Consider the following 72,089-nt stretch of genomic DNA (forward strand, 5'->3'; position numbering starts at 1 on the left):
TCCAGATAAAAAATCCTTTAAAAGAATTCTTAAACCTACAACAAATACTTGAACTAGTTTCTTGTGCCATTGCCTGCAGCCCGATCTTCTTAGATCGAGAAAAACTTCCGCAAAAGAAGGAAAAAAGCAGACGTCTGCTGAGATACAGCACTTATTCTGAAATATTCTCTTGTGTATTCAGGGGTGACATATGGGCCGTCAGTTCTTCTATAAGATTGCAGTCAGGTATAGGTTATGGAGCAAAGTTTCATCGACTCTTTGTTGATAAGTCTAGATAAAAGAAGTTTTTCTGTAATACCATAATTTGTCGATATTGACGCGGTTATACGTGAAATTACTAAATGATGGAATAAACCATAATAAAACAGAAACTAAAATAATATAAATTAATTATAACACTGAGAAGTATATTAACAATTGACTCAAAGTGTTCTGATAAAACGTAAATAATTTAAGTTAAATGAGAAACTTTTGTTAGTATAGGCAAAAAAGTCAATATTTGCCTTAGTTCTTTGTGAGTAAGACTCCGTCTTTGGATAAAAAATCTTATCGGTAACACGGACTAATATTGAAAAGCAAACTCAGCAAACATGTGCAGTGCGACACGAAAAAGATGGCACGTTACAATCCTGTGTGCCGTAGACATAAATAAATCCATTACTTTAAAATCGGTTCATTAGAAAGGAGAGTTTGCCATAAAACGATTTCATCGTCATTTTTAACATAGTTTTAATTTTCAGTGAAAAGTTATTGAAATAATTATCGCCTGCTGGATTTGTTTTATTACTTTCCAATTAATTGAAATTGAGATTTCAATCAGCTTCTTGAGTTGAAATACTTTGTTTTATATATATGTAAAAATAAAATAAAAACCACTATTTTCGAATTTCTAAAACACGCAGCTCAATGCACGCGCTAGATAAATCTTTAAATTCAATTTTATGTGCATTAGAATCGAAGTTTAATTGATCTTTCATTTATTTCCTATACTTTGTATTTTTAAAAAAAATTGATTTTTTTTCTTCTTGTGTCCTCATTCTTTGTATAAATATCAGATTTCTTGTTAGAAACATATAGATTTTTTTTTAATAATTTCGTTTTTTAATTGACTTTCCATTTGATTGAACTTTTATATTAAACAAAATCGAAATTACCAAAAAATAGCGGCCCAATTTTCTTACAGACAACGTCTAGGCGAAAAATTAAATTCCTATTGCAGTTTGCTGTATATTATTAGTACTTAATGTCAAAATTCAAAATTTCTGTTTGTTTCCTTCTCGAAACGATGATGCAGTATTTATATTTTTTTTCAGATGTTTTACTTTTTAAATATTTTTACATTTTAAACTTTGTTTTAACTTGGAGATCAGTTCCTTTTTAAGTATCCAAAGTGCATTTTCTCTATCAACTTTACATGAAGTATGTCTTATATTAAGTCTATTTAAAGCAAACTTTGCAATTTTAAGTATTTCTACACAATAATCTCGAAGTACACGGTATAGGTGAAAATATTTTGAAAATCTAAACCTCTGTTAACTTTTTCATTAAAGCACTATATTCTATAGAGGTTCAAAGTCCATGCTCTACCTCACTCCACAAAAGCTCTACTGGAGGAGAAATACATTCAACAGGATCAGGTGAGGCTGAATAGGAATAAAGTCTAGTTGAAAAGTCTTGACATTGACTACGGATTTCATATACTTGATATGGCTACTACGTAATCTGGCCAAGGAAGTATGTGCACATGTAGTGCCCTATGTGTACAGCCATACAATTGTAATTACCGGCATACCAATCATGTGTGAGAGGAACTCTGGAAGTTGAATTTGCTTTGCTTCAGTCTTACAGATAGAGAAAATCTCGGATGCAGAGAGTTGCATCAGAGACGGCACGGCAGTAGGAAAGTCACTTCCTTCTTTCGCAAGCAAATCCGCAACTTTATTGCTCAGAAGTCCAACGTGGGAGGGAATGCATTGGAAGCAAAAAGGGCTTTTCTGTGATAGATAAAACTTTTCGAAAATGTCCACTTGACCAGTTTTCTCTGAAATTTTTGCCCATATTTAAGCCTACTTTCCCAGTTAAAGTCAGAAAAAAGCATGAAAGAAGGCATAATGCATCTTTAAAATATTGCGACTCAAACCAACAAAAACTCTGATGTCCCTGAATATCTACGACAACTGGCTCTGGAGGTCATAAACAGTATCCCGAGTTACGCTACTCTTATTTTTACAGATGGGAGTAAAGACGAGTCAAATCATACTGGGAGTGGTATATATATTGAGAATCCTTCTGTACGTCTCTCTCGACGCAACCCAGATCACTGCTCGGTCTTTAAGAGCGAATTAATAGCTATTAAGGAGGGTTTAAATCAAATTCTCCACTCCACGGACTGTAGTGACACCTGGATTCTTACAGACAGCCGTAGCTCAATTCAACATCTACAGGACTGGAACCAAGTAAATGACCTAGTAAGCATTCAAATCATCAATATACTTAAAACTATTTCAAAGCGAAGAGACGTCCACCTTCAGTGGATCCCCTCCCACGTCAACATTCCGGGAAATGAAACCGCGGATGCTTTGGCAAAAAGAGGCTGCTCTGAGATGGCCACGACTGATTACGACCTAACCTTTGAAGAAATTTTCTCTGCGGCGAAAAATAGAGACCGGCATGCCTGGCTAGCTCCTCCAGCTCATTCTTGGTACAGTAGACCAAAACCAGGAGGCGCATTACGTTTCAAGGCCGACAGACAGGACCAAACGGCCATCTCAAGACTCTTCAGTGGGCACCTGAAATGCATGTCATTTGAATCCGGCCGTAAAGTCTTCCCAACGTGTCCCAAGTGCCATCTGCTGCCGGCCTCCCCGCAACACCTACTGGATTGCTTGGGGCTCACTCTTGAGGATGTCCGCGACAACCCACTCCTGGTGCTCGACTTTGCGAGGGTGCATGGAATTATGGATTTGATCTAGCTGTCGCTAGATCCTGAAGGATTGGACACAACACAACAACACAAAATATTGCGAAAAACAAAAATAGAAGTCACAAAAAAAAAAAAGGATAATTAAATATATATTGAAAAATTAAAAATTGAAAAGTAGGGTATTGGGATGGGGGAATATGTCTGTCGGTCTGTCGATATGTCTGCCCCCCCCCCCACTTAACAACTTTTGACGGTATAGTCCGATTCGAACATTTTTTTTCTGGGGGGGGGGGAGTTCGAAAGATCTCCGCGAGGAAACCTCATTCCCATATATAATTTTTTGATTTGAACAGTTCGTTTCGAGCAGTTCAAAAAAATTTAACATTAGCGCCTATGGGGAAATTATACGCAGCTGGGAAATTAGAGGCGAATTTGCTTCAAATTAACTTTGTAGGAATAGGTTTTTGAAAATGCGTATGTATATATAATATGTTTTTGATTTGAACGTTTTTTTGTTCAATTTTGAACAGTTAAAAAGTACTTAACATTACGCGCCTACGGGGAAATTTAAGGCAAATATAAATTCCGAACTTAGAAGTGAATTCGCATCAAACAAACTTAGTAGGAAAAAGCTTTTGAGGAAGAAGATGTATAGAAAAATATCTTTTTGATTTGAACAATTTTCGTCCAATTTTGAACTGTTCAAATCCTTTTGCATTAGCGCCTACGGCGAAACTTAAAGTCAATATAAATCCCGAACTTAAAGGCGGATTTACTTCAAACAAATTTTGTTGGAAATAGCTTTTGATGAACAACTCCTGTCACATGACTCCGTCTCCGCCTCCTATGCATGAAAATTAGTCGAACTCCGACTCCCCGACTTCGACTCTGAATTCGTAGCTTTGGCAAAAATTTAGCTACGGAGAAAAAATGACTGACTCACACTGTTGGAAATTCGACTCCGACACTGACTCCTTTATCCCAAAATAACTCCGATTCCGATTTCGGAAACGTTGGCAGGGTTGTGTAATTTAAGAGAAAATGACCGATTCCGACTCCGAGTCTTTGAATTAAAAACCTTCGACTTCCGAATCTGTCTCTTTTATCCCAAAATGGGATTGACTCCGACTCCACAGCTATCGTTTTTACTTTGAAATAATTATTGTCGATAAGATTTCTTCTTTTTACTTTTCAAGCTAAAGTTTTAAAGTGTTTGGCTGAGAAATTCGAAGTTCTTAATATTTCTACATAAAGATATTCGAACGCAGACGATTTTTTATTTGGTAATGAAAATTATTTCTTTAAGCTGTTATTTTTATTTATTTATTTATTTCAAAAGTACATTTACCTATTTTTTCAAATGAAAAAAATTGGCAACAGGGGAACAACAAACTTTTTTTTTTCCTTTTGACAGAATGTATTTATTTTAATGAACTTATTTTCTTTCATTATTTTTTTTTTCTTTTTGAAAGCAATTAAAGATTTTTTAAATGGAAAAATATATGAGCTGCTTTGTTTAATAGGTGTTACTACCTTAAATGTTCGATTATTTATTTTTTACTCATCTGTTTCTTCAGATAAGGGAGACATATTTTATTTCTAGAAATCAGGTTAAAATGTTAAAAAATTACATTTGATATAACTTTTAATGTTAGCTAATTTTGAGAATATTGATCATATGCTAGAAAGTAGATATTGGTATACGGAAAAGTAGGCTCGTTTAGTTCTCCGCGGAACTTCTTGTTTAGGTATTGAATTGAATTATTGCTGTCCATCAACATGTAAGAATAACTGGTTTTCAAAGCAGTGACGAAATTTAAAGCTTCTCCAATTATAATGTGTGAATCACACAGATAGGCACGATTAAGTTTTTATCGCTTTCGATTTTTTACATTAATTTTATTATTTTAGGTTCAAATATATTACGTTTTTCCGGGAATCCTTTCTTGAAATATGTTTAAACGGTTAACAATGTCATAAAAATTTCATAAAACATTGGAAGCTGAATGTTACAAGATATTGCTTAAAGAGTCGCGTGCACCTATCAGAAAACGTGCTTTTATCTTAACAGCAAGCTCAACTAAACGTAAAATTACTTCACATCATAATCCAAAATGACAGGCTTTTACACGGTTATGTTGAGAGATATACCAAAGACTTATGTGTATGAAATAGTGTATTTGTGAATTACGTGCGGTGTTTTGTACTGCTGATATAAAAGCCACTCTCGCCAGAAAATAAGAAAAAAATATTAGAATCTACAGAGAAATTATAATCATATTAGACGGATTGTTTCGAAACTATCGAAGCAATCTATCGAAACTATCGAAAGGAGCGTTTAGCATGAAAAGCGTGCATTTAGAAAATATTTTTCGAAATTACTATTAGGATACATTTCTAACATTTTTTTTTCTTGACATTGGCGTCAACGGCAGATTTTGAATTGAAACCGTTTATCAGCAAATTCAATTCGACGTATTTTGACTAAAGGCAATTTTTTGTAATTCTCCGTAGAATTAGCAAAAATGACATTTATAATTATTGAGTCAAAGAAAACTGAAATCATGGTCTTGTGTTCTGATGCGATTAAAAGAAAAAAAACGTTTTTATTTTTGGAAAAAATGAATTAATAAGATATATGTTCCTTTTAATATTTTTATTTTCAATTTTAAGCTATAGTATGTTTTCCCCTTGCCCATTAAATAAATGCATTCGTCTCAATGTCTGTACTTAAAAATAAAAATGGTGATGCATTCATTTGTTAGATGGTTTCGGTTGTTTCCATTTAGACAAATTTAAACCTTTTCAAGCAGTCTTCTATTTAAGTATAAAAATTGGGGGATGCGGTGGTTGATATCTATTAACGCTAAAATATGACATTTTTCCAACAATTGAAATTCGTGAGCATTTTGCGTTGTTGCTCAGCATTTTCAAATAGGTCATACTTCTCAAAGAAAATATTATTTGAATAAATATGTATTTTTCTTTAATATACATGGGAGTTGATCCTTTTTGGAAGGTTTTTACCTCGGTAAAAGAAGTGCAAAACCCTAAAACTAGACCAAAACAGAGAGCTCTCAAAAATATCAGATTTTCAGAATGCACTCACAACAGGTTTCTCAACAGGCATTTTTGTCCTCCCAGAATGTGACTGAGTTTCTCAGATTGAGCGGTAAATTAAGCACTGAAATTGTAAGGATCTACTGTACAGTAGAACCTTGTTGGGGGGGGGGGTTACGTTCCTCAAAAATGCCGCGTAAATTAATATTAGTGTTAAAATAGCGGTTAGGTTTCGTAGACAAAAGAAAAAAACCCTTCATTTTAGTGATGACTAATTGTATCATAAGTTTAATGCGTACTTATATCGATTTCTATGCACAGCATGCATGAAAACACAAATTATTTTAGTGTTTATGAAAACGAGCTGGGTAAAAGTCTTTTGGCACTCAAGAATATTTTTCTGTAGTTCTTTGCAGAGCATTAACGCATCCATGATCATTTCCATGCTGGAATTTTCCTTCCATGATAGCTTTCACTAACAAATTAGAAAGATCATTTCTATTGTCAAGGATTGGTTCAAAATGTTTAATGTTATCGTTTTTGTCTCAGTGTCATTAATGTCGGTATCCTCGTTGCTTTTGCCCTCCTTGTGACTCCTAAAGGTTCTTTTTCCAGTTAGTTCTGAGTTGTATGAGTTTAATAACTTTACTTCTGGAGAGAACCTGACCAATCGCATAAATGTCTGCAGTGGCACAAGCTCGATTATTAGCACGTCTCATAGTACGCGTAAATTAAAATAAAGATGTCAAATCTTAAACCGCGTATAATCGAAACAGCGTAAAATAAACCCGCGTAAAAAGAGGGTCTATTATATTTGAAATTGTTCGTTTGGAATAATTAATATTTGTTTGTAGCTACTACTGAATTAGAAAATCTAACAGTAAGAGAGAGCACGATTCATATTATTTGTATACCATGTATTTTCTTTTGATATTTATTTTAACTTCGACAATAAATGGTTTTATTCTTAAAAAATTGGTTTCTTTCACAGAATTTCAAACTTCAGTAAAGCAAGAGAAATGTGTCTAGTTCTTAATTGGCACTCCGGAAATTATTAATATTTAGTGTTGGAATTTTTGAGCTTAAATTATATAGTTCAAATTTACAAACCGTTTGTAAAATTTCCTTTAACTCCAATGGAACAAATTATGAGAATCTTTAATTTACATGCAAACCTAAGATAAACGTACATAAGACATGCTTTCTGAAGGTTGGATGAGAGAGGCACAACTGCTATCATGCAAAATTTTAAAGTGATACTACATATTTTAAAGCAATAATGTTTTGTACAAAATTTCAAAACACCTGTGAATTAGTTGTTAAATTCATATGAAGTATATATTCATAACCTAAACTGTTAAAAATTCAGGAATATTTTCAGGTAACTATTACGGCAAAACAGGGTGTTTTCAGTACTGAAAAATATTACTGTAAATTGTACAGGAAAAAGTAAGCGATTGCAGAGCCAATTTGTACACCACGTGATATATGATGCGATTCATATACTTCTCCATCCCCGTTCACTTCCTGTACTCACTTGGTATGGTGGATAACGAAGCTGTCTCGAATCATGACTGCGCAAGTTCGGATCAAACTGCGTGCAATTTGTTATTTTTACTCAGTACAACTAGCCACAGCGTTCTCTTTTTTTCTACCGTGAAATTTTACAATACAACAGGATTTTACAGTAAAAGTTACTGGCAACAAGGATTCTAGTTACTTTTACCGCAAAATGTCAGGATTTTTTTTTTTAAAGGTGTATGTTCTAGATTTGTTAATAAACGAGAAGAAATATTTGTTAATAAAGTTTCTTCAACTCTTATGAACGTGAGTACAGTTTTAACAAACGGTAATATATATATATATGACTAAAAGTAAGGTACTAAAACACTACCACAACAGTTTTAATTAGTTCTAATGTTATTAATATTTTGATAAAAGGTAACTGTATTTAACATGGTGTTTTTCTTTCTATCGTTACAAAGAAGAACACTACTTGAAAAAATTCTTTGGAATGATTTCGACCCACAGGCGGCTTGTACAGGAGGAGGGGGCAAGAGGGGCAACTACATCCTCTTTTTCAAAAGTAAAGAGACCATTTCCTCTCAGTTTTCAGCGTTAAAAATTAATGATCGATTTAAAATATTTTTTAAATAGAATACATTGACTTATTTTACTGGAAGTAAAAACTTTAAATTCCCCCAAATGAATTTCCATCCGTCCCGATTTTTGCAGCCGTATTCCACACTTTTTGAAGGTCATAGAATCAGTAATGTTAAGAGTTTTAAAATAGCCCAATTTTACAAAAAAAAAAAAAAAAATGCACACCAGCCGTTTTTGCTTCGACTTGTTAGTGTTTTAGTGTGATGGTTTTAATGAATTGTGGAGAAAGGGTGTTTTGTGTATGCACTTACCTAATTAAGACACAGAAAAGCATGTTCATTTTTGTAACTCCGAACAACAACGGTTTTATTGTGAGAAAAATTAAAAATGAAATGATACGATTTTCATCCCATTTGATTTTCGATATTCTGAGAAACATTAATCTTTTCAAATAACTTTGAATAGGAAAAGATACTTTTTTCCTTTAGATCAACTTCTCACACTCTATCGTGCACTGAAAGCTGAACCTAGAAAACAAGTTTCGGAAATACGTCATGCATTTATCTATTTGTAAGAGGGTATGACTAATCACTTATAGCATTGATTTTTTGGTGCTTTGTTGACATGGCCCCCACTACGGTGTTGAGAGGTAGTTGTCGTTGACAGCAACATTTATTATCATGTCGCAATTGAACCAGGCTGATCTTTTTCAATCAATCAGTGACTCTCTGGGAAGGAAGCAATGGAATTTGTAACGGACTTTAGGAAGAGATGGAACAAATTTTTGCAGTTTTGTGACAATTTGTTCACAAGATTTTTCAGCAAGAATATAGCATTATACAATACTAAAACTAGCTTTTGTGATCTCTGTTAAATTCAACCTAGTGAATAAGATTAAAACGTATAATTTAGTGCATACAGTGCTGGCCAAATTATTAGTCTCAAGAGTTTTTTTTTTTTTGTTTTTTGTACTAAAATACTATTTATTTTACTGTTAAAGTACAGTAAATACTGTACACTGATTATTACGTTATTTTAGCATAATTTAATGTTTGCAGGTGGCAGCACTGTCTGCTTTGTTTATGTTCTTTGTTTATCTACCTACAAGGAACATAACCTTAGTCAGTTTAAACAGTTCACTAGTTCTTTTTATTAGTGTGTTCTGTTATATTTAAAGTTAGTTTTAGGTAAATAATGAGTACGTGTATGCGCGTATATATACTAGTGAGTATAAACAATTTTTTACCTCTTTTTTTAAAAAGTTAAGAAATGGTGTAAACCTTGGGAAAAGTATGCCAAAAAGACTTAAAATGCTCATGAAGAACAAGGGAATGCATACTAAATATTAGATAATTATTTCACTGCTCGTTAATGTGTCTATAGTTATGTAATCAATAAAGAATTTCTTTTTAAAACAGTCTTAGTCTAATCATTTGGCCAGCACTGTAAATATGTTCCATGTGTTTAAAAAATCGAAGAAAAGGCATATCGGAAAATGATACATTCGAAAAATTGCGCCGAGAAAAAACAGCAGTGAAAGAAATAACTTTGAAAAAAAGTGAATACTTTACTATATGTAATATACCATGCAATATACCAGGCAGCCCGGCTATCACATCTGCAGTTCCACTCTTATTAAAACATGTGAGTCTGGAATAGTGAAAAACCGAGCTGGAGACAGATATCATCTCATTATCCATTGAGCGCCAACAAACTGATAGATAATGGAAATTTATTTCACCGACAATTAAGCGCAGCTTGGTGCGGTTCGACTTAAAAATTAAAGGCAAAGCTTGGGTCGTGGTTATGCCTTAGTCCTGGCATAGGGGTGGTAACTTACAGAAACTACTTTTATTTACTATATCTGCGAATGTTTTGATTTATTTTAAATTAATATATGATTAGGTAAGAATAACTATCTGGTAATAGTAAAAATATTCAATTAGATGAATAATGAGGTTAATGCCAGGGTTAAATTGAAAATGAAATTGGTTTTTGTTTGACGGAGCTACAAGAGCTAACTTTTAAAATAAAAGTTAGGAATGCGATATAAACACTAATTTACTTTTCTTGGCAAGCAAGTTACGTCTGTTAGCTGGTAAACGTTCTTCAGTATTATTCATAAAAAAATACATGAAAGAGCCCATAAATCCAAAACACTGTTAAAAATAATGGTTAAACTTTCCCCTAAGAACCTGAGATAGTGGTTAATCGACGTAGACCGTTAGGAAAATACATCAATTTCCTAACTGTGTTAAAATTATTGCAATTAGCATGAATATATTTTCACCTAAATCTCGGTTCAGCCCAGAGCGGAGATCATTCAACACAAGTGTTATTGCAACTAAAAACCATGGAAGTATGCTGATTGCGAAAAATTGGACCACAGCTTTTAAAGAATTTTCATCAGACATCTTGCAATATGTTGCATTAAGTTTTTTTTTTCTTTTATAATTCTTATTCACAGTGTTTAAGTATAGATTAAAATAGCCGTGGTGCCGTTGTTTCACTCCGCAGAAATTCGCTGCGCGTTTCCTATTGGTTATACGGCTGATATGATATTGTAATATCGATTTCGCAAAACGAAATGCTTTCACATAAGGTTACAGCTACGGCAATTTGAAAAATGTATCGAAAATTACAGAATTTATTCTTTAGTCTAAGTGGACGAAATACTTACATACCCCTTTTCGCTCAATAGATAATGAGAAATGTATAAACTAAAAGATCATCTTTCAAACACCGAACAGTAGCATCCAACCTTGAACATTTGCTAGGGGAAAACATTGAAATTTATTTAGCTTTTAATCACAAGATTAATTGAACAACTATCGATATAGTGTCATTTGTAAAAGCACCATTACAATGTCAAAGTATCCCCAACATTATGGTTGAAGTGAAATATTGGATACATTTTTTGTGTAAAAGGGGTTTAAAAAAATAGTACATGGCATGATTTTGTAACTTTTATGCAAATATAATAATTTATTCTTACCTGAAAATTTTACCATCATATATGAAGCACTTGAAAACAAAAATTTTTTATAGGCATACATATTAAATGATTTTTGGATCGCAAACTAATGCACCAATGTACTGATACACTTAGAACTGCACGTGCCAGATGCACTTGAAGAAATCTAATTTATAATTACATTCCGGGCACAATATTGTTCAAAGAACAGCTTCTAAATGAACATGCAGTTATTTTTCAACGTTTACCCTACCCAGGTATTACGTTTCAGTTTAAAATGTTGCAAAAATGTCTTACAATAGTTTTCCCAGCTAGGAATCTGTTTAAAAACGTACTATATGAACCAAGTTTGCTACATGGGCTATGAAAATCCAATAACCAGAAGAAATGACTGCTAATACATATGAACCAGATTGAAGTTATTGTTATTTTATACTTTTTTCAGAATTATATTCAAAATTAGAGGGCTCGATACTTTCTACTCATTTTGCTTTCAGAAGAAAATAAAAGTGAAAAAACGTGAAAGAAACGTTTCTGATCTGAAATATCTACTTTATGTCTAACCACTAATGAGGTGGAAAGTCAAACATTCGGTGTATAGACGAGAATGGACACATCTATTAGTTTACAGGGGTGGTCAGTTCGTTAAAGATGTGCGTCTATGCCTCTTAATTATTCAGACGCAGTCTTGAAAAATGACAATTTTCTTTATGGCACTTTTTTTTAATGCACTTCTACATTCGATCTAGATTATCACTACAAAAACATTTATTTACTAATTTTTTTTTCAGCATAATTTTAATCTTACATTTCGCTTTTCTTTTCCGGACGAAATGAAAATACTTTTTTTTTCTTCTTGTTATTTTCAACTTTTGAGAATGCAATAAATTTATAAGGTTTTTGTGACGTCATAAACACGCGTGTACCAAAATTGCATCTCTATCTTCCCTTTGCCCCTACTAGATTCATTCTGATGGAATCGCCTTTTCTTGGCCTCTTGCCAGATTCTACGTTTTTTTGTGAACAGATTGTAATAAAGCAAGACATTCACGTTTCTTGTCTACGCAATAAGTGTACAAACCTCAAATTATTGAGGATTACTTTCTTAAATGTTTTACTTTGAACTGCTTTTGATCAACATATTTCAGGTAGCTTTACAACTACCAAATATATTTCGTACTGATTGATTTTTTTTAATTTTTTTTTTTGTGGCGAGCTAGGGAGTTTTTTTCTCAAAAATATATTAAGAAGAGTTCATGATGTAATACTAAAATCCTTTTTTGTATTCGTTTACTTTATAGAAACTGTATTTACAAAATAACTTATGTGTGAAGTACGTCATATACGAGGGCAATTAAGAAAGTAACTTCCAAATCATTGTAAATAAGACAAACCAGCACAGAGGAAAAACATTTATTTACATATCAAAGGTACAATTCTCCTCTATTTTTCAATGTAGTCGCTGCCATTATTTAGGCAGTTGTCGTACCGTTTTACCAATTTATCAATTCCATCTGCATAAAAAGCGGTCACCTGCGATTTAAGCCAATGTGTCACTGCGCTTTTAAGTTCCTCGTCGTCAGCGAAATGCTGTCCCCCAAGCCACTTCTTCATTGTAGTGAACAGATGGTAATCAGAAGGAGCCAAGTCTGGGCTACAGCCGGCCTTCCACTCCGTGATTCGTCATGGATGTCTGTTCTTCCGTCCTTGAAAAAGCGTACCCACTGACGCACTACACCTTCACTCATAATGTTTGACCCATATACGGAACACAATTCACGATGGACATCCGCTGCTGACATTTTTTTGGCCAAAAGAAATCTTATCACTCCTCGCACTTCACATTTTACTGGACTTTTTATGGCGGCATTCATTTTGTCACGCTATAACTAGCAAACGCTTGGTCCTACAACACTCTCACTCTCCCACTGGAAGCTTACTGAATCACAGATTGCTCGTACATTCGATTGAGGGCGCTCCGAACCGTACTTCCAGCACCACGCCCAAACAGGGGTTACTTTCCGAATTGCCCTCGTAATTTAAGTGAAAATAAATCAATTAAATGAGATTCATAACAAACTGTATCGGTCATTTTATTTCTAACAGATCTAGAGTTCTGTAGAGCGAATAATTATCTAATAAAGAAGAAACTGCCATTAAAATTATTAAGCTTTATTTATGCGGAAAACCACTACTCAGGTAGCAAGCTCAATGTTTAAATGCTTCATGAAAGTTTAAAAATTATTGCAACAACGTTGATAACTAGCCAGTAACCTATCAACAGTAAAAACTTTGAAAGACAGCCTATAAATGATGCAAGGAGACAAATACGTGCATAAATTTATTCATTGTCGTTTGTAAACCGCGTGTGTATTTAAAATATTACTACCAATAGAGACATTCGTTTTGTATTGCAGCAATCTTCCTATGGGAGTTCCTTATCCTTTACGTCACAGAGAGAAAACACTATACAAAATAAGAAATAGCAGAAGATATTCAATCCTTCATTGACTTCTGATTTATTCAAACAATCCCAGATAAGGTTGGACATCAAAGATTTCTGTTCATATTTTAACAGAACTGACGTCGATATTCTATTTCATAGCCTTTTTTGTATTACTCATTCTCTGAATTCTTCCTTCTCCCATTTCCATTTATTCCCGATCTTCGAAATGACTCTGCCAGTGGCTTAGGGTAGAAGAGATGTTTCTGTTTAGATGAATAAGAGTTGCAATTAACTCTGTCAATTTCCTTACCGAAATAAAAATTGGTTCATTAAAGCAGTTAAGCATTTATCTGGGGGCACGGCAGTGCCCCCGCCAAGTCGAGCGCGAAGCAAACACTGCCGTACCATCTTTACTGGAACCATTTCGCCGCATTTCCAGGCCCCTATTTGATAACTTTCTGATGAGACCAGAACGCAGAAATTTTCGTCATCTAGTAAGCTATAATGACATACTTAAAATCCGAAATTTCAAGTCTGTAGGTCATTTAGTTCCGAAGTTAAGCGAAAGCAAAGTTTCGCATTTATGACACTCACTCACTCACTCACTCACTCACTCACTCACTCATGATCATCAAAATAGAAATGGTACTTCCTATAAACTCAGAGAGATGAAATTTGGTACAGAGTTAGGGTTTAATGGTCACATAAAGGAAAAACTATAAAAACTAGGCTAATCGAAGATCTGGAGTGACCCTGATAAGAAAACACAAGAGCCCAACCAAACTATTAGAGATCGACATACTGCCTTTACAAAAAATATTCAACTTGGTGGGCCGCTTCATTTGATGTCAAAAATCGAAAGTCTGAAGTATCTAATGAAGAACCCTCAGCAGTATTAGAGATATGGTAATGCTCCCGTCTACTATTGGTACATAAAAAAATCGACTGTCATCGCAAAAGTCCAGCGTAGTGAGACACATCTTCTAATTTAATTTAGCCTAACTTTAGTCTACTCGAATATTACACAAATTAAATGTTTCTACAAAAAGAAGTGAAATCCCACCAAAAACATTCTTTAAAAAATTAGCCAAGTCTCGATGGAGCTGCTTGTTTATCTCTAAAAAGTAATGAAATCTAGACAAAGTCATGTCAAGTCGAAGGTTCCTTACTGCGATTTCTTTATTGTTATAGTTAATGTTGTGTGACTTGGCCGTTAAAGGGTACACAAGGGTACAAAACCAGGTGCTCCATGACACGATTGCACCAATCTGTCGCCAGAACCGCTACCCATTGACGATGGAAAATTGCCACTTGGAAAACGTGTAAACAAAATTGACTTGTACCCACTAACGTATAAAGAATGTTTAACGGCCAAGACACACAACATTAACTATAACAATCAAGAAATCGCAGTAAGGAACCTTCGACTTGACATGACTTTGTCTAGATTTCATTACTTTTTAGAGATAAACAAGCAGCTCCATCGAGACTTGGCTAGTTTTTTACAGAATGTTTTTGGTAGGATAAGTTTTACTTCCTTTTACATAGTAAAGGATGTAGTATTGTATTCGCGAAAATATGTTCACTCAACTATCGGCCTAAATTTCCATTTTGCTCACCCTCGAATGAACATTGAGTGCTTTTCTCGGCCCGACCGGACGTGTTTATGTACCTAAGAACGTATGGATGCCCGGAATATCCATTTTAATGATCCCTGAGTCAACTACCACAAGTTTCCTCTTGACATCTGTATATACGTATGTATGTGAGTATGTACGTATTTCGCATAGCTCAAAAACAGTACTCCATAGAAAGTTGAAATTAGGTACGTAGATTCTTAGTGGGGTCAAATTGTGCACCTCTCCTTTTGGTTGCATTCGAAGGCACCAAAAAAGGTCTTTTACACCTTTTTGGGGGAAATCAGTGCTGACTCGATTGTATTATTTTGGCGAACGGCGATAACTCAAGTTTTATCAGCAACTATCCTAAAATAGGCGTCACCTTTGTCAAAAAACATAATTTTTCATTTTTTTTTTTCAATTTGGCGCTTTTTTTTTTTTTTTGCATTTTGGTGTTGCTTTCGTGTTCTTGCATTTGGGTGTTGTTTCCATGTTCTTGCTTCTTGCAAATTCCATTTTTTTATTGCTTGTTTATTCACGAATATATTTGCACTGTTTTTTTTTCTAGCAGCTTTGCGCTGGCATTAAAGTACACTTAGGTGTTTATTTTTTCAATTTTATTTCAATTTATATTTAAAATGTATATCATGTTATATATATATATATATATATATATATATATATATATATATATATATATATATATATATATATATATATATATATATATATATATATATACAGTGAAATCTGTGTAAGTTGACCACTCGCGGTGCAGTACTTTGGTGGTCTACTTCTAAAGGGTGATAATGATTTTTTTTTAAATTTTTTTTGTCATTTCTTTCACCATGTATTCATTTTTTGAGTAATTCAACCTTATTCTTTCCGTTCAACTCACTTTCAGTGTTTAGCATTAAGTAAAAGTTGAAAGTGAAACAATTAAAAATACTATTCAAATAATTTTGTTATTTTTTCCTTGTTTATAACTATATTAGACACTGTAGTTTTAGAAATTTCATATGTGCTGTCTAATTTTCTGTGGCTTTCTCCAATTTCAATTAATTTTAATATAATATTTCATACTTTTTATTAATCTCATATTGTTTTTTTCAAGCCTTTTTTGTACAACTTATAGCACAAAGAGCAATAAGCCCAGTTCATAAAGACAAAATTAAAATGTCCTATCTCTTAATCCCTTGCACCAGAAACATGTAACTTGACTTATTAGCAGGCCCAGATCTGCGTATCCGCAGTGCGAGGGGCCTGCGTCCTTAAAGGAGCTAACGGCCCTAGAAATTGAAGAAAAAATAGATAAAAAAAACAGCATTAAGACTTATCCACTTTACAAATAGACACTGCTTTCCACTAGGGAGGGGCCCTACATATTTTGTTGCAGGGGGGCCCAAAATGTATAGAACCGTGCCTGCTCTTCTTCGCACAATTCCTGTGTTGCCATAACATAGTGAAACTGAAAGTAAATACTTTGAACTTTTCTACTGACACCTATTTTCATTGAACAGAGTACAAAAAGCTATCTCAAATAGAACAACAAATGAAAAACAAGTTTGGAGAATAAAGAGCAACATAAGCTTTATGCTGCTGTTTAGTTAGCAAAAAGCTAATCTGTCATCAAAGCATTAAAAACATTTTTGGAAAGCTATCGAAAAAATAATAATAATAATAATAATAATAATAAATAAATAAATAAATAATAAAAGTAAATAATTTGCTGAAGAAAGTTAAAAAAATTAACCAAGTGTTCAACTTGCAAAGAATTTTTTACAATACTCCAAACCAAATTTGGCGTACATTAGTGGTCAAGATAGACAGGTGGTCAAGATAGAGAGATGGTCAAGATAGAGAGATGGTCAAGTTACAGAGGTTTTCCTTCATTATATGAGATACGACTAATTCTGTTCCTGACAAAAGCGTCAACATAAACAGGTGGTGAACTTACAAGGGTGGTCAACTTTACAGGTTTTACTGTACGAAAACACAAAAGTAATTCTAAATCCAGCAAAAAACATCGACTGTTTCATTTAATTTTCTTGTGTTAAATTTTTAAACAATAATGCTTCAAGCTCAAAACTTGGTTATCAGAATCTATTTCTATCAGAAGAATTTCCGTACATTTTGACTTTTTTTTTAAAAAAAAAATGCAACACTTTCTTTACGATGTTTCGTATTTTTCAGTTCTAAACATCATTCCCTAAAACTTGGTTTATGTTTATCCTTTCCATTTACACTATATTTTGAAGTTTTTTTTGCCAATTTCATTTGAACTATAAAAATATTTACCGAATTCACGCGTAGGAAAATTTGTTTATGTAACTTTCACTTCATTCAAACAACACATTTTGTTTACTTCTGTATACTGATGATCAAAAGAAAAGTTAATAAAGCACATTTCAACTCGCGTACAGATTTCTGGACGTATTTTAAAAGTTTTACCTTGCTTTCATATTTGGCCTTGTTCAAAGAAATTAATTGCATTTTCTGTTTTCACTTTTATAATTTTCTAGTGAAATCTATAAACACATCCTAATTCAAAAACATCTCATTATTTCAAATTTTGAACAACACATACTATGTTCGCGGAAAAGATAAAGCAAACAAACAGGTTGCCAAAAGGTTTGCCATTATGCCACTTCTGGGGATTTTCCCTGGAATAAGAAAACTAAACCAATAGCTGTTTGAATTCGCCATCTGCCTGGCACAAAATTTGCACTTGCTCTATCCAAACAAGTGATTGATAACGCCAAATGGTACAGTTTGTTGTTTATTTTTAGTCAGTTTTTCCCAAGAATGCATTAGAATTTCAGAATTGTTTTTGACATTGTTATACCAACAAATGGCCTAAATGTTTCTTCATTGTTTTTTGGGCCTATCGATAATTTACGTAAAAATATGTTGACATTTTAAACATTTTAAGATATTGTTGTTTCACACAGCAATAGGAATGTACATATACAAATCCATTAATGTTTTAGAAACGTGATTTCTGGTTAATTAATTTTTTATGGCGCAAGAGCCTTTGAGGGCTATACTGCGCCGTGCGTGATCTCTTTAGCTTATATATATATATATATATATATATATATATATATATATATATATATATATATATATATATATATATATATATATATATATATATATATATATATATATATATATATATATATATATATATATATATATATATATATATATATATATATATATATATATATATATATAGTTTGTTTGGATCTGTATGAAGACTATGCAAAATATGTTCTCTTTATTCCGTATAAAAACTCAGTTGTAAGGTACATCTACCACAACCATCAAGACTGGGTGTCTTGCCACAACCACAATCGGGCTATTATTTTTCGTGGAGGCAGTTTATATAAAAGTACCTACTTTGTAGTATGAAGCTGAATAAAAGGCACGATTAAATATTTTGGTCGCAAACCCGAACATATGCTGATTATGGAGAATGAGTGGTTCCTTCCTGTGTATTACTTTTAATGCATGTTAAAATTTTATTTTCAGTCCATCAAATTAAATTAAAAATAAATAAATAAATAAAAAAATGTACTATGAATACATACCCAATTGCATTCAGGTACGGGATAAAACAATAAAAAAAAATTTTGATTATTAAACTGTATTAAATAATTTATTTCAAATCAACTTGTAATTTTTAACAAATCTCTAAATATCACATTTCATTTTAAAAATTAATAACAAATTTGAACTAGATAACTTCAAAACTAGTTTCACTAGTCTGCATAAAATATCATTCACCCAATTTGAAACTTTATGTCGCTGTTGTGTGAGCGCTCCAATAGTTTGCGTTTGAATTTGTCAAAAATACATTTTGGTAACAAAGTTTAAGTAATTCTTAAAATCATTTCGTTTTTAGTAGGATGTACCGGTAGACAAATATTTGCTTTATATATAAAGCATGGGGAACTTATATGCATGGGGAACTATACGTACTTGCAAAATCAGAAAGCTCCCACTCTTGGCGCTAGTTTTTAGAAATGTAAATAGCAGCATTCTGTTTTATGACTAACAATCTTATGCAAGATGGCGTGTTGCATAGACGGGATTGCTTTTTAACTGCAAGGAGAAATACTGATTTTTTGAAAAGTAAATGCTATAAAGAACCTCTATTCATTTACATATTTCAAACTAAGTTTGTGTCTGCAATTTCTAGGGCAAACTAGCATTTTTCTCCCTTTTTATGCATGAAATCGGTACATAATTAGTTCTTCTAAATGAAGGTACTGTGCAACTCAACTCTCGAATCATCGTTTGATGTGTTGAATCACGCAAATTCTTTACCAGTTCTTAAATCATTATGACATCTTCTACATAGATTAACCAAATCAATATCTTAGTCCTAAATATTTGTAGATAATTGAGCATTTACTGAACTGAGACTTAAATTAACACTGCTACAGCTTACCTTTTTAAAACACAGAAATACGAAGTAATCCACTTAAAATAAATATCTGTCACATTTACTGCGCCTCAATTTTGGCACAAACTAAATCAGTTTGCAACTTATGTAACTATTAAAAATGAATTGCATCTGTTCATAGTAGACAAAAGACTGATAGTTCAGACAGTTCAAATACTTGAATAACTGAAAGTAACTATGGTTAATCTCATCAAAATTTGAAAACTATGTTTTACCGTGTTTTTTTTTAAATTAAAAACGTCAAACCTTAAAATGATAAAACAAAAATCTGAATTTAAGAGTGTTACGCTTTAGTTTTGTATATTTATGACGGACAAAAAACTTGATTGCACCTTTACTGCGTACTTATATTGGTTGTATCAGCATTGCAAAACTTGGACAAACTATTCTTAAATGTTGGGGAAACATTTAAGGCACACATTTGTAATAATTATACAACTTTTAATGAAAATTTAACCTTATTACTGCAGTTTGTTTTTGCAATATACAATGGCTGGCAAAATCACTAGGGACACTTCAAAAAAAAAAAATCACATTTTAAAAGATTTCTCAAAAAATAAAAGTCTAATTGCTTTGAAACTTTTGCCACGTAAAGTATATGTTTCAGCTGTCATTTTATATTAAAAATTATATTACTCTCGCGTTTAGGGGATCAGTAACAAATTGAGGAAAGCAAAAGTGGCTTTTGATCATTATTCATCTTAAGGAGCTGAAAATAAGCTGTAAATTTCAGAAATTAGTTAGCTTATTATGTACAACTATTTTACATGTTTTTGAGCAAGTACCACTGATATTCACGAAGATATTAGCATTTCTTTCAAAACTACAAATTTTATTTGAAGGTTTTTGACTCATAGCACGCAAAGTTTTTCGTCAAAAATTACCCAACTTTCAGAAAACGAGACAATATATAAGAGAAGCGTAATACTAAAATTTGGAGATAAAATGTTGAAATTGTGATAAAATATGGACATTTAAAGCAATTAATTTTTCACTGCGCATGCGTGAGAGATCGCAATTTTCAACTTTCACAATATAAAACCCAACTAGATTCTTCAACTCATAATAAAATTCCAGTTCAATATCTTAAAAGTTCCGAAAGTTATCAGCGATTTAATGAGCAGAATTTCAACAACTCTTGGATAGGCGACGCGTCGTAAGGGATCGTTCACAAGTTTAGAACATTTGCTTGTAATCGTTCAGTGTGATTAATGGTTCAAACAGATTATTTGCGAACGACCCCTCACGACTCGTCGCTTATCCAATAATTGTTTAAACTCGACTCATTAGGTCGTTGATAACTTTCTGAATTTTTAAGACATTGGACTGGATCTTTATTATGAGTTGAAGAAACTAGTTGTGTTTCACATTGTGAAAGTTATAAATTGCTATCTTTTGCGCATGCGCGGTGAGAAATTAATTGATTTAAATGCCCACATTAAAAAAACAAAAAAAAAAAAAAAACAGCATTTTAACTTCAAATTTTAACCTGTGTAAACCTGTGTAAGTTGACCACTTGCGGTGCACTAATTTAGTGGTCAACTTACAGAGGTTGATTTATGTGATAAGGGCTAATTCCGTGCCTGAAAAAAGCGGTTAACTTAGGCAAGTGGTCAACTTCACTAGTTTTACTGTATGCTTCTCTTGTATGATGTCAAGTTTTCTAAAAGTTTAGAAAGTTTTGATAGAAAACTTTGGGTGTTATGAGCCAAAAACCTTCAAATAAAATTTGTAGTTTTAAAAGAAATGCTCATATCTTCGTCAATATCAGTGGTACTTGCTCAAAAGTATATAAAATAATTGTACATAGTAAGCTACTAATTTCTGAAATTTACAGTTTATTTTCAGCTTTTACGATGAATAATGATCAAAAACCGTTTTGTATTCCTATAATTGTTATAAATCCCTTAAACGCAAGAGTAATGTAGTTTTTTCTGGAAAATGCCAGTTGAAGCATACCTTTTACGGAACAAAAGTTTCAAAGTAATTGGACTTTTATTTCTTAAAAAAATCCTTAAAAATGTGAATTTTTGAAAGTTTCCCTAATAATTTTGTTACCCATTGTATAATCTCTTTAAAGGTGTTCATTTACTTTTTCAATTGTTTTAAATTTTATGCTCAAAAATTCAAGAAAGCAATTAAGAACAAATCTGTTTTAATATTGCATAAATTTTCTTTCATACGAAAAAAAAATTGCTTTTATAATACAAATTTAATTTGAAAAAGGCGCTTCTTAATTAGAATCCAATTAGCATTTCTCGTCTTTTAACAGCTTGGAAATTCGGAACATTTGCTCACGCAAAAAAAGAAATCCCAACTGAATTTCCAACGAAAAAGTATTTTCCGAATAAGATTTTTTTAGTCTAGTAATACCTTGAACGCTACTAAATCCCATGTAATTGCTCCTTTTACGGCTTTATATTCGACTTTTTTGAGTCGAAAAGCTGCTGCAAGGACGTGGAATGAAAAAAAACTTTTTAGGCATTAATGTTTATATCAGATAAATGGAAATAATTCTTTGTTAGCATCTTATCAACTATATGTTTAGCTCTGTTTTATTTCCATTTTTTTTTTATTTTTAACAATATGCATTTAATAGTTTATTATCAGCACTTGATGTAATTTATTTAATTGAAAACAGTTGCTTTACCTGGCAAAAATAAACTATTACTCTTTCGAAGTACGAAATAGGCTTAACTGCATCATACGTACTCTGAACGATTAGTAATGCTTATAAATATCACACATCATTGCGAACATTTACAAAGCCAATATGTACGAATTCAATAAGATAGGTTTTCATTTTCTTATACACGAAATATTGTAATAACGAAAAGCATTATACGCTCTATTTAACTCGTCTTCGTATTTTTTTTTTTTTGACTCTGCTTACTTAATAACAAACCAGTTCAACCAAAGAATTTCTTTTGAAAATCGCGAGGTTTCATTAGAAGGAGTTCTTTGTGTGACGGCTATGTGTATATGGACGTACATTTGTATGTATGTATAAATATGTATAAATATATGCATGATTTGCCTCGCATAACTCAAAAATGATCACGCGTAGTTGGCCTAATTTTTTACATTAAGGGCCGTACCAAGTCTAAATTTATACCCTCTTTTTTTGTTTTCAATCTGATTTTCTAAAAAGGCTCTTTACACGTTTTTGTGGCAAACTATTGTTAATTTATCGCAGAAAAAAGCAATGTCGTAAGTTGTCAACTGCTTGATGATATATCGGGAAGTTTTATTTATCGCTATCTGTGAAGTAGAATTTTAGTAGACCAAAAAGATGAGATGCTAAATCCGGTATATTTTCAATGGTTAGCTAGATGCCCGCAGAATGAACCTTTTTGCTGACAATGCTTTGTCTCTTAGTTAAAAACATTCAGTTTCCACGACTGCTTGTTGGGGAGAAATCTTGTAGGTCATCAATGCTCTCCAATAAACAGGAACACCCTCCCTCTATGTTCTAACAGAGGGATGGGTTAAATCACCCCAACAGCTGTTGAATAATGTTGTGGAAAGCATGCCACTACGTGTAGAAGCTTGCATCTCCTTTAATTGTGGCCACATCAAGTATTGATATCTGACGCCGATATACCTGAGAACGGTAAATATATTTTTTTGCTTTAACGTATTTGGCCCAAATTTACCGTTCTGTCCTTTGAACACTTATCAAAGCCTGCTTTATTTCGAAGCAAAATACATGAACTTACCTGTAAAGTTCTAGCATTAATGCATTAGTTTACTTCACTTGACATCCAATGCTGCCTGTCTTGTCTAGTGGTCACTGAAGTCTCGGGTGGACGCACTTTCTCTCTGCTGTCCTCGTCCTTTCTTTGTGTGAATGTGTTGTTGTATTGTGAATGGTTGTCCACCCTATAAACGGGTCTTTACGGCATGTGGGTACTGTAGAAGTAGGACTTCACACCAAATTACGGTACAGTTGGAAAAATGAAGCAGCGCACCCCAAAATTGCCTGTCTAGCTGACACACGGCAACAAAAACAACAACTTGACATCCAATTACTTTCTTTTTTTACACTCTACATAACAATTTGGAATCAGTCCTTATCAATTGTTTACCAGAGTATTATTCAGCAATTTTCGATTTTCGCTATTTTTTATTACATTTTAATGTTTTTCAATAAGATTTTTTTTTCCTGGTTGGCGGGGGAGGGAAAGAAAAGTAGCAATAGATAAAAATGAAATTAGAATGTTCAAACTGTTTTTAAGAAAATAGTTAACAGTAATATGTTTCTTTTCAATTTTTATAATTTTACATTTAATGTCAGAAAATTATTTGCAATTTAAGAATGTTTTATAAAGCGTTATTGAATAAAATTTTTAATATAAACATATTACATGAACCTTTTTTATGCGAACATTTGTTTTGACTTCGTTCTACAATGAAAAGTAATCATGGAGACTAACTTCGATGTTCATATAAGTAAGATGTTACAATCCAGTTATCATTCAGAAGGAAATGTTTGGTAGAATAATACTTTCTAGGACCCATTAAGCATCTGATAAAATTGTATCAGTTTCTCTGCACTACGAGAAAAAGAAACATTAACCTTGCTTCTTTGTGCATTTAGAAAGCACACTAAAAGTTTTAACAACCGGGATAGCTTCCGAGATAGCTACAGAAAAGCATTACCTGTAGCACTCAAGCTCCATATATGAAAGACGGATAATCGTCAATAGTTAAATGGAACGCAAGAGTTTTTCGTGAAAGTTTCCCTCAGTTTGAAACAAAAAAATTCTTTATTTGAATTAAAAATAAGTAAGATTTCGTGCGAAATAAGTAAGAACATGTCGATGGTTAAGTGTTGGAATTTAATGAATTCGCTGCTCCAATAAATTATAGGGGGCGCTGCAGCTACTGTCTAATGGCGGATGAAAAAGGTAAAATAAACAAATGCCGTAACTCATAACTTGCTCAGTGAATGACAGCAATTTTTCATCGTGTTTGTGGGAAACTTTCTTTTCTATTCTTCGGAAATTACATTATACCCTAAACTGTCTGAAGCCTGTAATTTACCCCAAAGAAAACACGTGGAATGGAATATTTTACCCTTTTCGGTAGTATTGTTAATCACCGCAAGGTAGCGTATTCAAGCTCAGGAGTTACGAATTAGATTTTCTTGATAGACATTCAAAGCATTAATTAATTATTTTTAAGTTTTATTGGTATATTTTTCAACATAAGGTGGCGTTAAAATCTTCTACGTAGTGCTAAATTCTGAAATTTGTCTTATATCATTTTTACCTTCCAGACGTAAAAATAAAGTGATTCCGTCTTAGCTAGTTATTTAACATGTAATTTGCTTGTGCAATTGTTTGTTTGTCTTTTATTCCTTTTGTTTGGTTTAGATTTTTCCTCTTTGCATTTTTAAAAATGTACATTTTAGTAATCTAAGACTTATTTTCGAATTAAAATTATTTAATTTAAATATGTTAACTGTTTAAACGATCTTTTTAAAATGCACACTTATGATATTATGTATTACAGGAAAACCTTCTTTAACGGAAACTCCCAAATGGCAGACACCTCTAGTTAGCGGACATTTTTGCTAATCTCAGTACATTAATATAGCTCGTCTACTTTGAATAGACCGACGTTTAAACAAAACATTTTCTTCATGAATGATTTGACATATTTCTTCGTAATCTAACCAATGCACAGTTTAAAAAAAAGCTTTTACATCCTTACATTGGTATTTTATCCCCCCTCCCTCTCCGGGTGATGTAAGACTTCTGCTGTTTGTTTTTCTTACTTTCTGTTTTTTCTTTTGTCTTGCTTTCACAATTTCAATGAATTATAGTTGAATTAAAAAAAAACTTATCTTTTTATTGTGTGACATCGGTTTATTACTACCGATTCTAATTTAAAATGATAATATTTATTTTTCAATCGTAAAAGCATTTTAATTTGAACTAATACCAGGAAGAAGATTAACTTCGCCCTTCCTGCTAGACAATTTACTGTTTGGTGTAAGATTAATTGTCAATTGAATGCATTTCTATTCAATAGTACAGTTCCTTGTTATCGAACTGGTTAAGAAATATTATTCAAGCAAAAAAAAAAAAGTTTTTGAAATTCACAAATCGTAAAGTTAAAGAAACTTGCAGTGGTAGTAAAATAACGGGAGTAACCGGACAGAAGACGGCAACTTAGTGATATTTCAGCAAATTTGAAGCCAAAAATGATTTGCCAAATTAAGTGAGAAACGTGCATAAATGCAGTGCAGATTGAGATTGTTATCCCTCAGCCTTAGACGAGTCCGAACCAAAACCAATTGAAAATAAGAGAAGCATGAGTTGCTGTAATCAAGCGTTGGGCAAAAGAAGTTATTTTTGAAGAAATAGTATTTTTTGTTAGCAGTAAGAAATACGTAAATTTCATTTGAAAACAGTTATCGAATTATCAGATAAGGAGCACATTGTTGAGGTCTAAACTTTCTTATCGCGTTTACTGATTTCCACATTTCTATATGAAATCGATGTTTTGGGGTCTACCACCGAGCGCCAACAATATTGAGCCACACTTTACATATAACAATGTTTTAAAAAAAAAAAATTTCTCGCTAAAAATACTGTTTTTCATGTAAAGGAAGCTAATTAACTTGTAGTCATTGGTGAAAATTTTTCAATCGGCCGAAAATACGTATATTATCTTGAAAAACAAAATTACTCTACGTATAAGAGTGGTTAACTGTAAATATATAGGCGAATCAATTCCCCTTTTAATTGTATACTACGGGCAAGGTCGTTAACATGACTCAGCAACTACTTGCATTGAAATAGTATTTTTTTTTTTTTTTTTTTTGGCGTTGAATTTTTTCTTTCAAAAAAAAAAAAAAAAAAAAAAAAAAAAAGTGGAACAATTTCATTTAATTTTTTTTATGTGGCAAAATGAAAGTTGAAATACTTTTGAAATGAAATGTTTTCTATTCGATTATTAAAAAGGTTTTTGATCAAGTGAATCAGTAAATAAAAGGCTGAAGGAATTAATGAAAAGATGCTGAAAATACATAAACGGATAATAAATGGATGGGGATAAAAATAGTGAATGAATAAGAAAATGATTGAATGAATGAATAAATAAGTAAATTACCAAATTTAGGTACGTTGATAATGTAATTAATAAAAAATACGAAAGGAATTAAATAAATGATTGAATAATTAAACGAAATTAACTCTTTGTTACACTGTAAAAACGATTCAGAAATGTTCCTAGAAAATAATGGTCAGCTGATGTGCCCTTCTGCTATTAACACATCTTGAAAACGCCAGGAATAGTTTCCACTTAAATTCAGCAACCTCCATGAAATTATCCTGGAAGCCTCCTAAAAAATTCAGAAATCTTCCCGTTTGAAGCCTGTCGGGTCTTTGGAACTTTAGAGAAAACTTAGGTGGGTATAACATAATAGTTTGGCACCTACCTGATTTATCAAGAAAGATCCAAAATCAGTATCGAAAGCTCGGCTCAAAGCTAAGACAGATTTGAAAGAAGGTGTCAAGAATTTTACCTTCCCGGCAATTCTTGCAAAACTTCGCAGTCCATGGACGGATTCCCTCCCATTGGGAGCTTAATCAGTTTGGACGAGCCGTATTCCACCTGAATTCGATAATTTTTATAAATACGCTCAGTTAATCTTTAAACTGGGAGCTAAAAATATTTTTCACAACAGTTAGAAGTCTGCATTGGTGCAACATGCAGCAAATAAGGAAACTTTTTGACACATAAACTTGATTTTTCCAAGAAGTGGATAAAAACCATTGAAATCCCGAAACGCTTTAAGGACATAATCAGTAAAGTTTCAGACTTTTTTTTTGCAGCGTTAACTCTTTGTAGAAGACTTTGCCCCATTCACTTTGCCCCGCATGCACCAGTCTAATTGCACAAAATAAATAAAATACAAATAGGCTTAATGTTTTGCCCCAAATACACTGTGCGGCAGAAAAAAAAACCACTTCAAAATGCTTCTGACATTTTGTCGGCTGATTCTTATGTAAAATGACCCCCTGAATCCAAGTATGACCTTATTTCTCCCCCCATACGTACCAATTTTTTAAAGCCCCCCCCCCCAAAGGTTTTTTTTTTTCAATTTCACCTAGTTTTAGAGCAATTATTATTATTATTTTTTTTTTTTTGGAGGTGAAAAAAGCTATTTTTAAACTGCTAACATAGTTTTGGTGAGCAAGAGAGGTTTAAAGTTCAAGATCATGGATCGCAAAAAGAAGGACTTGGGGGGATATTCCCCCAAAATATTAGAAAAATCAGGAAAAACGATTTTTTTTACTCTGCTTTTTTAAAAACGATGTTTGTAGAAAAACTTTCGGTGCGGTATGAGAGTACAAGACTAGCTTCTATAACTCCTTCCTATCTCCAAAAAAATTTCGCGAGGCAAAAAAAAAAAAAAAAACTATCATGTGAATGTCGCACGTTGCATACAAGTTGAATGGCAGGTGGTCTTCATTCAAAAAGACATTCTTCAGGCTGATTTTTATGTAAACTAACCCCTTGTTTCCAAGTACGACCACCTATCTCCACATCACGCTCACTTTTCAGAATCTCCCCCCCCCCTGATTCAGAGCCATTTTTTTATTTGGAGTGTGAAAAGAGCATTACAATAACCGTAAACATTATTCTGAAGGACTAGAGATGTGCAAAGCTCAAAATCTTGAGCATATGTAGCAAAAAGGAAAACATGGAGGGGGCACCCTCCCCAAAGGAAAACATGGGGGGGGGCACCCTCCCTAATCACAGGACAGCAAAAAACTCAAATGCTTCTGAGGCTGTTTCGGCTGATTCTTCTGCAAATTGACTCCCTGAATCCGAACATTATCTCCGTTTATCTCCTACATGTCCCGATTTTTGTAGAAAAGCACCCATCTTTTTTAATTGGGGGGGGGGGTCAGGCAAGTTTTTTTTTTGCTACATATGCATAAGATTTTGAGATTTGCACATCTCTAGTCATTCAGAATAATGTTTACTGTTATTGTAATGTTCTTTTCCCTCTCCACATTAAAAAAAATGGCTCTGAATTAGAGGAGGGGGTGGAGGTTCTAAAAAGGGGGACGTCATGAGGGGGAAAGGTGGACGTATTTGGAAACAAGGGATCATTTTACATAAGAATCAGCCAGAAGAATGCTTTTTTGAATAAAGACCTGCGATTCAACTCGTAGGCAACGTGCGACATTCACAAGACAGTTTTTTTTAATTTAAATTTTTTTTTTACATCGCGAAAATTTTTTTCGACATGGGAGTCATAGAAGCAAGTCTTATACTCTCATTCCGCTCCGAAATTTTTTTTACAAACATATTTTTAAAAAATCAGAATAAAAATTCGTTTCTCGTGATTTTTCTAATATTTAGGGGGGGGGGTACTCGCCTCAAGTCCCCCCGTTGTCGATGATCTTGAACTTTCAACCTCTCTTGCCCACAAAAAATATGTTAGTAATTAATATAAAGCTCCTTTCACCTCCAAACAATATTAATTGCTCTGAAACTAAGGAAAATTGAAAAAAACTTGGGGGCTTTTAAAAAAAAAATTGGTATGTACATAGATGGGAAAACGGAGGTCATATTCGGATTCAGGGGGTCATTTTACATAAGAATCAGTCGACGAAATGTCAGAAGCATTTTGAAGGTTTTTTTTTTTTTTTTGCTTTTACAATATAAGTATCATTTTTTGAAAATTGCTTGTATCATCATATTCTATGATTTTCAGTTATTTTTCTCTTGACTGGAATAGACTACGTATGTTACTACATAATTAAAATATTGCTAGATAGGTGGCGTTAAACGCAGAGTAAATATTTCACCACCTCACTTTGCCCCGCTAAAATTTCCTTCAAATCCTGCTTTTACGACTAACGAAATTTTGAAGTTGTGATTTTCTTTCTTTCCTCGTGTATCCCCATCTTATTTAAAAAAATGTTTAAAATTTTATATGCTTTCTCATTTTTATGTGAGGTGAGGTGATCTGGGAAGAAGGTGGGTGGGGAGTAATCTTTAATTTCATATTAATTTTTTTCAAAGATAAAAGTATGCCCGAAAAAGCACTGATTACAATCACAGCATTGTTTAAATTAGCAAGATATTTTTTATCGACGAAATTTTTTAATGTACTATTACATTTTATACTGAAAGTGTGTGAATGAGACACTACTTCTGCATGATATAGAAAACTGCAGTTTCCAATTTTCTTTCACCTAATATTAATATTTGAAAAATTTCGCTGCAAGTTACCGGTCTTAAGCATGGATTAAAGCAGAAATAAAAGTATATATCAACATGACCCGACACCCAGAGATTGCAGTTTCACTCTTGCTATTGGTTCATTATTCTGGAATTGTCAAGCTGAATGCAGAACACCTGCCTCCAAGCTCGCTGTATCGATTATTGTGTATCTTTAGTACGTTATCTTTTAAGTAGTTATATAAAATGCCAATATTATTTAAAAACTTCAAGTCTCTATACTTTGCAAAATACTTCAGAAATTTTAATCATAATAACTTTTATTTTAAGTTCAGAATAATTTATTAAAATTATATACAGTAGTGTTTGTACAAATTTTCAGTATATCACAGTATGCCATTAACCAGAGAATACAATGTTGTTAATTCTTTCAAAAATGTATTAAAAATAGAAATCTCATTCCAAATATCCACATATAAATCCTGAGCATCAATATTTCAGCGTGCGACTAATTACTGAAGATATTCCTTGGGGCGACAGAATACTACACCGATGAATTTCAAATACATGTTTTAAATTAGATATATGTATGGGCGTAAGCATTAGGAGTTTCTGATTTTAATTGAAAATCTTAGCATTGCATTCCGCTGCTACTTAATGTCACGTGCTAAGGATACTACATAAATTTATTTAAAGCTGCAAGAGGAGAATTTGGATTTTACCGAGCTTTTGACGTTGGTTATTGCCGAAAACTTCCGGATTTTTTTTTTAAGTACTTTTTTTAAGGATTAGGTTTTTTCAGTTATGTCACTTTGCATTCCAGAACAACTGAAACATAAGGACCATTTCAAGCTTTGAAATTTTTTCTTATCGTACCCCCTCAAAAAGAAGCTCTTTGGAAAGTAAAACATTTGATTACTTTTTCCTTAGAAATATTAAACTTTAATTATAATATTGTTTGTTATTTCAGCATACATTGGCCAAAACGGCACACTGAATTGAAAATACAGTCGAACCTGCTTTTTGGAAAGAGTATTAAGCTAAAGGAAATACATTTTCAATGTACCAAACAACCAGGGTACCAAATTCACATTAAATCATTTCCAAATACCCGGGAACCAAAATGACTGTTATCCTGTGTAATTTATTGGGAAAAATAATTTCAATGGGGCTTATTTAAAAAAAAAAAAACTTTTTTGTTTTCGATTTGCCTTTCAGATTCGGGTTTGTCCTTAATGCTCAAAAACTTGTACCAGATTTTCCCCAAAAAATCCATGAAACGGAATGTTTACGACTTATTGATAACATTGAAAGGAATTTTTAGAACTTAAAAAAACCCAGGTAGGTATAAATTTAAATTTTAAGTCATTAAAATGGCTCATAACTACACGCTGATATGAAATTTTACAATATTTTCTTCCTTTAATGTATGCCTGATTGTTGAACATATGTTACTTAACATAACTTGTGTGTGTGTGTGTGTTTTCAATGTAGACCATTCAACGTAGCTATTTTATTATATAATTCTGTTGATGTCACCCGGGATATTTTGCCATTACCCGGGTCGCCCAGTTCATGCTTAGGGAACCATTAACTAAGCTAGTTAAAAATAAATAAATTCATTAATAAAACGGTTTTGGCTACTTTAACCCAGAGGGAGAGAGGTTTGTTTCAAATATCTTTGTAACGTGATAATATACACCAAGTTGTTTCAAATAATGACAGAAAGAATAGCTTTTGAAACTGAACGAGTTGAACTGGTTTTGGTACTAAACGTCTCAAATGTACCAATCAAATGTTTCAAAGCTGCAAAGAGAACAAACCAATCCACATTTAATGTGTACTAAAAATGTTTAAAATTCTTGAAAAAAGAAGCTACAAAATGACAAAATAAAATGAAAGTTAAAACTTTCGCTACTTAACTAGATTCCAATTACTCCTCTTCGTAATTTAGTAGTACAGAAAGTCTGAGTGTTTTCGAAAGAAAAGAATACTCCCAAATGAATTGAGGCCGAAAAAAATATTTTCCAAATAAGATTTCCCTAGTCCAGTAATACTCTAAACGCAAGTAAATTCCACGTAATTGGTCTTTTCACTGCTTTATGCTGAGGAAAATTTTTGTTTGCTTCAAAGATTTACTTTAAGTACGCGGCTTTAAAAGAACTATTTCAAAGCTGATGCATAAATTAGGTAATCGTCCATTGCCTTTGTTCGTCGAAGTTGTCGAATGTGATTTTTAAAAATTTATCTTTTCGATCATGGTTTGATACACGTTTAGAAAATTGCTAAGTTTTTAATTAGTTTAAAAGACTAATAATAGACTAAGTTTATTTATAGTAGTAAAATACAGAAATAACTACACCAAATCCGGCAATTGAAAAATTTGGATCTCTCGCAAATCTTACATTCAGTTTAATACCGCTACGAATGCAGATTTTAGACTGACTTAACGATGGTACGGTAGTGCTCGGATGTTGGGTTTTGAAACTTAACTACTTTCAGTTAAATGTTGCTCAACAATATATTAATCCGGGTTAATATTTGCTCAACTATATTAACCCGGGAGAACTCGCGTGGGATCCTGAGACACTCCAGTCACTTAAAAGCTTATATTTTTGAGTGTGCGATTCAGCAGAATTGAACGAGACCTTCAGTAGCTTAATTTCTATATGTTCTCTTTTAAGAGCACCAGCCGAGGGTTGATATTTTTTCATTTGTTGAAAACCGGGCTCATTTCTTTAAGGAAAATCAGCAATTGGAGTCCAAATCTAATTGGGGGACGAATCCAAAAAACCTAAATCTGATTCTTAATATGTGATTTATTTATTCATTTTTGGTTTACTCCAGTCATAACTGTTATTTATGCATGTGAAATTCAATACGAGTACGTGTTAAGGGTCTTTTTCACGCATACATTACTTCAGTGGGTTTTCTTTTATTCGTTCTTTTTTTTTTAATATTTTAGGTATTTCTTGAAAAAGTGTAGTAGTAATAAATTAAAATGCATTTAAATTGTTTTGTATGTGTAAAACTACTTGCTTTACAAATCGACAATAAACTTTTGCTAAAATTTACATGTTTAAACTGCGGTAAGCAAAAATTTATAGATGGGGTCATACAGTCACCTCACGTGCCCATTTGTGCGGTGTTTGGCATGCGAGTTCTACCGGGTTAAGATTGGTTAGTTTAGTTATAATAAATAACCTAAGTTTAGAAGTTTTAACTCTGATAAATTTTATGGAAAATGGGATATATTCAACAGCGTACAGATGAAAATTTGAATATGTCCTGACAAAATCCCGTCTATAACTTTTAACCCTCCAAAATGAGTGTGTTGCGTTCAAATTTTGGGTTTTTTGTATCTCAACCTCATGAGAAAAACCACTGCTTCCTGTTACCCGAAAATCTCTGCAGTAGGTTGAGGCTTACTGTGATAAGTAGTAAACCTTTGCTAAAAAAAGAAAAAAAAAAAAGATCGCGTTCCCCTTTTTTCCGGAATTGTTACTGGTAGTGTGGCGGTAGTTGCAATCATAAAAGTGTGTGTCTCTCTGGTTTTTAATGCGGCACTCCTGATTATCAGCGGACGGATTATCCGCAAGTAAATCAACAATCAGGAACATACATTTTCGCAACAAAAAGCTAATACCAATGACCGTTTTTTCCCGAAAAATTGTAAATGTATATTCAGTTGCTTTTGTTTTGTTGATTTATTTGCTTATATATTTATTCATTTATTTTTTGTGCTTCCTTCATTGTACATACACTTGTATTGATGTTAAATTCTGTTATGCAAGAATACAAAAAAAAAAAAAAAAAAAAAAAAGAAAACATTTTACTGTACTCTTTTCACTGTATGCAGAAAGTGTTATGCATCAAATACGGCCAAATTTTTGAGGAAAAACAAGTTTTTCCTTAATTGTCCCTCATTTTGCCTCTTTGCTGCTTATCCGCGATTTTAATTATCTGCGGCGCTTGTGTCACCCATTTCCACAGATATTTGGGAGTTAACTGTATATTTAAGGCCATTTCCGTGGTTGAATTTTTTCCCGCAACATATGTTGATGAAAGAAGAGCTCCCAAGAAAAAAAGAAAAGTTATATATATATATATATATATATATATATATATATATATATATATATATATATATATATGTGTGTGTGTGTGTGTGTATGTGTTTATATATATATATATATCTAATATAATTTCTGACACTTTGAATTCGAATTATGTTTTTCGCAAACACGAGTTCCGACAGGACCCTACTCATTGGAGGCTATTGTTTGATATTTATTGGAGGTTATTATTTTGGAGCAGCCCCGTTCTCCGGTGGACGGCGGTGCTGCAGAGGCACCTGGTCCATTCTAAAAAAGGAACTGGACATCAAGGACCGTCAAATAAAAGCAATAAGCAATCGTTATTGCTCGAAGAAGAAGAAAGAAGAAAGAAATGTGTAGTAGTTAATTTCAAAAACATTTTTTTCAATAATAATCATTTGGGCAAAGTCTTAACGAAACATTCATGAAATCAAAATGAAATCTTCTAATTCAGATATAGGGTCTAAACTGCGACACTCTTGCTTCAAAAATGAGAAATTAACATGTATAGAAATCAAACTGGTGGTAGAATGCTTTAATTACAAATGTGACATTTGTACAATTGGTTAAAACAAACTAACTATTTGAAATACATCGCCAACTCAGTCATTTCCAGCCGATGACTGCAGTTTCGTGCTTATTACTGAATAAACTAACTATTATTATTATTCATTTAAATAAGTTTTTTACATGATAAATGGTATTCTTTTGTGTGACCCTATCCCACCTTAAAGCAAAATCAGTTCTAAAAATGTCAGGAATCTATATATATTTGTGAAGAAATTATTGCTAAATCTATTAACAACTATTGTGTAATGTAGTAAAATATAAAAAGAAAGACTTTTCACTATTCTGAAAAATATAACAAAAAATGTTGTTTGATTTTGTTGTTATTACACTGAGTGGAATTAAGGATTCTCACATGTAATAGGTTACATTAACCCATTATCTTTGAATTGTGGCCTTATTATAAAAATAATCTTATTTGGTTATCTTTGCTAACATAGAGTCAAGTATAGTTGGATGTTCCTAAATTAAATCTTGTGTATTTTCAGTGACGGTCATTACCCTGTCTCTGATAGTTAATTTATTTTGCAATAAGCCCTGAATGAGTAATTAATTTTTGTTTGTATTGAATTTTCTACCTTACCTTAAGTGATGTTTATTTTTGTTGTATGAAGTTATGACAATATGTAAGTTGAGCTTAAATTCTGTCCTTCCCCATGCCTTCATTCACATGTCCCATGAGAGGACCAACAACAATTACTTTTTCTAACCAGCACATTGGATCATTTTAGTTTTCTTTAAAGTAGTGCTTTCTTTTCCCAGAGAAATTACAATGCCTTCAGTAAAATGCATTATTTTCTCCAAGTGTTATTCCTCTGACGCAATGTGTGTCATCCCTTGTCCTGTTCAAATTGTGCTGTTTAGAGAAAATAACCCATGTGCAACAAACTTCACTGCATTTACCTCACCAAATATCATAATGATCTTTTATTGTCCTGATGTGTAGGAAATTACATCACACTATCAAAATCACCTGACACTGTTTCACTCTTATAGGTTTGAAATGGAATTATTCTGTTAAATACTTTGCTAAATTTTTGGAAGCAGGTTTAAAATACTAAAAATAAACTCTGACATTTAGGCTGATCTTCATAACCGTTTAGCAGTTCACTTCATAAAAATACTTTTATTGCTCTTTTTCACGCATATATTACGAAAAGAAAACTCTCATTTAAACGATGCAACATCAGCTATACTTAAGCAATATTGCATTTTAAAATAGCTCGAAAAATTTTCTCAAGATTTAATGAGTCACGATGGTAACAGATGTGAAAGACATTTTCTTAAAACCTAACGATCAGAGTTTTAATAAGTATGCTCGGAAGAAATGCTGTGATACGCTATATAATTTCGTTTCAAGCCTTTTTTGGGCGCACGAAATAAAACACAAAATTAAATTGCTTATAGATTTCAAATTGAAACAATATACATCACGTAGTATTTGATGCATTGACATTGTAAATTCCAAATTAAAAAAAAAAAAAAGATCTACTGGCAAAACTGGGTCTTTTTTTTTTGTAATGTAAAAACAAATCAATTCAAGTGAAAAAAAGTGAGTGCATTTTTAAGTATGAATTTTTGTGGACGCCTCCGGCATGAACAAAAAAAAAAACTTTTTTTTTCTCAAAAAATTTTCTTTTTTAGAAAAGATAACAGTCCACAAATTTCTTAAAAGCGGGAAGTGCAAAATAAATTTAACCTCAGCTTCTATGACTAAAAGATATTATAATCTTTGATTGAATTCTACTATTAATAATCTGGGAACAGAAGAACAGATACTTTTTTTTAATAAAAAAACGACAAAATTAAGATATTTTATTTTCATACTCTTATTTCGTTCTTCAACTTTTTGAGCTATTTTCACCCATGAAAGTTAATTCCAATTTTGTACATTTTTATTTCAAAACGTAAAAATATATGTTTTACTCGTATTAACTCAAACGCAATTAGACAATGAATTAATGATTGATTGATCATCAAAAAACTATATAAGGAATAAAATAGAAATTAAGGGCATTTAAGTTTTCATTTATATGAAAATAACTACTTGAAACCTACTTTATAAACCTAGTAGTGAAAAAAATGATAGAATTGCATTACTTTCTTCCCCTTTAGTGAGACAAAGTAGTAACGTAAAATTTTCTTGTGTGTCTAGAAAAAGTGCAAAAACTTATAACCATTAGAAGCCATGCCTAATAGGTAAGAGAAAAATATTATCTCTGGTATTCAAGCATAACGTATGAAAAACGGATAATCATTAATAGTTAAACGGTATGTAAGTGCTTTTTCCGTGAAAGTTTTCTCCACTTTGACAAGGATGTATGCCCTCCAGATAAAGATCCATACGTAGAAAAAGGAAATTTATTGGTATTACGGAGTCATAAATTATTTATGGATTTATAATGTGAATACTTTTGCTGATGAGTTATGAATTAGCAAAGATGTAACTTTTTTATCTGACATGAAATGTGAAACATAAATTGCACGTACTAACTAATTCAGTATAATATGTATAAAATTATGGCTATTTGTTTGAATTATTATCTTGGTTACTAAACTAAGTGATTATTTGTATTAATTATAAGGGTGGGGCAACTTATAAACTTTTTTTTTAAAACACGTAAACTAAGTAAGATGACCCGCATGATAAATATCACGTAAATTAAGTTAATATAAGCAAAAAGACCAGCACGTTCTCGATGTCACGTAAATCGATGTGTGTGTGTGTGTAGATATTTTTTCTATATATATATATTTGCTGCACCTTCAGTTATATTTGTCTAGAGGGAATACCATATTGATAAACTGATTTTAAAAATATATTTAAGTTCGGAAAATGTTTTTGAAAAATATGTAAAGACAACAAAATATAATTACAACAGTGAATTAGAATATATGAATGAATCAATTAGACAACTTAAAATAACTGCAAAAATATACTACCACTTTTAAGTCAATTTTCTGTACCTTCATGTAAGTATAGTATAAAATATTTTCACTGATTAATTCAATATAAATGTACGCTATATGACCAGAAGTATTGGGACACTTTCAAAAATTCACATTTTTAAGGATTTCTCGAGAAATAAGGGAGCAGTTTCTTTGTAACTTTTATCACATCAAAGGTATGTTCCAGATGTTCTTTTCCATTGAAAGTTATGTCCCCCCATGCAATTAAGGGATCAGCAACAAATTGGGGAAAGCAAAAATGCTTTTGATCATCGTTCATCGCACATAGCTGAGAACAAGCTGAAAATTTTAGAAATTAGTTAGCTTACTATGTACAATTTTTTTACGTACTTTCGAGAAAGTATCAGATATTCACAAAGATATAAGCATTTCTTTCAAAAGCATAAATTTTATTTGAAGGTTTTTGGCTAATGACACACCTAGTTTTACGTCTAAGCTTACCAAACCTTCAGAAAACTTGACAGCATACAAGATAAGTATATACTAATATTAGAAGTTAAAATGCTGAACATTTGATGAAATATGAACGTTTATTGCAATTCATTTTTCTCTGCGCAAGCGCGAAAGATAGCAATTTGAAATTTTCATAATCTAAATCGCAACTAGAGTCCCCAGCTCATAACAAAATTTCAGTTAATATCTTAAAAATTTAGAAAGTTATCAGCAATCTAATGAGCTGAATTTGAATAGCTCTAGGATATGCGACGGATCGTTGGGGGTCGTTCAGAAGTTTGCAACACTTGCTTGCAATCGCTCAGTCAGATTCATGATAAAAACAGATTTTTTGCGAACGATCCCTCACGAACCGTCGCCTATCCAAGAGCAATTCAAATTTGGCTGACTAGATTGCTGATAACTTTCGGAATTTTTAAGATATTGAACTGAAATTTTGTTATGAGTTGGGGAATCTAGTTTTGAGTTAGATTATAAAAGTTGTAAATTATCAATCGCGAATGTGCAGGGAAAAATTAATTGCTTTAAACGTTCATATTTCATCAAATTTTCAACGTTTTAACTTCAAATTTTAGTATTATACTTCTCTTGTATGCTGTGCAGTTTTCTGAAAGTTTGGTAAGCTTTGATGGAAAACGTGGTGTACTATCAGTCAAAACCCTTCAAATAAAATTTATACTTTTGAAATAAATGCTTATATCTTTGTGAATATCAGTGATACTCTCTCGAAAATATGAAAAAGAATTGTACACAGTAAGTTAACTGATTTCAGAAATTTACAGCTTATTCTCAGTCATTTACGATGAACGATGATCAAAAATTATTTTTGCTTTTCTCAAGTTGGTGCTGACCCCCTAACTTCATGGGGGATGTAACTTTCGATGGAAAATGACAGCTGGATTATACCTTTTATGCGACAAAAGTTACAAAGCAACTGCTCGCTTATTTCTAGAGAAATTCCATAAAATATTAATTTTTGAAAGTGTCCCTCTACTTTTCGGTCACATAGTGTATATTCCAAAAAAAGATCTCATCTATAATAATGTTTAAATGAAAAAAAAAATCAAATAAGCTTTGTGATTCAATATGATTAAATTAAAAAACCAACATAAATAAAGAACAAATTAGCACGAAAAAACAGCATATAGCTATTTCAAGGTTAATTTCCAGTGAAAAAAACACAGCACACAACCAGAAAGTTGTGAGAGAATTGGAATTCTCCTTTTTTCAATGCCAATAATTAAAAATTGCTACATATTCATTAATTTTTTATTTCAGAAGAATTAAAACCTAAAGGCTTTAAAATTTCTAATTTATCGTTTATTACACAACGCTAATGCTGGTAATTTTTAATCAAGTTTATAACAAAGTACAATTTCTTAAGAAATAATTTTTATCAGTTTTCATCCTTTTTTTTACCTTCACCAAAATCTCATTAGAATTTTATATGCAGTTAGTAGCTTTATCAAAGTTTCAAATAAAATTTTAACTACACAAGATTGAAAAAAAGAAGATAAAAAACTTTTTTGTCCTCTTCTTCTTGAGTTGGTATTTTCATTTCGTTTCTTATTTATTAATTCCATTTCTCAGCCTAAGCCAATGCAATCATTTTCTAATTTTCAGAAATAAGATCGATTGAGAAATTCAAAATACCCTGCTTCTTGCACAACGGCTGTTTTTTTGTTCTTCTTTACCCTACCGTCCAAAACTAAGACTTTTTTCCATTGATTTATTTCTTAAGTTATTGCACAGAAGCTTGGGGGATGTCTCAGGTGTACAAAAGCAGACATTCGATTTCGTGTCCCATCCTATGTAACATTGATCGGAAGGGGAATTCTTCATTGCAACCAATTGCCGCAGGAAGAGAAACAAAGCCAGGGCCAATTTTCTGGAGCTAACGGTTACTGTGAAATTACATACATTTCATCCGGGAAAAGAACATTCTGCGAGTAATTATTTTTAACTAGTCATCCGTGGTAATTAAACTCGTAGTTGAATTGGGGAAAAAAACATCCACTATGTTTCAGAAAAGTTTTTTGTGTTTTTTCGCTTTGTTTTTACTTCGTCAATATATTCTAGATTTTTGCCCTTATTTTAAATGGCATACATCAAAGATGGAGAATCAGCAACTTAACTAGTAATTTAAACTTTAGCTAACTATTTGGAATTTGCAGAACCTGAAATATGATGCATTAGCAATACTTATATTTGTCTAATACTAAGAAGCATTTACACAATTGTTTAGGTGTGTACTTGAAAATAATAAACCAAGTACCTATCAAGAATTCTTAAGATTTTTGCAATAAAGTTGCTTACCCTACTGGCACAAATTTATATCATTACTAAGTTCAAAATATTTGCTGGACTGTGGTATAAACTATATCTTATTTTACACTAAAAAACCCCAAGAAACTCAATAGAAATTTACTAGATCATTTTTGCACATTGATTGGTTTGACGGATTCTTGTATTTAAAATCACATATAAATAACCAAAGTAGCAAATTACATTTCTTGATTTTTAAAAATATTTTTTTCTATTTTGAACTAACAGTTCAAAAAAACTAAACATTATATTTGCCGTAAATTTTCCCGTAGGCACTAAATTCCGAGGATAAAGGCGAATTATTTTCAAACACACTTTGTTGGAAAAAGTTCATGATGAAGAAAAATATTTTTTGATGTGAACAATTTTTCGTTCAATTTTGAACAGTTGAATAAAATGCTTCACCTACACAAGGAAATTTAAGGCAATTATAGATTTTGAACTTAAAGACGGATTTGCTTGAAACAAACCATGTTGAGAAAAACTTTTGATAAAGAGCATATATGGAAAAGATCAGTTTGGTTTGAACAAACATTGTTCAATTTTGAACAGTTCAAAAACCCATAACATTTTGCACCTGGAAGGAAATATTTAGTTCAATATTGATCCCGAACTTAAAGGTGGATTTGCTTTAAACAATATTTGTTGGAAAACTCTCTTGATGAGGAATTTGTATAAAGCAGGTTTTTATACAAGTTTTAGAAAAAAAACTAAATCAAAAATTATTATAAAGCCATTTTTTATTTAGTTTTTTTGAGTGTATTTTTCGAGCATTTAACTATTTTTTTTTAATCCAACGACAAAGCAAAAAAAAAAAAAAAAAAAAATGACACCAAAAAATTATAAATATTGAGCAGATTCTTTATATATTCTCAATTTCGGGATGCAAAAAGTAGAAAAAAGCTATCAATAAAAATCAAAGTGCAATATTTCGTAGACATAACATTGACATGAGTCACAGATAAATATTACTGAATCAAATATTTTACCAGGGCGCTCGAGTCAGTGGGAAAATAATGACCAACTCCTAAATCTGTATATAGAATTTTAGGGCCTTCGATTTTGACCTCTGTACCCCAAAATCAGTTCGACTTCGACTCCACGACGTTGGCAGAAATACAGACTCGGCGGCAAAATTATCACCTCCGATTATTTTACCTTAAAAGCGTTCTATTTCCGGCTCTGATTCTGACTCCTTAATCCCAAAATCAGTCAGACTCCGACTCCACAGCCTTTGTTTTTATCAGAGCTGCGTGAATAAGAGGGAAAATGGCCGAATCCGGCTTTTACTACGACTTCTTTGCACCAAAATCAGTCGACTCCAACTCTGCAAGATTTGCAGGTCAAGCATTTGCAGATTTGCAGACATTGAGGGAAAGGGAAAGACTCCGACTATTAAAACTTAAATCATCGACTTCTGACTCAATCTCCGCAGCCCTGGTTTTTACTATTATTAAATTATTATTGTTAATATGATTTGTTATATTTTGTTTTGAGTTTAATTTTTTTATTGAATTTTTTGCAACGGTAAGCTTGAAGTCCTTTATGTTTTAACATAAAGTGTTTTGCAGACGATTTTTTTTAATGCTTAAAATTACTAAAGTGGCATTTTATAACTATTTTTTTATTTGCTAAAGTATATTTATATATTTTCAAGATTTTTTTGGCCACTGTGCAAAAATAAAATTCGAGTCGCTTCATTTTTCACCTGGAAGAAAAAGCTTAACGAAATAAATTTTTTAAAATTTCTTTTAGAATGTATTTGTTTCTACGAGCTTTTTATTGGTTTTTTCGCTTAGAAAATGATTTAAATATTTTTTAATGAACAAAAATATTTTAAAAGCTGCCAGAACTTAATTTGTTCGTTTTTATATATTTTTTTCACCTCTTTCTATTTCATCTGATGAGTGAGTCATATTTTATTGCTTGAAATCCTCTTAAAATTTTTAAAAAAGTTAATTATAATAATTTACAGTCTTATCGCAATAATAGATTTTTTTATATACTAGAAAGTCGATGTTGGTATTCCAGCAAGTAGGTTCGTTTAGTTCTGGACAGAACTTCTTGTTTAGATAATCCTTTACCAATTCTGACCACCTTTTTAAGGCGAACTATTTATTGGAATGGTTTCTCCGGTAGGGATGATCTCTTTCGTCATTTTTGTGACCCCCTACGCTTTTAAGTGTGTATTTGTTTCCTTCTTTTAAAATGTCAAAATATATATATATATATATATATATATATATATATATATATATATATATATATATATATATATATATATATATATATATATATATATATATTTAAGAGAGCAGAGAAATATTGAAACGCAAAAGAGGAACATACGATGCCTTCCTTGATGTATCCGTGCTAAGCTGCTGCTTATATTTCTGTAAATAGTTTTTCGTTTTCACTTCTTGATGTTGATGATGCTCCACATCAAGTAAAAAGGTCGACTTTGTCTCTTCCATTCCCACCACAGTGAACCGGAATTCACTGGAAAAAAACGCACATAAATTACTGTTCTATTGAGCTGTTTTTGATAAGTTCGACATTGCAATGAAAAACAAATTGCGTCTTATAATGGGTGCTTCAAAAAAACTTTATGGAATTTCTTTCCCCTCAATTTTTTACACCCTTCTTATGGATAATGTATGCCATAATTCATTTGAAGAGAATATTATTTAGAGGTCGCGTAATGCAACTGAACTCTGTTGAAAATTACACATTTGGACAGATGATGAAAAGTTGAAAACGACATTACCCAAAAAAATACTACAGTTAAAACCGGTTAATACGAAATGTGAAAAAATCCACGAAATTTTTTCTTAAATTAGCCGTTATTCGTTATATCCGTGAATGAATGATGCTGTGAAAAAATGATTAAATGCTTGCTTATATTTAAAAAACACAATCACTACCTATACATTGTAATCTAACTATTAGTACATTCAGAAAAATACCACTTATTTCTTATAAAAGAAAGTGTTTGGAATATTTTGAAAAATTAAGATGATTATCGGCAGCTGTGGAATGGGTTGTAATCTACAATGGAAGATGAACAGTTTTATCTCCGAGTAAATTGAAATGTCTACGGATAAGCAAATGAATGGGCTTTGTTTTCTATGCAAAATATTTATTTTTTTCTTCTCGATACGCAATGGAACCTAACACTAACCCTCTGGATTATGATAGCTTTTCTTTTTTGCTTTTTTGGGATTGCTTTTTTTTTCACAGATATAAAATCATATAAAATAACTTTACTGGTAATTTCGCATACTTGCGACTTTTTGTTAATGTTACGAAATTTGAATGCTGCTGCGCAACCTCTGAAATATAAATATATTTTAATAACCATTTACGCAAATAATCGTGGTATATTGTGGCATGAAATAAGAGAGTAGGAACAAGAAAAATATTAAAAATATACATTTTCTCCATAGATCTTTGAAGCAACCTTACCTTACATAATTGAGGTTCTTAATGAATTAAGGTACGCTTTTGACATAATTATAGTAAATCATTATTTATTTATTTATTTTTTTGCGGAACTGCGAAAAAACATATGAAGAAAAATCGCCAAATGATGAGTTCAGGCAGAAATAAGAATGTAGCTTTGTTTATTAGAAATTCATAGACAGAGAGAGATTAAAAAATAAAGGAAAACATTAATAAATAACTTATTAGTTGTCGTTTTCAAAGATAAACATGCGTATTTCAAATTGCAAGTCAACGTAAATTTAACAATGCCGAATTCTTTCAGCGTGGTTTTAACAAAAAGAAGTTAGAATTTCAGACCACCAACTGCAAGTAACGCACATCGATTACTCATCCTGTAGACTAATTAGAGCCATTATTCCGCTGAGGCGCTAGAATAATTCAGCAATGGATTTCAACTACGTGTTTTAAATTAGATAGATATCTGAAGTTATGTTTGGGAATTTGCGAGTTTAATTGAATACCTCTGAAATGCATTTCACGGTTATTTGATATCAATTGTTAAGACTCTGATACTAGTGGGATGTATATTTCAGAAGGGAAAGCCAATTAGTTCAATACAATGAAAAAAATTATGTTTTTCTTTAAACTGGTTTTGCCTGTCATACAAAAGCGGGAGTTCTTAAAAAAGTAAGAACACTGTCCTTTTTACGGATCAATACATTTATAAGTTCATCATAAAGTGTTAAAATTATTGTAATATTCCTTATTGAAGGTATACGTAAAAAGTATTATTTCTGCATGACATATAACAAACAGTTATATAACTAACTCTCTATTCTGAAAACTTTTGTCTTTTGATGATTCTTTATGGGAAAGTTAAAGATTTCCGTGTGTGAATATTTTGTCTTTCTTAAAATAGATTTTAAATATCATTCGCTTTTGAAAAAAAAAATCATTTAGATTTCCGTGTGTGAATATTTTGTCTTTCTTAAAATTAATTTCAAACATCATTCGCTTAAAAAAATGATAATTCAGTTTTGTACTAGGACTCACACAGTCTCTATTGAATTTTTGTAAAAGTTTTAACACGTAATAATAAAGTAAGTAAGTAATAAACAAATAAGTACACTTTGAAAATACTCCGCAAGAAACCATTCCCCGAATATTTACTTATAATTTTTGCAAAACCGTTTCATGTTTGAAGAATTTTATGAATAGAAAAAAAAGTATTTTTATAAAAAAGTGTTTTCGTTATTCAATTACAGTCGAATCTCGATAACTCGTCGAAGCTTTTAACTAGAACTAGCTACGTCACCCGGCTTTGCATGGTCCACCTCGATAATAAAAGTTATGTCAAGTGACGCATGTTCAACAATCAGGCTTGAAGAAAGAAAAAAAAACAGTAAAATTTTGTGGTAGATATTGGAAATATAACCAAAAAGTAAACATTTTAAATCCCCCGATTACAGGAAAAGCCCTTAAAAGAAATCCCGGAATTTTATTTGCTCATATTCGAGACAAAAAATGGCAACAGATCTTTCGTCTCAATGATTTTCTTCAAGCTATAAATGTTAATAAAAGCATTGTTGCGGAAAGATGGGATGACGCACTGAATAATAATTTGAATGCAGGAAAGCCTTCGAAAAATAAAATTTTATGTCGAAATCTAAGTGTCATAATTAATAGTTTTTAATTGATATCTCCGCTAATTATTATCGGAGGATTATGTTAACTAGCCAAACATAAAGACGGGAAGATTACGAATCCATCGATACCTGGTTCGATGGTCAGTTCACTGTTGTTCGGGAGAAGAAACTTGGACATAGATACATAGGTACATACGCTCAGTTTTTAATTATATAAGATATTCCTTTATCTCGAATCTTTCATCGGATTCCGAACTCTTAAGACCATAGTGGAAACTTTCCATAACTCGAACTACCAGTAACTAGAAATTTTTAGCCGGTCACATGGGACTTTAAGTTATCGATAGTTGACGGATATTGTTTATTTTATCAAACAAATAGGGTGTGGTTCGGCATCAAAAATTCTATAATTGATAAGAAAAATGATGGGGCAGGCTGAAATCAACTTGGCAAAGAAGGACTCCAAAACAATGCCAGAATATGATTTACAAGGTGAGGGACTTCATGCAAAGGAAACTTGAGTAAACAGTCCGATTCAAACAATGTTTTTTCTGATAGATCTTGGCATAGAAACCCTATTCATCTATCTTATTTTTTGATTCGAACACATTTTAGTTTAATTTTGAATAGTGAATAAAAGAAAACTTCAGCGCCTATGGCGAAAGTTAAAGAAAGTACAGATTCTGCATTTGAAGGCGGATTTGTTTCAAACAAACTTTTTGGGGAAAAGCACTTCACGAATTAATGTATAGATCAGGTATTTTGCATATAGCTATTTCAGGGGTATTTTTTTAATACTTAAAAGCATTTTAACATTACAAACAGCACAATTTTTTTTGGCACCAAAACAATGAAAAAGTTTTGCAGATTCTTAATGCATTCTAAATTTAGGGCTTCGAAAAAGAGAAAGAATAAAAAAATATAAATCAATATATCATATCTCGTTGATTTAACTTTGACGCAAGTCAGAGATAAATCTAATTAAATCAAAATGAGATGAAATTAAAGCGTCAATGGCTGTGGAGGAAAAATGACCAACTCCAAAATCCGACTTCTAAAATTTTGGAGCCGTTGACCCCGATTCTGGTACCCAAAATTAGTCTCACTCCACGGCTTCCACTGTTTCCGCAGCCTTGGCAAAAATACAGACTGAGGGGAAAATGATTGAATCCAACTCTTGGAATTTTAAAGCTTTCTACTCCCGACACCAACTCCTTTATCACAAGATTAATCCAACTCGGACTCCGCTGTCGTGGTTCTAATCAGAGCTGTGGAGTCGAAAGGAAAGTGACCGACTTCGGCTCTTACTACGACACCGAGAATTTTAAAGCCTTCGACTTCGACTTCGCAAGCACTGGCAGAGTCTTTGAGGAAAAATGAGCGGCTCTGTTTCCAAAACTTGGAATTTTAAACTTTCGACTTCCGACTCCGACTCCTTTACCTCAAAATTAGTCTGACTTCTACTCTGACACCGAATCCGCAGACCTGGTTTTTACAGTGAAGTAATAGTTGTAATATAATTTGTTTTATTTTTATTCTAAAGTTTTTAATTTATTTTAATTTGGCAAAAGAAAAAAAGTTTAAATTGAGACTCCTTCAGAATGTTTTAACAGAGAGAGAGAGAGAGAGAGAGATCTGAAGATATTTTTTTTCTGGTGATCGAAATAGGCATTTATTTATTTTTATTATTTTTTTTTCCAGAAGTATTTGTATTTCCCTTTTGTTTTTTACTTTTCGGCAATGGAGGGGGGGGGGGAGGGCAAAATCCGAGGTGATTTGTTCTCTCACGGGGGAAAGAGGTTAACAAACGAATTTCATTTTCTTTCCTTCTTTTTTTTGATAAAATGTATTTATTTTGATAAGCTTTTTATTTCTAATTATTTATTTTCTTTTTTGAGGCGATCATTGAATCTCTATGAAAAACAAATATATTAACTTCATTGTTTAAATATTGTTACTACTTCATTTGTTTATTTTGTACGTTTCTATTTCATCATATGAGCGAGGCATATTTAGTTTCTAGAAATGAACTAAAAATGTTTAAAACGTATGATTGACATAATGAGAATATTGATTACATACTAAGATAACTGGTGTTGGTATACGGGAAAGTATGCTCGTTTAGTTCTGAAACAGAATTTCGTTTATCTTAGAGAAAAAGTCAAAAGCAAGTCATGTTTGTTTCAGACAACTAATTAAGTGTTATGAATCGATAATAGTTTAAAAATGTATCCACCTTGAGTTTGGCTCACTTATTTTTCTCCAAGTTGGCTGGTTATCACTCTTTCCATGACCTATTTTGACAACTATGAAAAGGCATTTAACTATTTGTGTAGTTACTAAAAGAAATAGGGCATCATTGGACGCAAATAATTTTAAAATTGATAGAAGAGTACGGGTATTTTACTTATATGAGTTGTAGATTGACATTAAAATGAACACTAACTTCAAAAATTTATGTCGACCATTTTGTAGTACAAATCCACTGTCCGCACCAAGTAGCGTGACTAATTTTCGTTTCATTTTAACTTCTTTGTGCGTGATAAATGTATGTACTTCAACTTTATATTTTTTCCAACACGCAAAATTAAAAAAAAAGCAATATTTATTTGTGACAAGAATCTTTATGCGTTATAAAAAATCAATTATCTTAAGTACCATTGCTCAAGCTGCTATCCATATATTTACTTTCCCTTTTGATGACATTCACTCTTTTAAAACTTTTACGTTCCTAAAGGAATTAAACTTCCATTCTTCGGTTAGGATATTAAAACTATTTCTCTTTTAATGTCAAGTTTACTCATTTAGGGGATAAATTTGAAAAGAAAAAAGAATGAAGATGCATGGAGGGAGAGCATTAGTCTTCGCAAGTTCAATTAATTACCTCACATTCAAAGGCAAACCGGAGTTTGAGAAGTGAAATTTGTTCATTTTCTTCCGAAGAAAGAGATCATTAATTTCCGGTGATCATTTCTAAAATCTTAAGAGAAAAGATTTCATTTCATCTGTTTCTTACCAGTTAGAGATAATGTTCATAAAAGTAAAACTTTCAACTGCGGTTTTGGCGAGATTTATACATTTTTTGCTGTGTCTTTGTTACCTGCGTTGTATTGGAAATATAGTTTAGTTAAAAATGCAAATTTCGTAACGGATTTAGTCTTCTGTAATAGGTAATTAAAGACTTGAGAGTAAATTGGTGAACAGTCATTGAATGTTTGTGAGTTTCAAACAAAAACCATTGTTGTTGAATTCCGGAAGCATTTCATTGTAGTCATAAATTTGAATTTGAAATGATTAAAAGACAACAAATTTTAAACCTCAAGAAATGTATGGAGGCATATTAAAAGTGAAACGCTAGTAAAACTTTTAATATCATTTCGATAAAAATCGAAGCAATCAGTGTGTTTCATCTGCCATGTTCTGTTATTACTTTAAAACTTTTCCGAAGCAAAACATGATTTTTAGTCATGCATACTTTTAAATGAATTTAAAATTCAATATATGCTTCAGACAAAAAAAAAAAAAAAAAAAAAACCCGAAATACTTAACCACTTGGAAGAAATTTAGCATTCTACTTTACTATGCCTATTATGATTACATTGGTGTTACATTCAAACTTTTACTCTGAGTTACAATGTAGTACAAATGAAAAAAAAAAATCTACCTGACCGTTTTAGATTTTTACGAAAATTTTGGAAACCTAACTCTTTGTCATCTTAGAATTTAAATCTTTTAGCAGTTAGTTACCGCCTCTAAGCCAGGGCTAAGGCAAAACTAAACTGCAGACTCAGGATGTGATAACAGAACTGTTTGGTAATTAGCATATAAATCTTTTGTTCAAAAATCTATCATTCATAATTGATAATTAACTAAGTTTAAAAATGACTCTAAGGAGAAAAAAAAATACAGCAATTTTTACTTTAAAATGTCAAAAACAAATAAGATAATATACTTGAAAAATTTTGAAAAACGTATTTGAGCTGTTAAATGCATTTTAATGAATACATCAAAACAGCTTCAGAGTGGGACCGTGAAGAAATCAGCTGCTACAGTAGTTGCAGTTAGTTTACATAATTTGCTGTAACTAATGATCTTTCATTTTTCCACTTGAAACTGTTTTGTATTCATTTATTAAAAAACTGATTTTTTTTTACATTTTGAAGGTCACAACCTCAAATTAAATATATATATATATATTTAATTTGAGGTTGTGACCTCAAATTTGACATATATGTATATGACATATATGTTATGACATATATATATATATATATATATATATATATATATATATATATGTTTCCAATTGCTCAGAAAAACCAATCGTAAATTATCTTTTTAATGTATCAAATTAAAGTACATGAAATTATTTTAAAATTAACTGTTAATGAATGAGATATTCCAGTTCAAACTTACCAGAAAACGAGATTGAAACTTATCGCCTTTTCATAAGAATGACAGGTTGTCAAAGCAAAAGAAAACAAAAAAAAAAACACGGTACTTATATTTCCCTGTGCTATTCAAAGATAAATGCAAATGTCATGCCGTGATACACAAAAACACACTGCAAAACCTCGAACTATTTGAAAAATCACTCTATGCACACATATGATTTTGAACCCTTGTTAACCACTATATTTTCGTCCAAAAAGTGTTATTGACTTGCGTGTGTAAAGTGGTGTAAATCACAAAACGCTGAGTTTCATGTCTCAGTGAATATGTGTCGTACTAATTTCAAACTTTTTTTGTGTGAATTATTTTTTTTACTGGAGATTTTTTCCCTAAATATAAGTTAAGGGACTTGGGGTACGAATAAAAAGTTTAATTTTTTATTTTTTGAAGTATTTTTATTTTTACTTCAAACTTTCAATATCTTAATTCTGCATCTGATTTTGAACATTTTTGCTATTGGAAGTACACATCTAGGACTAACGGTTGTGAAAATAAAGGTCTTGTAAGTTAAAATGAAACACCCTGTATATATTCTCTGATAACGTTTCGAGTTTATCAAATGTGGTTTAATATGTTTTTATGTTTACTATTTTTTGTTTACTATTAAAATTTTGATATTTTTATTAGTTTAATCAAGTATAAGGTCAACTTAAAAAAAAAAAAAATCGGTAGAACGTTTTGGAGATTTTTTTTCAAGGTTGACCTTATAGGGTCCCAAGTTCCTAAAAAGGCCAATACAAAACTTTTCGTTAAACTGTTGAAAAAAAAATGATATCAAATTTTCACATGAATAGATTGTTTTCTAATTTATTTTGAGTGATTTCATGAAGGTACAAAAGGTTTAGGCAATTCAATGGTTGACCTGATGAGGTTCAGGGTCATCATCAATATATTTGACCCTGAACCTAAATTTTTCCCTACTTCGCTCTTTTACCTTAAAACACACGTTTTTATGATGATGAAAATATGATAGGAAAATTATTTAGAAGTTCTTTTTTTTTTAAATTCGTGACAATAGTTAAAAATAAATGCACATGCATTAAGGATAAAACATATTTAACTTATTCGATTTCTCTTGAAAAAATATGAGTTAACACACTTATCGTTATTTTGAACTATGTCTAAAACATTATTCGATAAAATCAAAAATTATCAAAAAAATGAAATGTATCTTCCTGTCATAAACGTCTAAAGCATAAAAGCGATCTATTTCAGCAAAGTCATCGCTTAAACTCATGATTGATTGCGTGGCATAGATTTTCGTCGAAGACATTTGTAAATCTTGAAATATGTTTCGGTGTTTTAGTTGCAAAAAGAAGAACTTTCAGAAAAATGTTAAAAAAAGAAAAGAAAAAGTTGGTTGAAGATAATGTGGCATAAAAATACATTTTCTTGTGATTGCAATTTTTCAAAATATTATTCGTACTGTCTAATGTTAGTATATTTTGTTGTGAAGCTAAGGTATTATTAGACTCCTTGTGGAGTGTGTTTTATCACCTGTTTTTTCAGAAAAAAACACAATATTTTCATTCTTGATTTTATTTTCTTATTGAAGAAGGAAAACAACGTTAACATGCCAAAACTTCAAAGAAAATCGCTGTCTCGTGTTTCGGGGGATTAATGAAGCTCTTTCTCAATTCAAACAAAGTGAGCTCATGAAAGAAGAAAGATCCCCCAAAAATTGTCTTTAAGCTTACTTATTTTGCATAGAAAAGGATGTTCTTTGTCACTCTAACACACGTGAAAGCATTTATCGTAATTTGTGTACCTTCATGCTGTTGTTGTCGTTTTGTCAAACTAATAACCATGAAAGTACTAGGTGACATTGAAAACACAAGAGGGATTTACTGCACAAGGAGAGGAAATTACACTCATGACTCTGGTGAGAATCTAACCCATAACCTCCGGTACTAGAAGCGAAGCTACTTGCTCAGAGACGCTCAACCTGGACTGAACGTCTTTCAAGCTGTTTTTTAGATGTTATTTTTCAGTGAGAAAATATTTATTTATTACTGAAAATCACGTTTCCGCTGGTTATATACACTTCAAAGAATACATTTTAATTTCTAAATTTTATTTGAACTAATTAGTCTAAGTGCGAATAAATAATTACAGTACCTAAAAAAATAGTACGGGAGACAGGGGTCAGGGGTTAGTTGTGCCAGGGGCAAATTATGCCATCGAGTTTCCTGACTAAGCCAGTAGGTTTTCACACCTGCAGCGTCATGTGAGTGAGCATGTTTATGATCTTAGTGTCTTGTTTAAGTTTGGAAGTATAGCGTTGGACTTTTTTCAAGATAAAAACTATTCATCGTGTTTTCTACAGCAAAAGTAAATTTTGTGACCTGCGTTGGAATGGTCATTGCCACTAACGACACTGAGGTGTTAAAACATTCCTAACATTATTTAAATACCTATATTTCGATATGTTATTCTATGCATTTCATTTGTTGATCATGATAATTGTTCGGAAATTCTTGAGCAAAGTTTAAAATGGCGTAACACGGGGCTAGTTGTGACAAAGTCAAGGGGACACGTTGTGACAGTGCCACTATTTGCCCCGGTCCGTAATCGGTCAGAGATGAGGACGTTGATGACTAAAATGATAGTGAAAATAATAAATACGAAGCTTTTACCAAACTCAGCACTTCGGAAATAAGTTTAGTCAATGATAATGATAGGACGAATGAAGAGAAGGCCTTAGAAGTGAGAAGACTCATTGAGTTAGATGAGTCTATGATTGTTGACATTAGCATTGTAACAGCGGTACGCTTTTTGGAAAAAAAAATGGCGACCTGAAGCTGGAAATCGAAAGCGAAGCACTCCACTCGTAACTGTTTTAAAAACTGTCAGTCCGGCAATCGCACCTAAAGAGAAAATTCGATCAGAAAAAAAAAAAGATTGCAAGAAACAAATTAAAGAAGAAGAAAAAACTAAACTGTTACGAAAGTGCTTAAAATTGTAAAAACATTACACCGACATTATTAAAAAAAACTAAAGAAGAAAGATTTGGATAGATCTGAAGATGGTAAAAACTGATTATGTCTAGTTTGCTTGGAGCAATACGAGTATATAAGTTTCGAGACCCGTAGAAGACTGGGTACAATGTATGACACTTAAAAACTGATCTCATGTCAAATGTACCAGAAAAAAGAAACCTTTTTTTTTTTTTTTTTGCATAAACAGCACATTGGATGTTGAAACAAGCGAGGACAATGAGTTTTTATAAAAATATTTAGGACTGTAGGATATGAGCCTACACATTGTACCGAGTCAAAGATTAATGTGGCCAAAATATGTGGTGATCTAAGTTTTATCTTTCCTGATTAACACAGTTTTTTTTAACATGTCTCTGAAAAAGACTTCACAAGTGTTAATAATTTAACTACGTTTCTTTCATTGCGTTTAAATTGTTATTGAAAACATGAAGCTGTTCGTTTTTGTGTTAAGAGCATTATAAATGAATATTTTTTTTTCACTCTTAACTTAAAATATCCAATTTAATTGCATTTCTTACATAATTTGTACATGTTACAACGTATTTGTGCGTCTTTTTGTGTGTCACAATGTGCCTCAAGCATGTCACTACTAGGCACGTTACGTTCCCGTTACTGTCCCTGTTACGTGGCAAGTTGAGACAAACTTAGACGCTACGCAAATTCTATTTTAAGTCACGAAAATCGTTTAAAATGTTGATAATTGTTTAATAAATATATTGCTCAAGAGCTACTCAAATGATATGGTGCACTAAATGTTTCACATCAGTTTAAGTCTTACGGTAATATTAAAACTGACAAAAATGTCACTACTATCCCCGGTCTTCCCTACATATCAATCTACAAGATAATGTTACACATAGCGAATTTTTTGCACTGAAGTTAACTGTTATACAAGTCGGAAGCTTCTTGAAAATTTCCATCCCTTACAGCTTTCTAGAAATGGCTGTACGACTCTTATTGCTGTTTAAAATAGGTTATACACAACATAATCGTGAAAAGCAATAGGCGTTAATTAATGCAATAATTCTTTCATATAAGTTTATTTCTGTCATTTTCTCTCTATGGTTGCTTTTCCAAGCATAATTTTTAAAATTGTATCAACTTTTAATTTCACCAAAGTGAAGTGGTTATTTTTCTACAATGTCGAATTTGCATTAAATTTTTAAACTGTAAAGATGAAACAATACGCAACAAATTCCACAATGATATTCGTTGCAGAAAATATTGGGACAAATTACGTAAATCAATATCTTACGAAACACAATAAATCCTCCAGTTTTAATATTGATTGTACCCTCGATGTAATTACCATCGCGGCAGTAGCAATTTCGGCAGTTATTGGCAGTTATTCCGTTAAAATAATCCATTTAATGAATTTGATGTTTTTTTTCAATCATTTATTTTGAATAATGTAGGCAGTAAGGAATATGATTGTTATAATTCGTAGACAGGAAATTTGAAGGGATAATGCATTGCATTCAAAAATGAATGTTTTGTACTGAATGTATAGATGTGTTTAATCTATTTACTTGCTATAAGCATATTCACCCAGAAGCATTAGAATAAAATTTCAAACAAGCTTAAGGCTGTAGTTTTGCATTAATTACATTTTTTTCAAAAATATTTTTCAGGGCGAAAAAATATTTAAATTGTGAATAAAAACTGCTTAAACTGTAAAATATGAAGATTTAAGGATCTAATTTTATATAAGGATGCAATATTTACTTTTGATAAATTTGATTTCAGTACTCTCCATTTAAGTGCATGTATTTGTTTATTTGTTTTTTTTAAAGTGCTCTTTTGTTTCAACTATTTTTATTTTCTTCTTTCTTTTTCTTCTATAAAGTTTTGTGTGAAGTGCCTTTTAGTATTTTTGAATGTGTTCTATTCCCAAATGGGAAGCTATATCTCGCTGAATGAAGACAATGGATTATTCTCGAGGATCTTGAAGTTTCCGTATTTCCTATTCAATCTTTGTCCTGACTTTTGGGACCAGATCATTTTTCAACATTAAAATTTGGCAGTACTACCTGCAGAAACTGCAGCTTAAGTGGAGTTAATGGTAGATGTTTTGCATCTCGTCTGCTTTATTAGTGCTTCTCACTGCGGCAACATTGATCTCCTTTGATCGAGTTTTGAGCAGATTAAATTTTTCACGCAATGATTATCAAATCTTGCTCTGATTTGACTGGCATTTGCTAGGAATGTTACTTTACACGTTAATGTATGTCAATTGATCTTGTTTGAGAGTTCACGCAGCGCTCAAATTGGAGGACTGTTTCCTTCAATTACGTTTCTTACTTCCACCTAGCTCATGCTGCTACAAAAAGTTCGTATGCCCATACTTTGCCGGGTAACGTTTTCTCATATAGTATTAGGTTTTGCTCGTTTGAAATACATTGTTACTCACAAAAATAATTTTCAAATCAAGAGTTATAAAATTAATAACTTCATCAGGAACACTTCACTCAATTTTATAAAAATTTAATTAGAGCATTCTTCTGGAAGCGATTTCGTTAAACATAAAAAACATTTTGTGAGATCTGAGCATAGTTTTCGTACTGTGTACCAACGATTTACTTGTTTTATGTCAAATGTGGCCAAACAAACTATTACTATTATTAAATACTGATAAAATACCTTCGTGCTTAAGAAGTAGAAAAAAAATAATAATGCAGCTTAAAAAGACACAAATTTGCATTAAACTACATGTGTGAACATGTTTCGAGGTTACAAGGAACCCCTTTTCAATGCAAGAGAGTGAAATTTATAGATGAAAAGACAATCGACAAATTGAAAATCCGAAAAAAAAAAAACTTTTGTCGGATGTCTTTTCATCCAAAAGCTCAATTCTTTTGCATTGAAAAAAGGGTTTCTTGTAATCAAGGAAAACATAAAGACGAAATAACAACGTTAAATTGCAAAGATTGCGGATTGCTGCAGACACGTGTTTCGGTGTTCCAAGGAACCCCTTTTTCAATGAAAAATAAGTGAGCTTACGGATGAAAAGACATCAGACAAAAAGAACACGTGTATGCATTAATCTGCAATTTGTGCAATTTAACGTTGCTATCTTTTGTACTTTTCATGAACAAAGGTCAACTTTCAAAAACACGTACTTTCAGATAAATAAATACCTTTGTGCTGAATAGTAAAGTAAGAAAAAACAACGTCAAAAAAACACAAATTGCAGATTACAGCAGCCACGTGTTTCGGCGTTACAGGGAACGCCTTTTTCAATGAAAAAAGTAATGATCTTATGGATGAAAATACATCCGACAAAAGCCAAGAGCGATAATCATGCAGCTTAAAAGATAAAAACAGCGGATTAGCCAAACACAAATGAGAAAATTATAAACCAATAAGGATCCAATAGCAATGCTAGCAAACGCCAGGAGCTTTCTCTGAGGTACAGTAAACTCGAAAGAAAGAATTCAACTGGACCAAGATTAAGTCAACGCTTAAACAAAAAGAAAATGTCAATAACCGTGAACCGCAAGAAAGGAAAAGATGAATGGAAGAATAAAACAAAAGGAAATAAATGTCAGATGTCTTTTCATGCATAAGGCTCATTACTTTTTGCAATGAAAAAGGCGTCCCCTGTAACGCCGAAACACGTGTCTGATGTAATCTGCAATTTGTGCTTTTTTGACGTTGTTTTTTTTTAATTTACGTACTTTAAGTTTCTTGCAAATGCGTGCCTTTTTAAACTGCGTTATTTTTATTTACATTATTAAGTTTTTGTGTGAATGTATATATAATATAATACCTAATTAATGCAAAATTTTTTTTTACCAAGTTGGAATTGATATTGAATTTATTAGTAAGATTATAGCAACAAAAAATACACACCTGACTACTCTACTCTTTATTTCAAAACTAAGCGTACTACTACTATCTAAAATTAATTGCACGCAATGATAGCAAAACTTTAAAAATGATGATCATGATGTTAGGATATTACCAGATTTTATCTCTAATATACTTTAAAGAATAACAGTAATACCGTTGCCCCATTTAGAGGACTCACACCCTGGAGAATTTAACACCTTGCGAAAAATGTTTTGCCGATATTCGAGGGAATGGCATTTCACAACGCAGCAAAAATATCGATGCACATTTAAAATGATTTACAAGGCGGCTTTACGATATTCGATATCCATCATCGATCGCACTTTCTGCTTTCAGCAATTTTCCTATGAGATTATTTTGTGGTTCCTCCATAGTAAGTATCAAATATGCGTTTTTCTAGTTGCATGAACACTGACAAAATATTTGAAATTTTACCTGTCAATAGCGATCTAATTCACTATAAATTTTTATCTTTTTTTTTCATTTTGTGGCTATTATGTACAATGTCAAGAAGAGTCGGCACCCTAAAAGCTTTAAAAAAATATTTTTTAGTTTTTATATATTATTTCACTTTGTGCATTCTTGTGTTTTGAAGTTGCACGGAGTTCATGTTTCTATGTAGATTAAAAGAAACTCGATTTAAATACCAATGGGGCAAGAATGCATCAAACTGTATGTAAATTTGACTTTCAATCGTGAATTTTCTCAAAATGTCAATTTTGAAAACTCGTGTTCCTTTTTCTAAAAAATTACTTTATCATATTTTATGTATATGGTCATAATTGTGTTGAAGTAAATTTTTGTTTTAGGACTCACACTTTTCTTAAAGAGCAGTTTTTAGGGTCAAAAACGGTCTTTTTTTTTACATTTAAATAGTCTCTGTTGTAATACATTTTAAAATAAACAGAGATACCGTAAAATTTTATATCAGTAGACTTTTATTTTAATCTTGAAAACGCTAAAACTTTTTTGAGAAACATATTCTTAAAGTTCAGGAGTTTAACGTTAAGCGTGTTCGGCATTTATGTAGAAAATAAGAAATATAATTTTAATATTTCCATCTATGCACTTACTTTCATTAAAAACGGATGCAAAAATATTAATCCAATCTTTCTATTCTCCAATTCAAATAGAAGTGTAATATGGGGTTGCTTTATTTTATTTTTTGAAAGAAGAGTACAGTATGTTGCGCTGAGATATATGCTTTTGCTTAAAAAAAATGGCGACAAAAATTAATACATATTCTGAATCCTGCTGTACAAAATTGAAAAATGCAATAAATGGAATGAAAATCAGTATTTATTCAAAAAACAATGATATTTTCATAAGGTTCTACCATTTAATCCGCTTTTTGTACATTTATCATACATATTTTGCTTATAGTTTCAACGTTTTAATCTTGCATACTGAAAAAAAAGAAAGAAAGAAAGAAAACGCTGTATATATATTTAAAAAAACGAGATGGCATTTTTACCATTATTATTTAGATCCAATAGGAAAGGCAAGCAAGATTTAAACAAATTTTGTAGTAGATTCATAATAAACGCATTTTTCTTGCTTACATTTTCCAAAACTAAGCTTGTGTTTTAAATACATTAAACTGTTTGCAAGGATTAAGGGAAAAGAACTGGATTTAGCATCAGAGATAACTAATTTGAATACCTTTGAGGATAAAACAAGCTTTTAAGCTTGATAAAATATGTGTAAGGTATGTTTGATGAGTTGCTGTTTTAGCAATAGCTGGGTAAAGCATTTTAAGCTACGATATTAATCATGTCATAAAAGCAACGTTCGAACCATAAACATATTTTATTTATTTCGCAAGATATTTGTTCAACGGTTATTATTATTATTATTATTGTTATTTAAAACCAGTATGCTATAAACTCGCTTAAGCATTATTTAAAATAAGGGATTGCAATGCACTATGTGAATTTGTATCGTACTTTTGCAATATGACAAAAAAACAAAATTACGAAATTGTCAAAAAATACTGATTTGCTTTGCTTCATGTGAATCCTCCATCCAAAATAAGTAAGCATAAAAACAATTCAATTCAAAAAAGGTTTCCAACGTGATTTAATTTCAATAAGTCTTACATAATTAAATGAGCTTGGAATTAATTGATGATTCAAGAAAATCAAGTATGGTAGGGGAACCTGGGGAGCCTTGACCACGTTTTCAGATAAACGTTTTTGTAAATTTAATTTTGAAAATTGAAATATCATATGATAACAAATATTGAAGTACATTCTATTGGCAACAGGAATATATTTGCGATAATGTAAATAATACATTTTTTCTTTTCTAAAATTAATATTTTTTTAAACTTAGGTTAGCGGGTCAAGCCTCCCTTAGTAAAGAAGGCTTGACCCATGGTATGGGAGGCTTGACCCGGGTAGTGATATATAATTGCAAAACGAGAAATAGAAAATATTTTTTTATTAATTATGTAAATATTAAGTATACATGTTTTATCATGATAATTGAATGTTCAAAAATTATTTTTAAGATCATGTATACATTAATATTTATAATTGAATTTATGAATCATTGTTTTCTGGATAAATAAAACTAAATGATTGTTCACATCGTCGTGACTTCATACTCATCATTTAGTACCAATACTCGTGTAACTCGCCCAACAAAATGACACAACTCTCTTTTTGTTGCAAATTTTACAACAGCTAAGTCGTCAAAATCAAATTTATTATTTTCTACTATAAAATCTTCTATTTCTTCTTCAGTGCAGCTAAAAGGTGTGTCAATATTGTATTTATCTGTGTTAGTAGTAATAATTTATTGATAAAAAATTAGTATTTATAAAAAAAAAATAATTATAACACAGAAACTTTTTGAGAAAAATTAACTTAAATTTGCAAATTTTCCTCAAAAACCAGATTTTTTTTCTTGGAATAAATCTAGAGATTATTCCAAAATTAATTAGTCGTTGCTTAATGTGATCACTTTGGGACAAATACAATTTGATTACAATAACAGAAAAGAATCCAGGAGACAAAAAAAAAAGATTTTTTTCCAATTAAGGTGCACTTATTTTGGCAACCTCAAATTAAAATCACAATGACTGAACTGAATGCAGTTTTAAATTATAAATTATTAAATTAACAGAATGGAAATATCTGAATTATAAAAAGTTAAAGCTAAATTATGTAATTTTTAATCACATAGTAATAGGTGAAGTAAAATGTGATCGTTTTTCCTGACAGTTTCAAAGCATTCAGCTTTTCTATATTTTCCAGCATGTTTTTGCTTGTTGCTTAAGTTTTAACTTAACTTCGCTTTGTTTTTCAATCTCGACTGAATTCTTTAATAGTTTACAAAGTAATGGCAACAATGGAGGTCCTACATCAATGCATGCAACATGTCCAGCGACTAAATTTTTTTAGGTGCAAAAGAAAGTTTTCTTAGGGGGAGTCTGTGGTCACTGGGGGCAAAATTTCTGTAGCTTCATTTCTAGAAAAAATTTGAACTGCTATTAAAAACCATAAAATGCTACACACAAAGTTAGTCTCGTCAGGGTTTGCCCATGTATTTCTGTTAATTGAGGAACAAAAACGGGGAAAAATTGAAAGTTTATGAAAAAGTGATAACAATAAACGAAGACGCTGATTACAATATCCGACTTTTTTAACGTGTGTTAACATACAAGTGTTCCGGGACTTCGTGATTCTGATAACATTAAGCGAATGATAACATTAACCTTGATCACATTAAGCGGCGCCTACTATATGAATGAATCATAATTTAGTTTTTGATATGAATTATTGCAACAAAAATTCCATTGTAAACAATAACTGATAAGTTAATATTTGTTAACAATCAAATGCCTTGGTTTTATTATAAACATTCAAAATATATAATAACCATATATATTATCCCCATAAAGTAACTATTGTAATTATAAATTGTTTTTGATAAATAGTATTTCTAGAATTAATAAACTGTTTAAGTAAGGGAGCCTTGATCCAGTGGGTCAAGCCTCCCCACCTACCCAATTTGTACAGAGCAGCACATGGTGAGGTTAAGCCTAATTCAAGGAAAAAACTTTATAATTATAATAACAGCTTAATATTATAGTGTTTAGAAAATCCCATTTGCAAAAGTATAAACTAATTACATTTGCTGAAAAGATCGTACAAACTATGCTCAAAATTCTTAGTTTTTAGTTTGAAAAACGTTTTTTCTAAATATCTCCACACATCTGATAGCTAGATGGATAAAACTAAGATGGGTGCTTAATCACATCACTACCTTTGACTGCCATATAGTGAGAAACAGCTAAAATATTTTTAAATACAAAAATTGAAGGGTGGGTCAAGCCTCCTTTATGGTCAAGGCTCCCTAGTTACCCCTACTGTTAGTGTTAGTAATATATATTTTCTGCATCTAAAAGTAATCATAAAATCAACTACCGAATGAAAGTTTGATGTAAAACAGAAACAATCTTTTTAGTCAACTCCTTTAGTAGTTACTCAAAGAATATTCAAATTGCTCGCAGGTTCCTTCTAGACATTTATGACGTCACATAAGATATTTCTTCTGGCTTTCAAGCTCAAAGTTTATTTTACACTTGTTTTACTCTGAAAATTAAAAACTTCTTTACTTAGTAAATGCGTGAATACACGTACAAAACACCGAAGAATGGGAAACCTTGAGGTTCAAAATTAAAAGAAACGACACATTTTATTTTAGTGACACAGATGTCACATGCTCTCAAAAGCACAATTTCCAGAAATCTTAAAAATGACACTGTCTCTGAAATAAAGAACGGATTAAAGTTTTTTAAAACTCACTAGTCAGTCTACACCGATTTTCATTCGTTGCTCATCATTGGTTTATACGCAAAAGACGCTTCTGCAAGATTTAAGATCTCAGCCTTCCGCAACTTACTACGCACTAGTTACATAATTCGAAATTTTGAAGTTCTGAGGAGAAGATGTTTCACAATTTCCTTGATACTTGACTCGAAATAGTTTTCTTTTGATTTTATGGGGAGAAGAAAATATGTGTCATTTTCAGCCTGCTGCATGAGATATGTATGCCATGTAAAGCAATTGAAAAACTAAGTTTTAATAGGGGTTTCATTATCGTCTTCCGTATTAGAAACGTTATTCATTGGTCAACGAGCGAGGGGCCGTTGATCTGCCATTTTCAATGGCCCCCTCGACCGTTGAAAATGGCAGATTCCAAGAAAAGTATTTTCTACTTCGTAAAAGATTGATGCATCATTTGGGAAACAATCCAACATCTCCTAACTCAAACTAACAAAAAAAAAATAAAAAGCCCGTTAAAATAATTCGTTTATTCGGGGTTTATTATTCTGTAAATAGGGGTATCCGTCTTTTGTTGGGGAAAGAAAAATTGTTAAGTTACGAAATTCATTAACTAGAGGTTCGTTAAACTGGGGTCCGCCTGTAACTGGTTTAATATTTTTTTAAATTAATTTTTATACAGTTTTAACTACGTGTATTGTTTCAGAATGTATCAAAAGTAGTGAAATATGGTCAATAAATAACTGAGAGCAATGAACGCGCTATAGTTGGCTACAGGAACGGTGACATGAAACTTGTCGAAGTATGCCGACAGCTTGGAGTAACGAAGGCAACTTCAAAGAGACATTTGAGGCACTGAGATATAAGGAATGTATGTGGCAAAATTAAAAATTTGGAGATAGCCGGTAAAAACTGTAGGTGAGCCTCTCCTCTGTCTTGGGGAAAGAAAAAAAGTACTAGTAGCTCTGGTAGGTGCTGTGATGAAATATTATTTAGAAAAACATTTCAAAAAAGCCTACCTAGGACCTAATTTTAAAACACATTTTACTGAAAACTTGAAAATCTCTTGCTTCTCACTGCCTCATATGAGGCAGTGAGAAGCAAAAGGGTGCAAGTGGACATTTTCAAGTTTCGAATAAAACGCGTTTAAAGATTAGCTCCTAGGTAAGCTTTTATTGAAATTTTTTTCTAAATCATACTGTATAGCAGCAACTACCAGGCCTACCAGTACCAGGCTGGTAGGCGCTGTCAGGCTCTTGCTCCAAGACAAATGAGAGGTTCATCTACCATGTCTACTGGTTATCTCCAAATTTTTAATTTTGACACTTGCATCCCTTTGCTTCTCACTGCCTCATATGTAAAGTAAAAAAGAGTCCCAAGTAAAATGTGCTGTTGATAAAAAGCAGTAAATTGGGAGTTACACCCGCCGAAGGAGAAAAATAATTACTGAAATATGTTTTGAAACTGCAGGACACTTTTTTTGGAATTGTTTTTAAATATTTGCATGAATTTTCCTTTCAAGTGGCTGAGAGAAATAACATGTTTCGCATATTTCATAATTAAAAAAATATATATGCTGGAAAAATGGCATTATGATTTCATGCGTCGACACGTATCTGCTTACCACATAATACTAAAATAGTTCGTGTCTCTGGTTTCAATAAGGAAAAAAGTTTATAAGTTCTTTAAAATATTAGAGAGCATTGTCGTCGAGTACAGTCATTATCTACAAATTTTCAGCACCGGATGAAACAGAGCCCCTAGCAGTTCAATAGAGGCTCAAAAAGATTTAAGCTGAGAAAAGTGAGTCATATGTTGGAAACGATCAAGTAGTGAACGAGGTGCGTTGAAAACAGCTGACTTGAATGAGCGCGGGGAGAAGGGGGGGGGGGGGGGGTAGTTACTCCTATGCTGAAAAAGTTTTTTTAAAACATATTTTTTTTTTAAATAATCAATTATTTGCAATATTTTTTAACCTGATGGAATAATTATTTGCGATATACTCACCACTTTTTCTTATTATAGAATGTAGATCAACGATGGAAACTCAATGCTCCATCCATTGAAACCGGCACCCACAAATAGACCACATGATAAGATATTTTTTTCTCCAATTTCTTTCCCTTATTAAACGTAATCATCATAAAAGCGAATGTTCTTATTAAACGACTAATATACTGAGTTATTATTCCTATAGCCAACATAAAATTCGAGTTGGAGCTACTTTGTAAAAAAAAAAAAAATGTCATAACTATTACGTGGTCCATCGACGGCAACCATTCCCTACTATTAAATACTTTACTTTAATAAACTACTCATATTTTTCTCTTATGATGTACAATTGAGGCAATTCATATTTGAGAGACTTCAGCACCTTTCAAAGACTTTTATCGTCATTTGAGGCAATATCATTCTAAATTCAGGGAAAAATATCGATGCTCAGTTAAAATGATTTACAAGACGGTTTTATGATATTGATATCCACCATCCACTAAATCTTCTGCTTTCACATACATTTTTAAGAGACTTTTTCGGCGTTATTACTAAGTATTACAGTCGCATTCGTTTATTGCGAAACCGTATGTAACAAATTTTCAGAAACACAGTGATAGCTTCAATTCCTTACTATGTTTTACTGTGTGTTATTTAACTTTCAACATATAAATTACAGATATAACAAATGTTTTGTCTGATCCCTCCCACTTCGCTATAAAGGGGGAAGACTAATAAAAAAAATATTTTTTCTCGCTAAATTTTTTTTTTCTGTAGATGTAAAAATGGCATTCGTGTAGTTCATCTACATTTTTTTCCACATTATTCGTTTTTTTTTTGCCATGATCTCGATAAAATCTAAGATATTTTTTTCCTGTAAAAGATATTTACAGATATAACTATTATTTGTTTTTTAATATGTATAAATGCTCTTTAGAATTTTTAAAGGGCTGAAGTTCATCTCGGATTGCACGGTAAAATAAGCACAGTTTTTGAAAAAAATTGATAAAAGATCAGTTCTGCAAGCAAATCACCTTTTTTAAGGGTAAATTGAAAATGATAGGGGTGGAACAGATGCGTACTATTATGATTTCTTAAGTTAGAAGGTTTAACATTGAAAATAAAAATAAAAAAAATCAGCCAATCTTATTTTAACAGTTTCAATTGCTTTCAATCTTATTTTACACGATGCTGAATTCGTACTTAAAATATAACGTGGAAAATACGCTTGGTGGAAAAAATTGCGAAAAATAGTGGGAAAAAAAAACTTAAATATATTTTTAAAAATAGTATTCAAAATTTTCAATGCATAAGTAACGCTTCTAAGGGTGTTAAAAACAATTATTACTACAGTATATGTGAAATCAACATTCTGTGTTTATTTATTTTACGAAAAAAATACTCAAAAAAAAAAAAAAAAAACTGAAAAATAGTATTGTAATGTACTAAATAAATTTTAATGAAAATAAATTGAAATATAGGCATTTTTTTAGCATGACTGTTTTTTTTTTTTAAATTTCATACATGATTATTAAAATGTGTTATTCCACACTTTCCAAAAAAAAAAAAAAAACTACTTAAACGTGATTAAAATTCTCCACTTATTCCATAGCTTATGGGCACAACTTTCTGAAATTTTTACGGGATTTTCTCTTATTTCAGTTTCAATTATTGCAATTTTATCGATTAGACATAAAAAATATTGCAAATAAATATATGCCAATGAAACACGAATACGTCTACAAAATATACCTATTTCTAAATGTAGTCACAATTTCAACCGTTTTGCTACGACCGCAGCAAAATCACGGAAAAATTACGAAATGACATAAAAATGATCTAGATAAAAATATTCTATGATCTAGATAAAAATATTCAAATATTATATACATTTTCACGAATATTTATGTTTCACTTATTTTTGTTCGAATTCCGAAAAACGGTACTCCAAACAAGTCAAAGCCTTTTTAAAATTATTATTATTATTATTTTATTTAATGCTATTATTTGTGTTACAAAATATTCAATAAGTATTGTACTCCCACGCGACATATTCATGTTTCAATGTTAATAACAAATGTTGCTGTTGTGAGCTAAGATTACTTCATTCACTCAGCATCCCAGCTTTTGTTCTGTTCCGATTTTTTGTTTCTAACTATGCTACATATTTTTTGCTTCTATTATGAACTTAATGTATCAATTAAGTCTGCTCTCTCAGACTCCTTCAGATAAAACCAGCCCAGAGAAATAGCTGGGAATCTAAGTTACTGAAGTGCACTTAATAATTTTCCTTTTTTTTTTTTTTTTTTTTGAGCGACCTAGAAACACATTTATTTTTTCAAAACATGTTCATAGTGATAAGAATTGTTTAACATGTAGCGATAGTCTTCCGTTGAAAAACATGAGTAGGTTCTGTTAGAGTAAAAGGAAACATGATATGAATTAAAATAAACTCTATTTCTACACTGAAGCTCTGTTCATAAACTACGCTGTTAGTGAGAGCAAAATACACAGCTTATATAAAACGTTCTGAGTGTTTAGCGTGTCTCTAAACAGTTGTGTAGGAGTCACCATTGTTTAGAGAAAACGCTGGGAAAAACCTATAGTTTTTAAAGTTTAGAGTTTTAAACATTTTCGTCTTAAAGGGCCTAGAAAGGCAAAACAACTGGTTTCAGGTATTTTTACTTGCTATGTGGAAGGTTACTAAATATATATATATATATATATTTTTATGAATTTATCTCCTCATAGTTATTTCAACGTGCAATTTATACATTTCCATTTACCACATAAGCGCTAATTGTTCATTTTACCTATTCTTTTGAAAATTGCGATTTATTGCAAATTACACTTTAGAGTACTTTAAATAAATTCATCACATAAGTTCATTTTTTGTATGATTTTTCTTTACAAATGATTTCAGATAATATTTAGAGTATTTAGCAGGCGTCATGCAATCTATGGGCCATAAATTGAGTATTGTTGGTTTTTAAATTAAACTTTTAAACTGAACGTGTATGGTAAATTTATCTATTTTCACCAACTTCATGATGAAATTAATGTGTTGTTTTCATTAAACCTGGTAACTGGTATAAAATGAAAGATTTTGGGGTAAAAAAAAATGTTCTCTTCAACTGAACAACAGTCATAAAGTCAAAATTTTCACTTCCAGTTACTCTCAGAGAGTGTACTCTTGGAGACACAATGCACAAACTTTTGTCTCTCAATTCATCCGAAAGAAAGAAGAACAAAGAAAAAGGATTTAAAGTTGAAACATTGAAATGTTATTTTCTTTTGCTCCAACTAGCCTTGCATAAACGTCATTGATGAAGACGTAAAAAGAAAAAAATCGCGTAAATGATTGCGGGTCATATGGAAAACGCGTGGTTATGGATGAAAGGATATCAAATGTGGCCAAAACGGTCGGAAAACAGTTTAAAAAGCAAAAACAAAGAATTAACTATTAGTTAACGACATAATTGGAAGCGCAAACTAAACTAATAAAGAATAAAATACTACCGGACGAAAATCAAACAAAGAAGGAATAGGATTGTTCTGGGCGTAAAACTGAGTGGAAGTAGATTGAATAACTGAAACTCCGGAGAACACGAAATACAATAAAGATTCAATTTGTATAAACAAGTAAATAAAACACATAATTCAAAACTGAGAAAGAAAATTTCATAAGAAAACTTCAAAATAAATAAATAAGTAAATAAATAAATGAATAAATAAATACAGAATTCATAATAAAAGAATAAAGCAAAGTTTGTTGAAATAACACTCTAAAATTAAATAAAGTGTAAACATTGTTATCACTACGAACAACAATCTTTAAATCTTTGATATTTTCTATTAAGTTGTACATTTTTTTTTCTTTTGATTCTTCTGGCATATGTCTCTGAATTTTGGCACACTAAATTTTGTATTTTAAAAGCTTTTTAAATTGCTTTAATAATTCAACGTTACATTTTTCTTTATAGTTGTTCGCATTATAATGATTCGTAATTTACTTGAATATCTTTGTCATGCTAAGCAAGTATGGCAGCTATTGGTCTAACCAGTCTATTCCATTATTTCAAAAATGTATGTATAAAGCATATTTGAAAAGATTTGGAAATTCAACAGACATGAAAGTGCAATGTTTAAATTCTAACATCATGAGAAAGTTTTTTGTCCATGAACTAGGTCTGCAGCATCACAGTTCAACAACAATCCCCATTAAAAAAAAAAAGAAAAAAAAAAAAAAACTCCTCGTATTGAAATTGAGAAAATGTCAATACAATACATCAGACTGCCAATAAGCCAGTAAAACCACAGAAGCTACAAATAAATCTCCTGCCGAAGTTTCTCAAATGTTGTTAAGAAGAACCTTAACCTTTAGTATTTAAGGAAACAATGAGTAACAACAATGTCAGTTTCACCATTCAGATTTGTATGCCACTTTTTTTATGTGTTGCACGCCAAATGTGCAACTAAATTCTTCAATATTACTGATTTTACGCATTTTAGATTCAAAAATTAGCAAGGGTGTCATTTTTCCACAAAATATCCGTTTGCCAAAGTTGTCCGAAAATACCTAGTTCACAGTCAGGGGAAAATGATATGAACGAGATTATTGGAGTTTTCAATTTTAAATGAAACATTTGAAAGAGAAGATGAACTTGTGGTAATCAAACGCAATTTATTGGTTCTAAATCCTTAAATGTGAGAGATACTTATTAGAAGAGATTTAATGGCCATTTACATAACAACCGTTCATCACATCCGTCACGTTTTCAAACGAACATACATTTTCGCAAAATAAAGGAACATTCACACGTAGGTAATGTGCTTACATTAAACATGTAAGTGTTTACCCAATGCAGAGACATCGTGCTCATCAAGTGAATAGCAAATTAAACATTCATGTACATGTTCATCATGTTTAGCAGTTATTAAAGCAGAAAGATGTCAGATAAGATAATTATTCGTTAACTAGAAAAATTATTTAATGTAGTTATTATAGCTAAAATAGTTATAAGTGCTAATAACTTTAATACCTTTTTTACGTAGTTCATATAGAATTAATATACATTTAAAACATTTTTCTATTGAAAAAAAATAAAGAAGTTAGCTTATTTGCTTCGTTAGTCATTCATACCGTTTTTTAATGTTACAAGAAGTATATCAAACTTAAATTAATTTTCTTCATAACATGCGTTACATAAATTTATTAATGGATAAATGAAAAAATAAATATTTAAGAAAGTGCTGAGTTCTCTCATGTTTTCCCATCTTGTAACTGTTTGAATTTAAAGCACTAAATCAAAAACTCTTCTTTCATGCCATTAAACTGGAAGCTTTAGAAGCGGAAAACAAATATCCGCTAATTAATTAGCCTTCCGTTGACGTGTTGCATGAGTAAAAGTAATTGCCTTCTTACAAGTAAAGAAACAGATTACACAAAATCGCTCTGCTGGATTCATTAATTTGCTCGTCTTACATTTAAAGGAACTAATTTTCGAAAGCTCGGTATTTTGTTGGAGTATTAAATCTCCTAAGCATAAAATATTTAAGCAGGCGTAATTTCAGACTAAATATTTAATGGTAATATATGAAAATGAATAAAATTATAATGTTTTTACCAGTAGGATGAAAACATACATTCATGAAACATACATTCAGAAACCCACTTTTGTAACAAAAAAAAAAAAAAAGAAAGAAAGAAAGAAGAATTGATTTTAAGACGTAAAATGAACTTTAAAGCAAAAAGAAAAAAACATGGATGCAACGTTTCCCTAATATTTCACAATTTTTTTCCTTTTTTTAAAAATCTCGGTAGTAATAATTTTGGATTTCCAGGAGTTACTGCTGCTATATTTTAATCTAATCTTTTTATTTTCTAATAACATTTATTCAGAAACAAAGCGCTTCCATAAGGCAACAATGGTTAATTTAGTTAACAAATTTGGCATTTAATTTAACAAAGAAAACGTAAATGTCAACTATTGAATATTGCGTAACACAAACAATTTAAGATAATAGCGAAAGCGTTCTAAGGTTTAGTTATAAAGTTAAATCACAGCAGAAGTATATAAACGTTTAATGTCAATATGTAAAATGCATCAATAAGCTGTGAGTTTACCGCTTTCAAAATACACATACATTTTCCCCGCAATTTTATTTTGTGGCGTTGTTGGGTTTTAACTGAACTTGCGTTACTTTGAAGTGCATATATCATACTTTTTTTTTGTGACCAAGAAGATTATACAAAAAAAAAATAAAATAAATAATAAATAATAATTTGAATTTTGACATCTTGAATTCAAGTTATGTTTTTCGCAATCACTAGTGTGTGTAGGGGGTATGTGTATGTGTGTAGGCATGTGTGTTTGTGTCTGCGTGCAGGTATGATTGTGTGGGTCGTTGTGTGTATGAGTGTTTGTATGGGAGTATGTGTATATGGGCATATGTGCTTGTGTCTGTATGCAAGCATGAGTGTGTGGGTAGTTCTGTGTAGGTGTGTGTGCGTGTGTGTGTGTATGTGTTTGAGTGTGTGTATGTGTGTGTGTGTGCGTGCGTGTATGTATGTATGCGTGTAAGTGTAGGACACTGACGCAACCTGGAGACTTTGCCCGCTAGAGGAGCAGCATCGTGAGGTGCGACACCCAGTCAACGGTGGTGCTGCAGAGGGTGCTGGTGGGAAAAATAAAATGATAGCACATTAAAACAGTCAAATGAAAGCAATAAGCAATCGTGATTGCTCAAAAAAAAAGAAAAAACCCTCTTGTAAAAATTGTGTGATTATAAAAAACCGTTCGGTAATAACAAGGCTTTTTAAACCTCTAAATTTTCTCTTTCTTTCCGCCGAAATCATCATCCATTGTGTTAGTTTTTAAAGCAAAACTGTTACTCAAACTACAGTTAAAAAAATTTTTAGTCATAGCATTACAACTAAAGAATGCATTCACTCAAACTTCAAACATTCGTATATCTTTTAAGTTCAATGAAGTTTTCAGAATTATTTTTTTTAATACATAAAAATTAACAAAATGTATACTTTCAAGATCGCAAATAACGTTTAGAAATTAGTTAGGTTCTTATTTTGCTATAAATAAATGCAGCATGAAAATTAAGATGCGATACCAAAAAATATACTAAAAATATTATACCAATAGGAAGCGGAGTTCCTCAATTAAATTGTAAGGAAACGGTTGATTAAAACAATGATATGTAACAAAGAAAAAAAAGAAGTTGCAATGGCACATTTTAATATGAAGACATCCCCTAAACAAAATGTCAATCATAGAATTTTATCGAGTACAATCACGGAAACTTGACCCAGTGTTCTGGGTGGTCTAAAAGTATCTTTCTTGACAATGGAAGCCCAAGAAGCCAATCCGTTAAACCAATCGAAACAAAATTTTACGTATGGTTACTTGAAGGTATACGCGCGAGATTCTGATGATTTTAAACAACTCACGGTGTCAGTGAAGAAATTTCTTTGTTTTTGAACGAAAATACCCTTTTTCTCATTACACAAAATTATCAGCGAATTGAAAAACAACAAATACCATTGGAATGAATGACGGCTGACGAAAATTATACAGCAACTAATTTGAGCACGAGACTGATTAATCACGTTTTTTTTACGCTCTTTCTGTTTTTTTTTCACAAGTAGAGTTTTGTACGCGATGACTGAGATTTGCGCTTCTTGCACTGTGTAATCCTGTGAATTATGCAAAACTTGTCGAAGCTCATTCTCTCTCATGCTGTCATTGGTTCTTTATAACTCTCTTGTATGTAAATGCTCTTAATGCGGAAATTTTAGATTCGTGCCTATCGTTTCAAAGGCATTTGTGATTTTTCTGTACGCTGATTAATTTACACAAGAAAAACAAAATAGGGGTTACCGTTTCAAAAATTAAAAATTCGTACTCGAACCTTATTCATGGGCACTGCGTTGTTTCAAATTCTCGCGTTGTTAAGCGAGTGACCTGCTAAAGCTTCGCACATGTGGAAAATTACTTTTGGGACACCCTATACACTGTCTCTAAATATCATAAAAAGTTTTTTTTCCCTGAATTATTCCCATCTTTTGGATATTCCACTGAACTTCTTTTTTAAAAATATAAAAAAATGAGCGTCTGACTGTGACACGCAGTCTATTTGTTTTTGCTTGCTTTACAGAAATGCATCTTTGTCACCCTGAAATAGTCATAACTTATGGATATGTATTTTAAGGTCATTAACTATGTAATAAAAATACAAAGTGTTATTTCTTAGTATCAGATTGAAATATTAATTAAAATACTCGACTAAGAATAGTCATGAGAAAATTATTATGAAATCAAGTTTCGCTCGCAATTATACCCTTAGTATTAGGACCGTAAATTGCAAACAAGGAGATGGATTAAATTTCCACATCTCAATGCATTTTATCCAGAAACAATTACCTGCATCATATTGCGTTTCATCTGAACTAAGATAGGATAAAGATTGCATTTCATTGCATATGCGTTAGCTTTGCAGATATAAAAGGAACTAAGCAGTCTTATCAGCAATTATGTCGTAGTATATGGAGGTAATTTTAGTCTACCGAAGGGAAAATGAAATGCTACAGGTTTTGGAACGTTAAAAACAAAGGACACATTCATAGCTAAAGTGGATTTAGTCCATGGATGACTTAATTCATTTTAGCACTAA

The sequence above is a fragment of the Uloborus diversus genome, chromosome 1 (genome assembly GCF_026930045.1).
Source record: "Uloborus diversus isolate 005 chromosome 1, Udiv.v.3.1, whole genome shotgun sequence".
NCBI classification, from domain to species: domain Eukaryota; kingdom Metazoa; phylum Arthropoda; class Arachnida; order Araneae; family Uloboridae; genus Uloborus; species Uloborus diversus.